Genomic DNA, 71863 nt, shown 5'->3' with positions numbered 1-71863 from the left:
GCAGGTCCCCCCTACCCGGCCGCGCCCACAGCAGCCGGAGCCAGCATGCTGGTTTCTGAATCTCCTGGACGCATACCCCGACGGCCTGCTTCAGCTTCCAGCCTAAGCTGCATGACTGTGAGCCGCACAGGCAGGTGACCTCATCTCTTTGTGTCCCAGTTTCTTCAACCATAAAAGGGAGCTCAGAATGGTTGCTAGGCAGATTTCATGTGTCTGCCGGAAGGACCAAGAACAGGGTGTGGCAGACGTGTGTGCAGCAATTGGTCTCAATTCTGTCGCTCGGCAGTGGGATGGTTTCTGATCCTCAGGATGTGTTTCCCCGCGTGACATCTCAAAAGGACTTGAGAGAATGATACTGCGGTTTCACATGCCAGTTGGGCCTTTGCAGTCACCCCGACTGCTGACCTGCTTCTCCACAGCCAAGCCACCCGCCTGAGCCAAAGCAACCCAATGCCTGTAGCTGGGGTTACGCTAATCTGCCATGGGTCCAGTGAGTGCGTCATCGCAGGGCCTGTGTCATCAGAGCACGTGGTGCAAGAGGGTGGTGACCATGGACTCAGGAAAGCTGCCCGGTGCAGATACAGGGGGAGATTCACGGAGGCCAGGACCTGCCTTGTGGGCCAAGCACAGTGCCACGTTTATGCCTGGGACCCCGCGCAGGTCATAGTTTCTAATCTGGAAGTGTGCAGAAACCACCTGCTTGTTTGCAGCCAATCTCAGACCCCTGTAGGGAAACCCAAAGCCACTGGGGCTGCAGAGGTTGCAACTCAGGCTCCAATTCTCCCAGGGCTGCTAGCCTTGCCACGACAGCTGCTATCTGCACTTTGCAGTTTTGTATTGGGGCATGCAGGGAATAAAACCGAGTTTTGTACTGGGGATTGCAAGCACATGCCCTGTCCCAGGCCCCTGTCCTTCCTCCTGCCCCCGTGTGTGTTACCCAGGATCAGGTCTGAATGTTCCCTTTGTCACTGGCCTTCTGTGCAGAGCTGGGTTACTGTGTCCCCGGCAGTCCTGGGTTAAATAAATACATTGAAGCAACACTCGGCAGGACGCTGGAGCCAGCCTCCCTCCCTCAGACAATTCATGGGGCTGAAGACGGGACCGCTGTGGTTCTGGATGGAAGACGGATTTCTTTGCTCGGTTCCTTTGCTCCAACAAAATGCCTGTGAGGAAGGGGCTGCCGTCCCCCTCCTCTGGGGACCATGCCGTTCTCCAGGAAGACTGTTGGACTTCTAAACCCTGCGCAGATGGCCGTGGAACATGACCTCTGCTGGCAGCAGGAGGCCAGGCCGGCTTCACCACGTAACTCTGCTCCCCAGAAAGCCACAAGTAAGCTCCGCGCTGATTTTTATCACTTTTCCAGCACAGTTGCAGTCTGTTTGTTCGTCATGCACCTTTACAAAACCCATAATATTTAGAAATGTGCTGGGCCTGCCCCAGCAGCTTAAATAAACGAAAGTCTATGTGTGTTTTTCATGTCAGGAATCACCTTCACGTGTGAAATTATGACTGCATGCGATGCGGGGTCAGACTGTTCTTTGGGGGTCCGAGGGTGCTGGTCTTTCTAAGGACCCTTCAATAGCTATCTGAAAGTAGACAGCATGTCTATTTCTCTATCACTGTGTGTATCTAAAACACTACGTGGGTGCAGTTGTACCTAAGAAATCTGCAGGAGCTCTCTTCCAACTCTGGGCTTTTAAGGCCAACAGAAGCACCAAGCAGAGGGTGCCTGGAACAAACCCTCCTGCAAAATCATTGCCTTCGTTGGCTCATAAAGTTGAGACAATGGCTTCTTTTCTAAGTAAAGTGGAAATGCTTGGCCAGGACGGGGTGGAGATTTTGCACCCCAGGGGTTCCTTAAAAATGTTGGGAGATATTTTTGCTATTGTTTGAGGAGAGAGAGAGAGAGAATGAGAAGAAAGATCCTATCGCTTGCTGGTTCATTCCTCAGACGCCCACACCAGCCAGGGCTGGGCTGGGACAAAGCTGGGCAGCTCAGACTCAATCTGGGTCTCCCACGGACTTTAGCCATCATCTGCTCCCCCCACCCCCTGCCCGCCCCCAGGGCTCACATTAGCAGGGAGCTGGAATTGGGAGAGAGGGGGGATTTGAACCAAGGCATTTGGGTGTGGGTGTCTCATCAGTGGGCCAGACACCTGTCTTGGTGAATGTTTTCTGATCATCACAGCAGGAGGGCCAAATGGGTGGCAGGCATGAACTCTAGAAACATCCGAGGTGCATGGCACAGCACCCCCAGTAAGGAACCGCCCAGCCCAAGGACCACAGTGCCTTGGGAGAGACCCTGAAGATGGCGCATGTGAGCGAGGGGACGCCACAGCTGGTCTCTCTGTACTAGTATGGGTGCTGGTGAGTTTTTCTCGGGGGCTTCTCTATAAGCGTTGATGTTTCTTTCCCACAGATCTACTTGCTATGAAATGCTACTTCTAAATCCTGAACATACTGCTCCAAAATGCATCATGGATGGGACTTAGCCAGCTCAAAATTCAAATGGCAAAAGAAACTGCTCCGGTTGTTTTTGTTTTAGCTTTGGATTTTGAAATGATTTTAAACTCATCTAGAAATTTCTAGAATACCAAATACCCTTCACTCTGTTTCTCCATGGGATGACACCTTCTGTAACCACAGAATATCATCGAAACCATAAAATTGGCTTGTGTGAATATTGTTAAAATAGTATCAGAGTTTTACCAGTTTACTCAGATGTTAAATAATAAAACATTTAAAAAATGTATACCGCTCAAAATATCCCACCCGATAAAAAACACAACAGTAATGAACTCACTGTTTCAAAACAATCCTTGTTGCCATAGGTACCACCTGGTAGGAAGCAGGCAGGTATCATCCCGGGTGATCAGTCAACCTTTGCCTTCTTCTAAACAAAGACCCACGTAACTCTGTCGAGGTCTTGTTGCTTTTTAATTCTTCGGTTGGTAAGTCCTGCAAAGGCCCAAATTTGAGATTTCAGGGCAAACTGTGACAACTTGCTTTTTTGTCACCCCTCCACACTGCCAGATGCAAGGGGTTATGTTAAAGTTTGTGAAAAATGGAATCAAAATATGAGCGTATTTTACTGCTAAGATATGTATATGACCCACATATAGTCTTTTCGCATAATGCATATTTTTCATGAACTTTTTAAAGACCCCTCTCAATGTTATAGATTTCAAAAAATTTCTGCACTACAATAAACCCATGTTCCCTGGATGTTTTCGGAGTATCTCAGGGTGTACGTTAAACTCTGTCTATGATATAGGGCTTGGGATTTTTTCTTAAGTATCTTTTTTGAAATGGGAGTAAAGCAGCCTGCCCAAGGTGCACGCGAGGGAAGGCACCGCCCATGGCCACCCAGCTCCAGCAGCCTGCAGGGGCCAGGGCCGGGTGGTTGCCTCCTCGTTTGTCAAGGGCACCTCCTTCATAACAACACTGGGGAGGCTTCAACACGATCAGGCTTGAAGCCCACTTCCCACCGCACTTGACACATAATCGCCTCCTAATAAACATAAGCTTTTAGCTCCTGCTCAGTCCAGGGGCATCAGTGACCCTCCGGAAGACACCTTGACGGACTGTGGCGTGACCCTCGGTGCTGGTAACAGAGACGCTTCTGTCTTCTGGACATGGCAATGTCATCTTTCAGGGCCCAGAATAATGTTACAATTCCAACCCCAGATTTATGAGCCAGAATCCTACCAGAATAACACGGGTCATTCCACTGAAATATCTTGTGGGGAGATAGTTGGATCTTTGTTTGGATGCTAGCCAGTAACCATAAAAATTCTTTGCCACTCAGTAAGGTTGTGTATTATAGCCAGGGAGGCGTTCTGAATATCAGAACTTTCACTCTCTGGCTGTGCCTGATAGACTTGAACATGAGACATCTTCAGCAGTTTTTGGATTTGTGGCAACAGAGTCCAAGCCACTGGCCCGAAGCCCAGGCAAGTCATGTTACTTAGCACCACATCATGTTCTCTTTGGTAGCCAACTCACAAAGCGAGGTGCCTAAAACAATGAATGCTAGGCTTTGTTGCCAAAAAGCCAGCAAGACGGAGTAGACCTTAATAACGGCAAGCCACAGCTCTGTCTCCGTGGTCTCTAGCATTTACGTCAACCCGAAGAAACTTCTCTTTGTGCATTCCCCTCCAGTTATTCTGTTAGAATTTAAGCGACACTTGCTCTGTTGGAACAGACCAGTCCTTTGGTGTTACCAATCACTGGGATTTCCGCTCAACAGAGAGCAGAGTGGGGTGTGCTACAACCCCCAGCCTTGAGTGGTCAACCAAAGACAGGTAAATGTCACCAGCCCTGCCATCTGCTGGGCTACACGATGCTTGTTAAATCCGATTTAAGAATGAAAGCGACTTTCTACCCTTAAGCTGCACAATCTTCCCAGCCTTTCCTCGGGCCGTGTAGGTCTGGGAAGCATGGCCTTGTTGATTCAACATCTGGAACCACTCAGGTGGTTTGTCTCTGCCGACTTTATGAACAATAAAAGCAAACCACTGGATGATTCCTGGGTATGTAAACTCAGGGCAGAGGCCTGCTGGCCTCACTGCTGACAAATACAAGATTCCACTTTTTCCTGCTGGAGCCAAGTGCAACAAATGTGGTGGTGAAGAGAAGGCTAAGTGCGTGCCTCGGGAAGAGGCTGCGTGGCCAGGGTAGGGTTTTCAAGCTCGTGGGGGCACATACCTCAGAATTTCTGAAGTTCTTGCGAATCTCATGTCTGCCCCCTAAACCCAAGCTCAGTCCCCTCTTCAAGAAACAGACCAAAGCTGATCATTTGCCGATCACAGCGCCTGTGACTCCCATTGGACTACTGTGGTGGCAGATGCCGGAGTCTGTCCCGCCTTGGAACTTGACCAGCACTCCTTCTGTGTTGTACAAGGCAGGTTTTTCTCGAAAGTGATTCTTGGACTATTTATGGTTAATATTCAACTTTAGAAATATTTTTAGAAATGTCATCAGAACTTAACAGAATGAGTCCTTGTAGACAGCAATGAGAAAGAAAAATTCTACTACACAGGCTGGTTGGGAAATAGAAAGAAAAAATGACTGTGCTGGGAAAGACATCACCAAATGGTGAGAGTATATTACAAGCTGATGTCGAGAAAGCAGTGTCATAACACAGAGTGCTCAAATCTGAGATCGGTTAGAATTTCAAGGTGACGTGCAGGGGTTGGTGTTTCGTCCGACAGGTAAAGTCATCTCCTGCAAAGCTAGCATTCCATGTGGGGGTTAGTTTGGATCCTGGTTGCTCCACTTCCAGTCCAGTTCCCTGCTAATGGTCTGGAAAAGGCAGTGGACCCAAGTGTTTGGATCCCTGCCATCCATGTGGGAGACCTGGAAGAATTTACTAGCTTCTGGCTTTAACCTGGCCCAATCTTGGCCACTGTTGCCATCTGCGTAGTAAATTGGAGGAAGAAGGCTTCTCTCTCTCTCACTCCCTCTCTCTCTGCCTCTCCCTCTCTATAACTCTGACTTTCAAAACACTTTTATTATGTACATGAAGATGATGCACCAACAACACTGCAAACTTTGCTGGCCTGGAGTAATGCCAGCCTGCACTGCCAGTCTCTCTGGGACAATAGTCACTTTGATTAGTCTCTGTGTCCTCAGGCCCAAGCACCACGCCTGGTACCGAGTTGGCCTGAATGCCTGTTTAATTTGTAAAGCAGGTGTGAGTCATGGCTTTATGACTTTGTTGAAGAGAATGTTACCCAAATTGAATAACAACTCCAAAGAAGTGCCTGCATGCTTTCCTACTTTATGGAGACGTCAAAACGCAGAGCCAAAAAAAGATCTTGGAGCCCTATTTCTTTTTCTCTTCTCTCTTTTTGTTTTACAACTCTTTGAGGAAGAAATCCTCCCTCATCTCTGCATGGGTGTGTTCAGAGAGGAAAGCAGTTGTCTGCAAGTGGAGCTCATACTCCCTACCCAGCAGCCGGGATGAGCCTTCCAACATGCAAATGCTGTCACCCCACCACCTTCTCGGGCCTCACTGCTGTTCATGGGGGTCTTCTTGGGGCACCTAACTGCAGCTCTGTCCCCACTGGGCTATGTGCACCCCGCTTTTTTGTAAGTTCCTTTGAAGAGGCTCCACTCTATCGCCTGGGGAGACCTTCGGGAATCAGCGTTGGTCTGCTGCCTCGGCTTTTTCCCTGAATATGCTCAGCTTCTTCACAGTCTCCCTAGAGGGGCCTCCCCTGACCACAGAGGCTTGAGTTCCTCTGATCCTGCCACATGGTCCTCCCGACTGGAGTCTCCCGCTTCGGGTCTCCAAGGGCATGAGCAGTGGTGGTGGGGGACACAGTTGATGAAGCATCCGGTTTGGCAAAATGTCCCCTGAGTTCTAGTAAAGTAGAATTTCATCCCCCCACTCCTCCATTGTTCTTTCAAAACCAGCTTCTTCTTGCAGATGGTTCCATCAAGATTTAAAAGCAAAGACCCTGGAGGTCTAACCTGGGAAACCAGCTCAAAGAATGTACATGAAAATAAAATCATATTATTCTCCAGTTGCTGAACTTGATACAAAAAATTAAAAGGAAAACAGTTATCACGAGTGTACTTTCCTTTACTAGATAAACATGTGGACATAACTTGCTCCGCAGATTAAGCGAATGCATGCCCAGATGGCAAAGGGAAAATTGAAAAGGCAACAGAACAAACATCATTACAGATAATGGTTATATATGCACAAGAGGCAAATGGCCAATTGGTGCTATTACAGCACACGGTTGAATGGTTGCCAAACATACATATATATATTTTAAATCTAGCACTTAACTTTCAATATCCATGATGTAGTTTGAGAACTCTGCAATAACTAATCACTAGAGAATTGTATTAAATCAAGCTCAGTTAGATTCTACGGCTAATTGCTTTATAGTCAATGGCAGTGATCCTTCTAATAGCAGTATTAATCCAGGGCCATTGTGAACAAATGTGGGCTTAAAAGGCGTCAATAAGGCTGGCTCTAGGAAGGCAGACAGCTCTGAGTTCCAGTCTGTTATCTCCCCCTACTAGCCACATGACTGGACAAGTCACAGACCCCTTATAGGCCCTAGATTTCTTATCTGTAAAATGAGCTTAGTAATAAAGCCTGCTCCCTAACGATGTGGTTAGGAGTAAGGGACATTTGTGCAAGGTGCCTCACATAGAAAGCTCCTCAGTCAATGACAGTTTTCTCTCTTTCATGACAATGAAAACAATGACACCTGACATCACGATTTCTCACTGGGCAAGTCCTTCGGAGCACTGACATCTTTGGTGGGACAGTGGTGGCGGAGCCTATGATATGGCTAATAGGAACACCAGACTATAGTTCCTCTATCAGTGAATACTGTAATTGCCAATAAATAAATAGCACAATCTTGCCAGCTAGCATTCTAAAGACCATGTAGTTTCCATCTTTCCAAAACTGAGAACTGAGTCAATGAAAGCAATTCATAAGGCTTTAAAAGCGTTTCTTATTATTTCTGCATAGAATGAGGAGACAAATAAGATGGTCCAATAATTAATTCAAAGTTTGGCTTGATTCAGATTACCTGGCAGGTGCAGAAAAAGTTGTGAGGGTATAGAACATTTTCCCTTACCTAATAACCAGAGAGATTTTTGGTCATACTGATCATTTATACGTCACACACACTTAAATAGGCTGACAACCACCTTTTAATAGGCATCACATATGAAATGTAGTGGGGGAATATTTCAGAATGCATGATTTCATATGCTTGCCAAGGAATACCTCAGTTTTTAATAAAGTTCTCCTAGGTTGGAGGACACTGCCATTTGCATGAGATCATCAAATCCTTGTTATGCCTCATCCAGTCCCTTTACTGATGGGGAACCAAGATCCAGGCGGTCCCTAGACTTGCCCAGCAGGTGTGTCATACAACTTGAGCATGAGTCAAGATATACACAGCCAAGTCTGAAGATCGTCTTTCCGCCACAATACTTCCACCTTGACGGTTCACATCCAGGTTAGAACTGAGAACCAGTAAGATATGGCTGAGTCACATCCCTCCAACAGTCACGTGTGAATGCCCTGACACTAGTGTTTCAGGATGGGACTGTATCTGAAGATGGGGTCCTTGGGGAGGCCAGGAGTCTGAGCCTTCATCCAGTCTGGCTGATGTGCTACTAAAAAGAGGCACTTTGGGTACGCAGGAAGATACCAGGGCTGCGAGTTTCAGAGACGCAAGCACACATCAGACCTCTTCGCACCTTGCCCTTGAACTTCCAGCCTCAGCAGCTGGGAGAAAAGATATTTTTATCATTCAAGTCACCCAGCTAGGGTAGCTGGAGGGAACCGATGTACAAGAGTGAAAAGGACGTAAGAGCAATGCACCCTAGCTAGCCAGCCAAAGCAATTAAACAAACAAGGATGATAGTCCTGATTCCTCCAAGTGGGACTCCATGTCTCCACACCTTCCCAACTTGTATCAGTTAGGGCCCAATCAGAAAACAGAAACTACAGAGGAATTTGAGCAAGAAGAATTTAATATAAAGAATGAATAGCTAAAGATGGGATTGGAGTAATGGGGGATTAGCTGCTACCCATCACAAGTAGTTAAACAGATAAACAGAACTCTCAGGAGCTTGTGGAGAGGAGCCACCCAACCCTAAAGCTGCCATTGAGGCGCTGTGGTGGAGGAGCCAGCGGGCCAGTGGGGACATTGCTGCTGGACCCCTGCCCCTTAGGGTGCTAGGGGAAGCTCTTCACAGAGTGACCTGGAGGCACCAGATGTCAGATTGTAGGAGAGTCCTGCAGAAAGGCAAGGGGAAGCTGCCAACCGCTGGGTGTGGCTCACTCTGTGCACTGCCAGGGCTGGGGAAGTTCCCTGGGGCTGTGGGTGAGGGTACTGGAAAGCCAGGTCTGCCACAGAAACTGGTAATGACCAGAAAACCAGCAGAACTGAAAGAAAACCCCTTCCTCCCACTAAACTTGCCTGCACCTTCCACTACCCCAGCCAGATGCTGGGCCAGCCACCAAAGGAGGAACAGAGAAGACTCTCCTCAGTTGCCCAGAGCAGGCAAAGGAGAGTGAGTGTGGACTTTGAGCAGGAGTGGGGAGTGTGAGCAGGAGTGGGGACTGTGAGCTGGAGTGGGGAGTGTGAGCAGGAGTGGGGAGTGTGAGCAGGAGTGGGGAGTGTGAGCAGGAGTGGGGAGTGTGAGCAGGAGTGGGGACTGTGAGCTGGAGTGGGGAGTGTGAGCAGGAGTGGGGAGTGTGAGCAGGAGTGGGGAGTGTGAGCAGGAGTGGGGAGTGTGAGCAGGAGTGGGGACCGAGAGGCAGGAGCACACAGGACAGGCAATATTCGGTAACACCTGAGTTCATGCAAGTTGACTTGGGTACCAAAAGTGTCTCTGTCTGCTCTCAGAATCCAGTTGAATGGAATGACACTTGGGTTGGTCTCTGCAAAGAGAGGCACATGGCTGTGATGGGGAAAGGAAGGCTTGGCAGAAGCATCCGATCCCACCCACTCAGCTACACATCCCCCCGACACCTCCTGTTGCAGACCACGACCACAGCTCACAAGGGCACATGTGGGGTTGCACAATCTCCGCCATGTCCAACCTCAGCTTGGGTCTCCTGGGTTTTAACCTCCTCCACTTCCTTGTTCATAAAGCTGTGTTTGTTTGTATCACAATATTTACAAGTTAAATATTTAAAACGCCAGTCATCTGGGTACTTAATGACAATATGTTTCTTCCTTAATTAATTCTAAACTAGTTCAATAATTAATTTTAAATGACAGTTATCTCTGGAAAGAGTTTTTTTAATTACTGAGAGGGAGAGATATATACCAAAGGCTGCTCCAAATATATAGTTTCAGATAAGGAGTTGGGATCTGTTTTGTTCCCTTGTTTTGTACTTCTAGAAGTTTCTGTTCTGCAAACAAGTAAGACAAAGCTCTGAGAAACTTGCTTAACTTTACAGTGAGTCAGAGCCATGGAATGATAGCACTGGGTGAAATCTTAGGACTCCTAGTCAGGTAACCCCACTTTTCTTTTCACAGAAGGGGAAACGGAGTCCCAGGGGTTGTTGGTTCTAAGTCACATGAGTCCTGATTGGCTACATTGAATCACCATCCAGGGTCTCATAAACTTTGTTCAAATTTTCTTTGTGCCACCTTCAGAAGAAATCATGCCATACATTCTACACTTTTTGGAGCAAGGTCAGCCAGGAGTGGAGGAAGAAAATGGGGATGAATCAACCAAAGGTGCATTCTGCAGTCTCCCTGGAAAGAGTGGGTTGGCAGGAAACCGATTTCCTATTGTCCCATCTCCCCCAGGGCCGGTGTCTGGGCTGATCATCTGCACAGCACTCGTCTGGATTCTAAAAGAAAACATCTGAAGACATAATCTTGTTTTTAGATGATGTAAGAGGCAAGGATTTGGACCGTCCTCTTCCATTGTTTGGAATTCTTGGTGTTTGCTTTTGTTGCTGATGTTTTCAATTTGGCTTCTTTGGTTTGTCTTGGACAGGAAGAGGGTTGGTCTCCGTGGGCCAGGTTGTCACTGACGCCTAGGGAAGGTGTGTCCTCACGCCGCCAGGTATGACCCAGCGGTAAGAACAGCGTGCGCTTCTGTCTCCAACTTACCCAACAGTGTGAAGACACTCGGGATGCTAGTTGGCCATTTGAGTTTTTAGTCTGCTATTTATAGCGCTTTCTGGAATAGTGAGTTTTGAATCGGTCCTCTGCACAGCAGTAAGAGTGTACAATGTACAAATGCCTGTGAGGGGATTCAGCTGACGTGAGCCCGATCCTCTAAGAAAAAGGAATGAACTTTCATCCTTCCAGCCTAACAGGCCTGGGGGAAGCCTGTGCATTTTGAGATGCCTACATCAGCTCTGTTGCTTTGTTAATGGAGAGCTGAAGACCCAATCCAAGTCACCTGACTGATGATGCTGAAGTGAGTTCTCCTCCCCCTGCCAGCCAGATCTCCTCCCCTTGCCTTCTGAGCCAATAGTGCGATGGGGCACCTATGGGTACATACCTGCAGCCAGAACCTTTCTACTGGCACCTGGGACCCCTGAGCTCCTTCAGCTGCTTAAATAATTGTGTCTCCTTGCATCAGGCTGGGAAACTATGCCCAGACATCCGGGCATTGTAGGATTTTCCCCTCTCGTGTTGTAGCCCTGGGCACAGGATTCTGCAGCCAAGCAGATCTGAGAGCATGGCTCCCTGTAGCAGCCACATTGGGAATGGTAAAATGCACAGAGCCAGTGAACAAATGCCTCTGGAAGTGTCAGAGCAGATCTTGTGGCTTCCCACCTTGCCATGAGGCCTGATCCAATGTTTAACATGCTGTTGATTTTCCTAGAGCTTTAAAAAAAAAAAAAACACCCAGTCATTTCCAGGCCACACGCTGTGTCCCTGTTCTCCATATTCTTGTTTTTTTCCCTGTGCCCCATGGCAACCCCTCATTGATGGGCAGTCATGGTATAGTATTTCAGTGGGTCTCATGCATGTTTCATATTAACAGGACACACCACATCAGGCCCAGTAGAGAAAACCACGGGGGTTGTGACAGCTCAAGGCTTCTCTGCACAGGTAGAACTTTTCACCTTCCATTCTGCCCTGGTCTGAGAGCCTCAGCAGCAGAGTACCAAGTTCAGCTGCGACTGGGTGAGAACCCTAGAACCCAGGTGCCACCTGCTCCTCTGCACAGGGCTGCATAGATGGCACCACTGTCCTTCCAGGAGCACCACAGCTGCAGAAACACTCTCGGACAGCTGGGATCTACAAGCTGAGCTCCTGTCCTCTGTTCTCATTTTCCTCTGCTTCCTTTTCATGTTCCTGTCACATCAAATGGCGTCCCTGGCTGGTTCATCAAGGGGCTAACGGGGCACAACTTGGTGCTATGTCTAAGAGGGTTTCTTGTGACTTTATCAGCAGCTGCCAAGGTTGGGGGCAAATTTCCTGTTACTACATCACCTTGTGAGTGATAAAGAGTTTTACCGATGAAAAAAATCGAAGTGTGGAAATTCAGCACTCTGGCGGCACGATTTTGTTGCAGGAGTTTCACAGTCTTAAGTGGATGGGATGCCAACAAAAACAAGGCAGAATATTAGACCCGGGGAACTATTTCCGCATTGCAAATAGGCGCGTGTGGAGAATGGTTCAGACCCATTTTGAGGTCTCGTGTCAGGACAGATTGCCCGGACAGGATCAAGTGGGCCCTGACGACAGCCCATGAGCATCTGCTTTGCAGCTGGCATCGCCGGCCGGCCTGCTGGCTCACTGACCCCTGAGCACCTGTCTTGGGGTGAGACTTCCCAGGTTCCCCAGCGTTGCGATCATAGTGGCGGCCTTTGTTTACCTTTAGAGTAGGATGTTCCGAGGTCCTCTAGAGAAATAACACTCATTTGTGTATGGCAACCTTTCAAGTTGAGATTGTTGTGGGTTTGCTGCTGCTGACAGAAACCTGAGCTAACAGCAAGACTCACGCTCCCCTGCTCCCTGCCACTTGGGTCTAGTAAGAGAAAACAAAACCACTTTCTGAACACAACCTCCTACCGACTGCAGGTCCCAACTTCTCCCCGCATGAAACCTGACTCGCTGGGGCTTAAACAGCAGCAACCAGATATCTCACGCATCAGAAATATCTCTGCCACTAATTGGATTAAAAGTCATGAAGCATAGTCACAGCCAAGGGCATTCAAATCAAATTAGTCACCATCTTATTTTTTCGAAATAAAGAATTAGCACCTTAGTACATTATCATCATAAGCTGGTCAGCGAGGGCGGGAGCATGACGGATCCTCTTGCATTACCGGAACTCCACATTACCACATGTGCTCTCCCTTCTCGGCCCTGCAGATGCTGAGCTAGAATCTGAAAGTGCTAGGGCCGAATTCTGCCCTCTGCATCTTACAGTTTAGAAAGCAGAAGCCCAAGGGTGTGGCCACCAGCCAGACCTTATGGTGGTTTTGCAGCAGCACCCTCAGGGGAGACCCCAGGTATCCCCACTTTTCTGTGTTTGGATCACCTGCATTCCCTTTAGAGGCAGGGCAATTGTTCTAAGGAGTGAAGCCTTGGAGCATCCCAAACCCGGGCTTCAGGTGAGCCCAAGCTCTCTGTCACGCAGCCTAACTCTTCACTATGGTCCACAGCTGGGGCAGGAAAGAGAGCGCCAACTGAGCAAGCTGGCAGAGAACACCGACTTCGGAAGACATTGGTGCTTGGGGTTGCAACAAGAGAAACTTGGACAAAAGTGGGCTTCCCCCTGAGCTTTGTGAAAGCAGTGGGAAGCGAGGAAGCCTTAGTGCACTGAATTCCCGAAAGAAGAGGCTTCTACCTGGTTAAGCAGTCTCTGATGGTCCCTCTCCAGAATTGCCCAGGGCCCTGGGAAGAGCCTGACCCAAGGATTCATCCCTGATCCAGGGCAGCCCCCATCTGAGTACTTGGGAGCTTGGTGCTTGCCTAAAGTGGCAGCTCACCTCTCCTCGACCAGCATGCTCCTGTTTTCCTCCCCGTCACGTGTCTCCTCTCCCTGGAAAGTGTATGCACAGATCCTGTTTGCTGGGGAGCCTGACCTGGGAAAGCTGGCTCCTGGAGAAAGCTGGCGTTGGGTCATCGGCCTCTAGTGCTAGATGCCTGCAGCAATGGCCATGGTGTACCTGCTAAAGTCTCACAGGTGATGAACCAGGACACGAGGCCTAGGAAGAGTCCTGGAGGCGGGACTTTAGCAGGTAACTGCGAGGAAACAGTGACTATAAGAATGACGTGGGGGGGGGGGGCGGGAAAGCATCGTGGGGCCAACATTCCATGTGATACCAGTTCGAGTCTTGACTGCTCCACTTCTGATATAGATCCCTGTTAATTCACCCAAGAAAGCAGCAGAAGATGGCTCAACTTCTTGGTCTCCTGCCCCCCTGTGGGAAACCCAGAAGAAGGCCCCTGCTTTCCATCTGGTCCACCGCCATTCACTGTAGCCACTGGGGCAGTAAATCAATGATGAAAACTCTCTCTGTCCCGCTGACACTCTTTCAAATAAATAAATCTATAGGAAGAGAGCTATGGAATCACATAGCTACTGCTGAAAGTATGAATGCATTGGGGGAAATCCAGTAAATGGCTAATTGTATTTAAATAGTAAAATAAGGTCAGGTATAACTACGAGAGAATTCCTTCTCTGCAACTGGAAGACAGAGGCTTCAGGTTTTACTCTAAGACTAGAAGAGCTCAAGAAAACACCCAAGCCCGAACCTGGCAGGTTTGCTAGGCCAAGGTCAGGCCCCTGGGCAGCAGCTGTCTGTTTGGCTTACCTTCTGTGGGCCACCTGTCTTGACTGACATCTTGGTTGGTTCAGCAGAGTCTGAAATTTCCAGGTCCTCTGGAACATTCCGGATCTTTACAAGTTTCCTGCTGCTTCCTTAGAGGCTGGTCCTGCCTTTGCACTGGCAAAGAGGACAGAAAAGCTTTGTCTCATGGGACACTGTCATGGAACACTTCAGGGCAACTTCCTCTCCTGTGCCTAAGAGACCTACTGCCCGCTCTCCTCTTGACCACCAGATCAGCACGTGAAGCCAAGCCATAATCTGGCTAGAGAAATGTGATCCTGCAGAGGCAGAGAAGGGCCTGCAGCTGCAGAAGCCTGCCTTGCACGGCCCGGCGGCAGCCAGCACACGACATGTGGGAGTGAGCATGAAGGTGTCAGGCAAAGTGAGATGAAGTGCAAAGTTGGATGGGAGAAAATTTATTGATCTGGAAGCATCCTCCTGTAATAGAACATCTAACATTTTGGCAGGGACCCCAGGAGATGGAGCTAGCACACTGGAAGCTTAAGACGACGTGAGCCAAGTTCCTAACTGTTCACCAGACTGCGATGGAGGGTGCAGGAGGAAGCAGTTACAAGGAGCCAAGCTGGAGTGGCGGTGCCATGCCCGAAGCTGTGAGGTTTCCCAGGGGAACCTAGGGGAACGCTGCGACTGCCAATGCAAAAGGAGCACACAGGCCAGAGGAGCAGCCCAGTGATGGCCAAGACCATTAGGAGAAATCCCGAGATGGGGTAGGCACTCTGACAGCGATGGGACCAATAGAGGCCAGGGGCCGGCACCTCCTGGTAGATTCTAGATTCAGTGAGCAGCAGGTGGGAGTGGCCACTGGGGATTCTGACCCACTGAGAGAAACGGGTTGAAATCTACATCTGAGATGGTTAAGCAGCAGCCCGCTGTGCTGGCATTCTTTATCCAAGCACTAGCTGCTCCATTTTGGCAAGAAGTAATGCCGGGTGGTTGTAATGCTGCAGCTCATGTTTAAGGAGGTTCCTGGACACCCCAAGAGCCTCATGTGGGCTGTGACTTCCCCCTGGATGCCAGTACCTCTGGAGGTCTGATGGCTGCCCTAGATACACATGCCCTAATCCCTTACTTTATAAGGCCAAGGGGACTTTGCAGACGTGGTTAAGGGAAGGATCCTGAGATGAGAAGGTGATCCTAGATTATATGCATGGGCCTAAATGCAATCACAAATGTCCTTGCGGTATGATCACAAGGGACGCATATGCGGCTCAGAGAGCGGAAGTGTGACAAGAGAAGAAGGAAAGACTATGTAATGTGACAGAACAGCGGAAAGATGGAGGGAGAGTGGACGACTCGATGTTACTGGCTTCCCAGACGGAGGGAAAGACCAGGAACCCAGGAAGCTGAAAAACGGAGGCAAGCCCTGTGCTCTGGAGTTACCGGACGCGACTTCGTCAGATTCCAGAAACACTTCTTACGGCACATGCACAGGCTGGCACGGCCTAGCAGCGCCTACACACCCCACCTTCTAATGCTATCATACTGGAATTCGGCATTCCAGCACGTGGTTGTGGAATGAACAATAGCACGCAGACTCCAGAGCACCTTCTGGGCTGGAGGAGGTTCCTTCCCACACCTAGCTTTTGCCTGTTCCTGGGTGGCTTTCCTAAAGGGAAAGCGATGCCAATGTGTGAGTTGTCTGGACTTGCTACGGTGACTACTCTGAGAAAGCACAGGGAAGGCCCCGGACAAGTGATTCCATTTCATGCCAAGTTCTAGGAGGCACGGTACTGTACAGAACACGCTGATAGGCGTAGTTCTGTCCTGATGATTTAAAATGAAAAGTGCTTCTATTCCCAAGCTAACTTGTCTATCCAAGCCGTTTCCCACCTGAGCTCTGACCTCCTTGTTGTCAGTTAAAATCAGCATACTCCTTTAAAGCCGTTAGGAGGACACAGGTCAAACTCCCGGCTGTGTCCAGTCTTTCCTAAAATCCTTGGATTCATCTTCCCGCTCCCACTCCTCTTTCACCTGCAGGTTCCCCTCTGTGCTCTCCATCTTTCAATCCAGTGGAAGACAACAGTCCTCAGGGGAAGAGCAGAGAAAAAAAAAAATGAAACAAATTCCTCACCGTATTTCCCTGGGAATTGTATTCAAGACGGCCTTGATGACTCCCAGTCCCCACCCACAATGTCCCTGCGGGATTGAAGAATTCCCCGTGGGGAGGCTGGACTGCCCTTCTGGAGAACCGCACTGGGTCGCAAGCTCACTCCTGAGGCACCTGATGAGGCACTGCTTCTTTACTGGACCTTGGGTCTTTGGGGCCTTTCAAGTAAACTCACCCTCTTGTTCTGTATCCTCTACTGCTCAGAACATGGCTGCCTCAGCCAAGGCCAAGGACAGGAGCCCTCGACTCACTCCCTGATCCACCTGGGCACCAGGCAGGAGCCCTTGATCAACACAGACCCAGGTTTCCTGTGTCTCCGGATGACTCACCCTCTCCCCAAATGCAAACAATGTCGTCATCTGAAGCCTGCAGGTGCGTATTTGTGCACAGGGCAGCATCTTCTCAGACAGCTCTGGGAAACGCCAAAGAAGGCAGGTGTGGCCTTCCGGAGTCACGCCTGGCACGCAGTGGGCTCCCCATGGTGCGCATTAGGACCCCAGAGAGGATTGTGGGGCTTTTGCTGAGCTTAATCTCTTTATTGCAGGCTTTTGTCTTTCCCAACAGGCTCCTGCAAGCAGCCCAGGCAAAAGTCCCATGACGTTGGAATCTCCATGGAGACCATGTTCTGCAGGTGTCCTGTTAATGTCAACGTACCCCTCTTCTGCTCACAGACCCTAGGAGCTGCACCTGCTCCCGTTCCCTCCGAGTGTGTGACTCAGGCTGACCAGTGAAGACAACGCCAATCCCCGGTGACAGTTAGTGCCTCGGGAACTGGAACACCAGCCAAGTTTTGTCCCATCAGAGTGAATCCTGAGACTCTCTCAGGAGCTAACAGGTTGAGATGTGTTCTTTTCCGCTACAGCCTCTGACCTAGAAACAGGCCCTGGAGCTGCTGGCAGGGTCTGCCCCTTGCAGTCCAAGCATAAAGTCAACATGAAGAAGCATGAAGAATGGGAGGGAAACAGGCAGCATTTGACATTTTACGAGCTCCTAGATTGGGCTTGAACTCAGTGGATCCCTTACGCTTCCCAATCACGTGAATAAGTAAACCCTGGTCCCCTAGAATATTTCCTGATCATTACTCAGAGCTTCCTTGTGACCTCTGTCCACACTGTTTCTTTCCTAAATGCATGTGCTGGTGGTCTACACCAGGGACCGTAACTGATTCTCTACCTTTCCATGGAGACCTCCTAGCAGGCTTCTTGGCCCGTCGGGTCTTCTCTGTCCTGTACCTGCTCTGCCTCCCCACCCAGGTCCTCGTGCTCACTGCCGAGGAGCTGAAGTCAAGGGTGGCTCTATGGCCCAATGCCAAGCTACCTGTGGAAGGCATGGGGGGTGGGCAACCTCTGCATTGCACTTCTGAACTGTTACCACCGTCGCGCAAAGTTAACCCTCAGGGGTCTGCCAAGGAAGGTGGTGGAATGGGCCGGACCTTTCTTGTGGGTTTCTGAGGTCTCTGCTTCCTTGACTCTCATGGGAATCCCACAGGCAGAGACTCAAGCACCGATTCAGGGCCTTGAACCGACGTGGATGAGCCTGGCCCCCGAGACAAGCACCGGCAAACTGCTACGCCAGCGTTTTCTCCCTCAGCAAATCTCCAGCCCCAGCAAGTGGGGCTCTGCCCAGACTCTTCAAATACAACAGCAAATAAAATGAATAAGAGTAAATATTGTTCTCATAAGCCTTGGAACGCCTAGCAACGAGAACAAAGGAGGGCTGAGGGAGGTGGGTGACTTTCACAGGCCCTTGTGTGTGAACTTCAGTTAAAGAAAAAACCCTTTCTGTGTGAATAACACATTTTTGAGTGTTGAATTAGAGAAGGTATAGGGGGTGCTAAGCCTGAGAATCAACAGAGAGAGCTGATGTGCCCAGGCCCCACCCTGGAGAGGCAGCCGAGGGCCACCTTGGCCCTTGCCCCACTGATTGCACTGGGGGAGGGAGAGGTCTCCTTGGGGCAGGGACACCGGGGCCCGCGTGCGGGGTTGAGATGGATGGAAGAGCTGGCTGACTTTCAGTGAAGGCCGTTTCAGCACTTGTGAGAACTTAGGCCTATAAAGTACAGTAGACTATTGGCATTCCATGTTTTTGTTAGGAAAACTTCTAGCAGACCCCAAGTAGAGAGAGAAATATGACTTCTGTGTGCATCACTCAAGTTCAATGTTCTTAGAATTTTGCCACATTTCCACTTCGATCTTTTTCCTTTTTCTTTGTCAAACTACCTGGAAGCAAATCAGAGCCTTCCCGTCACTCACCTCCACATATCTATTTGTTTTTCTTTTCTTACTTAAAAACTGTTTTCTTGTTATTCTTTTTCTTTTTTTATTTGTTATTTTTCTTTTAACAATGTTTTTTTTAAAAATTTGTTTTATTTTCATTGGAAAGTCAGATATACAGAGAGGAGGTGAGACAGAGAGAAAGATCTTCCAGCCAATGATTCACTCCCCAAGCGACTGCAATGGCCATGGCCAGAGCTGAACTGATCCAAAACCAAGTGCCCGGAGCCTCTTCCAGGTCTCCCATGTGGGTGCAGGATCCCTAGGGTTTGGGCTGTCCTTGACTGCTTTCCCAGGCCACAAGCAAGGAGCTGGATGGGAAATGGGGATTCTGGGACACAAACCAGCACCCAATTGCAGGAGCAAGGCGAGGACTTTAGCAGCTAGGCTGCTGCGCTGGGTCCTCATGTCCACATATCTGAAGACGAACAGTGGGAACATCACCAGACAACTGCAGCCAAATTGGGCCTGAATCAGCTGCTATTGCTCTGGTATCCTGCAATATTTAGCTTCTAGTCTACTTTCTGATTAGGAGGGTCTCTTCCACTTGGACTTGTATCTCTCTCTTTAAAGATTTGTTTTTTCTTAGAAAGGCAGATTTGCAGAGAGATGGAGAGACAGAGCCTCTTAACCTCGTGCTTCTCCCCTGTCAGGCTCCTCATGGCCCCTTCCAAGGCAGATCCACACACAGGCCTGCAGGTATTTGAAATGGAGTAAGCCACACTCGGCCCATCTCACTGTTCCTCAGCTGGGGAGCCAGGAGCTGGGCTGCCTTCCTCTCCCTGTCAGGTGAGATGCCGTTCCACATTCTCAGGATCACAGCAGGGAGACAGACGTGTAATTCCTGCCAGCAATGGGGGCTGGTCCAGGGCTTGCTGGTTCCTCATATACTAGGAACATTTCCCATGCTGGCTTCATCCTAAGCCGTGCCCTGCCAGGTATTCACAGAGCATCTAGTCTACCCCAAGCCTGCTGTATACGCTGGGAGAGAGGTGAGCCAAGCAGAGGAAGTTTACCTTCCTGTGAATAAACAACAACACAACGAACAAGAAAAATGATGGAGCAGGCACTGTGGTGCAGCAGGTAAGCCAGAGCCTGCAACGCAGCATCCCATAGCCAAGCATCTATTGGAGTCCTGCTTGCTCCAGTTTCCAGTCCAGCTCCCTGACAATGCACGTGGGAAGGCAGCTGTAGAGCATCCACGTGCTTGGGCCCCTGGCACTCCTGGAGGAGACCAAGATGGAGCGCCTGACTCTTGGCCTCAGCCTGGACCAGACTTGGCTACTGCCCCCGTCTGGGGAGTTAACCAGCAGATAGAAGCTCTGTGTTTCTCCTCTTTCTACCAAAGGAAGGATGGAAGGAAGGAAGGAGATGGAAGAAAGAAAATGAGTGAGATACTTAGTGTAGCAGAAAAGCTAAAAGGAAAAAAGATGGAATCGAATGGAGGCAGAAAAGATGAGCATGCGTTCTCCAGAGTGGTGGCCAGGGAAGGCTTGCTCTTGTCCCCGGGGGATGGGAGTCACTGCCAACTTCTCATGGAGGAGCCGTGTGGTTTTGCTTTGACTTATGTGCTTGCTGAATGGATAATCCCCCGTGCTGAGAGGTAATACTGCGTCTGTAGCAGCCCTGGGGGTGTGAGGCGAGTGGCACTGAGCAAAGAACTGTCACACCCTGCCCTGAGGGAGGGAGGAACAGGAGAGAGGACTGACTGACAGCAGGCAGGGGCTGGACCTCGTGGATGGACTTGGTTGAGATGAGGACTTGATCCTGAGGTGTGTGAAAGCATTGGAGCTCCAAGGTCAGGTACACAGCACAGCAAGGGGTCGGGTGGCAGATCGGGGGAGAGAGAGGATAAGGACCTGGGGAGGGACCCCGCGTGCGTGCCCTAACTGCTAATCCTAGCATTGCTTGTCCCACATTGCAGCAATAACGTGGATCCCGAAATGGGGTTCAAATGCAAGCAAATCCATTCTCCAACAGGTAAGATGGAGCAATGATCAATGAGGACAACACGGTCAGCTTTGGCTCCCTTCAGTTTTGGATCCCAGTTCCCTACTGTCTGGCACATTGTAGTGAAGCTTCACCCACTGCACAGCACTGACCACTCTGACTCTGCTCTGGGAAGTGGTGGTGATGGCTCAAGTGACTGGGGCTCTACCACCAGGTGGGAGACTTGGATGGCGTTGGCTACTTCCAACTCCACCCAGCCCAGCCCTGATCATTGAGACCAATTGAGGAGTCATCTTGTAGATGGGACTTCTGTCTGTCTCTTTCTGCCTCTCAAATAAATAAATGCAACTTTTTTTTTAATCTTAGTTTATTAGGGTACAAAGGGTCAAGGGCTACAGGGTGAAAGTGGGTAATATCATTGTTTCCACACTAATATAATCATTTTGCCCTGTATCTGGGGTTAGGGGAGTAACAAAGGGAAAAGCCCCACCCTACCTCCCACCCAATAAATGCAACTTTTAAAAAACATCTTATAGTACAGTATTTATCTGTCTTCCCCCTGTCAGATCCTGAGCCAACTACTTTCCCCAGTTGGTTAGAAATAGGAAACAAAACATCCAGGGCAGATGTGGCATGAGAGAACGAGCGATCGGAAGTGGAGTTGGCTCCTTCATGGTGAGGAGGGTGAGGAAGGCCACCATCAGGCAAAAAGCATCCTGGCCTCAGAGAGGGCGAAGCCCAGAATCACGTAGGAACAGAGCTGCTGCTTCAGAGAAGGTTCCTGGCATAAGCAATGATGAGGCTCCCAAACACTGTCCCAATGTCAGCCCCAGAGCAGCCACCCCACGGTCACAGCCCCGGCCCGAATGAACTTGGTTGCTGTGTCAATGTCCCCTGAGACGATGCTGGTTTGGAAACTGCAGCTCGGGAGAAGCGAGGTCCAGGGACATGAGACTGCCACACTGCTCAGACACTTGTCTGTCAGTGTCTGGGTATCTTGAGTACCACCGCGCACAGCAGCCGGCTCAGCAGCTGGGGGGCACTCCTGACCAGGGAGGGAGTAGAGGTGAACTTGGAGCAGGCTTATTTTGTTGGGCGTGAGGGGCTGTGGCTCACAGGCTGCTGTTCCCTAGGTGGAGAAGATGGAATAAATGCAATTTTAAAGAGAGAAATCTATTCTGGTTCAAAAACAGATCTTTAGATACATGCATAACATACATGATGTACAGTTTGCATGAACTTGTTGATCCCTCATTTGGTGGTCAAAGGGCAAGTGAGAGGTTTCAAATCTTGGGTCTCATGCCGTATTGTAGTGTATCACGCTGCTTGCGCCATAGGCTGTCCCTGCGATACACCACGCCTGTGCGTCTGGCTGATCTCAACACACCTGACCTTGTGCCCATCTCAGAGACTTGCTCCTTTCCACCGTGCTTGTTGGTATCTGAACACAGCCTCCCCCAGCCCTTCCTTCCCCATGCTCCTGAGCTTAGAGCCACATTCCCTGCCACTCTTCAACCTCCTGTACAAAGACCCAGTGCAGGGTGCCCGCTATCGCTCAGTCCACACCCTGCCAGCCTCCCCATTACCTCCGTTCTCTTCTCTATCCCTGCCCCATCTCCTGTTGAGGTCACGGAACCCATTTCCCCCTCTCCCCTTCCTTGAATTCCACCTCCTGGGGGAGAAGCCTGCTGCCTCTGCTGTGCTACTGCTCCCAGCTCCTGTTTCTTTTCCAGACTAGCAAGGCAGGTGCTTGGAGATGGCTGTTCCCAGCGATTTCTCAGAACCGTCCCTGGAAAAACACCTTGTAGCCATCAAGCAGTGCTGATCTTACAGGAGCTAACGCAAATCCAACAGGAAGCCAAGCAAATGGCGCTAATCTCATCATCCCACCGAGGGCCCCACTCCAGGGTGCCCTGAGGTGCTGAGTGTCGGGAGTTGCACGAGCCAGGGCTGCAGCCATGAGGCTGTGCAGGTTCGGTTCCCCTCAGGGGAGCCTCTGCACTCACAGCAGCTCCAGGCACTCCTGACGTTCTTTGCCCCTTATACTTTGATAGAGTCCAGAAATCACTATAGCCACAGCTGCTTAGTGCCCTGGGTGAGCCCCACACCCTGTGAAAGCTTAGAGCCATCCCCCAGCCCCCATCACACACAAGGCCTCAGCGTGGTCTCCTCTCCAAATGTTCTTGAAAGAACTTTCTATTTTTCCTCCTCTTTCCTTTTCTTCTTCTTTTGTCCTGTGATGTCACCATGGTGAAATGAACTCCACCTCTGCATAAAGGGAGAAACCAACTTTCCTGGTGTTGCCAGACATTTGCAGGCAGAAGTTCTAGTATATTCCCAAGTCTTTGGAACACATTTCCAGCTGTTTTCCCAGGGGTAGAAGGAGGATTTGGAATTGAAGAAGTAGGGCTGTCAGGATGTCACACTGAGCCTTTGGTGCCTGTCACAGCAGCAAGGCCAGCTCTGGGAGAGCAGCGTCACTTGCCCCAACTTGGGACTTGGGACAGCAAAGTGCAGGCCTGGGAGTGATCTGCGAAGCACTCCAAAGCAGACTGCAGATTCCACTAGCATGTCTTCTGTTGTAGGGTTCCAGGGAGAGGGGGTTGGAGCGAGCACCTCCTCCTGAAACAAAGAAGGGGGTCAGCGCCTATGAACACGACACGTGTGAGCTAGTGTGCAAGAGCAAGTCCTCCACCGCGCTGTGACAGAGCAGCATCGCTGGTCTAACAGGAGACGGAGGGGAGAAGGTCTCCCATGCCTCATGTCTAAGAAGAAGCAAGGTGGTGAAGTGAGATGAAAAATACTCTAACTCACTGGCTCCAGCAGAGCTGGGCCCTTGGGAGCTGCAGGGTTAACAGATTGCAGCCCAAGCTGCAGCCCTGGCCTGGCTGACTCGAGATAATGAAGCAATCAGAGAAAGCCGCAGTCTGGGTGGGAGCAGCTGCTGCAGCCGGACGCCTGCTTGTCAGGATCCAGCGTGAGACCCTCCAGCCGGCTCGCAGGGCAGAGGACCAAACAGCAAGGGTTCCGCAGGCGAAGGCTGAGGCCCTCCCTCGGGGACGCCAGAATGTCGGCTCGCCAGCCTGTCACGGAGCCCGCGCCACAGAGGGGCAGCCCATATGGTCAAGCTGTGGCAGTGCCAGAGACTCCAGGAGTCAATGTGTCCTGGGAGGGCAGATGGGAGGCTGGCCAGGCTGGCTCCTCTCCTTGATCTCATCCTGCGGGAGCAGAGGGGGCTGTGTAGAAGCCTGGGGGGGCGGGTGCTGAAACAATTTTCCAGGCCAACGGCTTCATTTGTCACATGAGAAAAGCCCCCTCCCCCTCAGAGGGGAAGGAGCTTGCCAAAAGTCGCATAGGGAGTCAGCAGAAAGGGTGGCTAAGACCACAGCCAGGCCTGGGCCCAGCTCACAGCTCCACTGCACAGACCCCTTCCCCAAGTTGTCAGCTGCTCCATTGCACGGCACGTGTAAGGTGAGAATTTTCCATGTTAGGTTCTGGGTGAGATGAAATCCAAATGCAAACGCAAGCAATGCCTGTTTCCCCACTCCTGCCACAGGCTAGCATGGCCTGTCTGGATCAGTGAGGGGCCACGGCGAGGTAAAGTGAGAAATAAAACCATAGGAACCTGAGTGGGTCTTTGGTTCCTGTCCCATGGTGTGGCTCTAGGCAGGAGAAGCGTTATGCCTGAGCATGTACACAGGTTTGCTATGAGGCACTGAGGTGACAGCGTGCTCATGGCAGCGTGCAGCCCCCCAGCAAACACAGCTGTGACCATCACCAGCCCGTCCCAGGCTCCTTCTCCTGCCGCTAAGGACAACTGCTCTTAGTTGAGTAAGCTCATATACCAAGGATGCTGTGTGTGGCAGCCGGCTGTCGGACGGGCTAATCTGAAACGAACCATATGCTTAGTTATGGGCCCAGATGTGAGGGCTTGGCACCTGCCTTCACACCATTAGCACCGGTCTGCTAGGTGTCTCTGGTGGTCTTGGCGGAACCCGACAAGCTTGCATTAAAATGCAAATGAGTTTCCCGAGAAGGAAAACATATGATGTTGTCCTTTTAGCCGCTTGCTGGGCTGTGTTGACTGGGGCAGAGGAAGAGAAGGGACACTCACAGAGGCAAGGACAGTTTGGTGAGGTCCCTGGGAAGAGCTGGGGTGGCATGGAGCAGGAAGAAAGGTGTCCAGTGCGGTTAGGGGTACCTGGACGGAAAGCTGGGGCTTCTCATAGCCTTGGGAATCTGCGCTGCCTGAACGGAGGGGTCTGCGTCCCATGCTTGTCCTTGCTTAGCAGTCATGGCCTCCTTGCACTTTGCACAGTCACCTCTTACTGCCTTTACATGAGCAGGATAGTGGAAGGGGCCAATGGTCAAATTTTTCTTTTCCTTCTCCTTTAAGGCTGCAGCTTCAAGTTCTTCCACTGAAATCCACAGCGTTGCGTGCCTTCCAGCAGGCAGTCAGACACCTTGTGTGTACCAAGTCTCCCTGGACTCAGGATGTGGGCGGGCGGGTGCTGGCCCCTAAGTTAGCACTGTTTGAACTTTCAACATCTGAGAGAATGTGGGAGCTTTTGGATAAGGATGTGAAGAAAAGCCCTCCTTGTATCTGGAGAGCCTCTTCTGAGCTCCCCATTTAGTCTGGAAGCCTCTGGTTTCCAGACCTGACCCATCCCACAGCCTTAGCAACCTACACGCTGGCTATCAAGATGGCAGTATAGTGGGTGCCCCTGCAGCCCTGTTAGACACAGCCTCACTGCTTGTGAGTTCATTGATTCATTCTAAGACTTATTTTGAAAGAGTGACACATACACACACACACACACACAGAACTTTATCTGCTGGACTTCCCCAAAGGCCACAGCCCCCAGCACTAGGCCAGGCTGAAACCAGGAGCCAGAAGCTTCATCCAAATCTCCTAAGACAGTGGCAGGGACCCAAGCAGCCTGGCCATCTTCCACTGCTTCCCCAGGCTCAATAGCAGGGAGCTGAGTTGGAAATGGAACAGCTGGGACTCAAACTAGCGCCGTGGCATAGGATGGTGCTGTAACTCACCGTGCTACTTGCTACTTTCTGACCTCAGTTCATTCATTGGCTATGATCACAACCAGCTGAAAACATTTCCACTCCACAGATTAGAGACTGGAGTTCAGGTGGGTCAGCAGGGTGTCCAAGTCACGAAGGCTTGAAAGCAAGCAGAGGCAGGATTTGAACCCAAGACATGTGCCTGCAGTGGCTGAGGCTTCCTGCCTGCTGCTCGGCCACCCTGCTTCCACTCACGAGAGGAAATCCTGAGACTCCTTCTCTTGCAAGGGCTTTGTCTCCAAAGTGCTCTTCAAGGAAGGAGAAAAGCCACTGTTCCAGGAAATGCTGGTAAAAACCCAGCAGAGCACGCAGCTCAGAACGAAACAGGGGAAGCCAGGGAGTGACAGGACAGAGAAGGAAGGATCCAGAGATAGTGGAAATGGCCCGTGTTTCAGCACCAGAGGATGCTCAGAAAATCTCACCCAAAAGATGCTGCAGCAGGACCTTGCCACGTACCTAGCTGTTATTAGTTCCATTTCAATTTATTCACTGGGCGATAAGAATTTCCCCAGAGGCTGGCAGGCCCTGGAGTCACTATCTCCTTGAAAGATCAGGAAGTCAAGGAAAGAATTTCCCATGATTTGCGAGGGGAGCTGCATTGTTCAGGTTTTAGCTGTGCACTCGCAGCCAGGATGCCTGGCTCTCCTGGGCCTCATTCCTAAACTGGGAGAACACTTAGGGAGCCACCATGCCCCCCGGCAGCCAGACACAAGCTCATCATCCCTGGGAGTGGGTTCCTTGGCGGGGAGCTGGTCGGAGGAGTCCTTGCAAGACCCTCTCTTTGGAGGAACATAGGGCAGCCTTGGCCAGAGAATGCAGCCCGACATCTGACACAGCACAGGTGCCAAACCTTTCAGCTCTGGGAGAGTATCATTTAGGGGGCTTGAGCCAGGACACTCAAGGACCACCAGCCTGGGTTTGGTCCCAGTCTTCATTTGGCCCTGTCCCTGTTAAGCCACAGCTGGCGATGGGGGAGTTCTGTGTGGGACTTTTCCAGTGCTGCCTGCCTCAGCTCTGGCAGAAAAGGACCATGTTCCTCTCCAGGCACAGCTGGAGGCAAAGTCAAGCAGTGTCGTGGAGCCATCTCCCTGAAGGATGCGTCTTTTGTCAGGCAAAGTCAGAAAGGGGGTCGTTTTCAAGACGCACTTTTGTTCTTTGGGCAAAGGAACAATTCTTTTCCTTTCTGCATGTGGCTGCAACAAGCAGCAATTCTCAAAGCTGCCAGGTTCAACACAAGTGCACAGGCATGCGTACACACACACACACACACACACACACACACACACACATCCTGGTCCTGGCTCCATCCAGAACAATCCATCTCCAGCCTTCACTGCTAATTATGCTTTAGCGCACTGATAACCCATGACACGAAGCCCGCAGTGACAGTTGCCATCTCTGCATCACATTTATGCAGGTTGATGCAATCGTCAGGGGCCAGGTTGAGGCGCCTGCCACAATGTGAAGGTTCTGTTTCAAACACTGCCTGCTTTAGGGATCTGGTGGGGAGTTAGAAAGAAACCCAAGATGCTGTCGGCTTCTGTCCTGGTCTCCAGGCAACCAGATGCTGGGGACAGGAAGGACAGGGGCTGCCTCCGGTGCCAGACGGTACTGATAGACAGCGGGCTAACTTACAGAGCCAAGGAGATGGGGGAGGGAGCAGAGGAAGCCTGAGTAAGCCTCATTACCCTAATCAACCATAGAGTGGGCCGTTGGCAGGGGAGCGCGCAGAATGCCCACTGCCGGGGCCGAGCTACGGAGGGATGCTTTTCCACACTCCACAAAGACCCTGCGGATACTTGTGCACCCAAGGATTCCTGCTGTCTTGGCAGCTGAAGATAGCTGTGTGATTCAGGTGGGCAGAGGGAAGCTGATGCCTCTGCAGGTGGGCATGAGGCTGGGGAGGTCAGCACACGAGCAGTGGACAGCTGGACGCGTCTTTGCTGAATGCAGCTTAACCAGATCCTCCATGTGCATGAGTGCTAAGACACAGGGGTGAAGAGGACCCAACCCGGAAGTGGATCTTGGGTGCCAGAACCCTGAGCAATCACATGGCTAGGAATGCTGCCAAGGGCTTCTCAGACAGACAAGGACTGACTCTGAGTTCTGCCAATGGCCCTGTCCAGTCACCTACTTTCTCCTCTATCCACACAATCATAGCAATTGCAGTCCTTCTGCTGGAAAAATGCATTTTGACCAGTGACGTCTTTGTTTCTGCTTCTGTGACCCCTGGTGAAATGTGAAATGTGGGATGCATGTGCACGGCAGAGCCACACGGCTACCGTGGAGCCTCGCGTGCATGACATCATCCACTGGGTCAGGATTCAGCATTCCCTCGGTGCAGGAGGAAACTGCCTCCCGGCCAGGGCAGAAAGCTCCTGGCCCACAGGGAGAAGGTGGTCCCTGCCAGGAGCTGCAGATGGACACAGTCGGCAAATCACGCCTGAGAAACAAGTGGCACAGCTCCTCTTGGCAGGGGGGAAGCACGCCTGGGGCCCCTGGGGACAGATGCCAGGCTGGTGTCCTCTGAGTTGTGGCCTGTGGCTGCCACATGGGCCCCCGTGGGGTCCAGAACTCTCCTACAAAGCAGCACCTGCTCTTCTCTTCTGAATCTTAGGATCACAGCAAAAACAAGCAACAACAAGCAGCAAAAGCAGAGTGGAAGCAGGTCACTCAGTGGCCATCCGGGCTCCCACACCTGTGGGCTGCCAGGCGTTGGACAAGCTCCTAAGACTCCTTGTATCTTAGTCTTGGGTCTGGGGCTCCTTAGAATGCAATAGAAATCCCTCCTCGAGGCCAGCTATGTTGCATACAGTGGATTAAGCCATGCCTACCACATCAATATCTCATATAGGCTCTGGTTCAAGTCCCGACTGCTCCACTTCCCTTCTAGCTCCCTGCTAACGCACCTGGGAAAACAGCACAGGGTGGCTGCTCTGCTCGGGCCCCTGCACTCATATGGAAGGTCAGGATGCAGCTCCTGGCTTTGGGCTGACCCAAACACCCTGGGCTCTGGGCGGAGTTCAGGAGGGGTCCTGGGTCCCTGACTCACTGGTGTCTGTTTTACAGTTCAGAACTCCATAAGAAATTGCATTTCAAACAATGGGTTTGGTGGGCAAAACCCTGTTGAGGAATGAAACAGTTAAATGCAGGCATCGATAGAGTAAAACTGCTGAACAACGTGATTTCCTGGGTCCTGTCGGGCGTGAAAGGCTTTGTGCATAATCAGCGATGACCACTGACGGCTGAGCGGAAATGAGAGCTGCCGCCTGCACGCTGGTATTTTCCAGGGCCACTGAGATAACAGGAAGGCATAAATAAGGTCCGAGATGAGGACGGATGAGCCCAAGTTTGCAAATCCCTGAGAGTTCCCCCTCTAGTCCTGCAACACAAACAAGACCCCAGGGTGGGTCATGCTGAGGGTGTGTGAGGGGTGAGTCTCGGGGTCCTCTGGGGCAAGGGGACATCAAAGAGTCTCCGTAACCCCTTGCCCTTGATGTCCTCACCTCTTCAGTTCCTGATTTTGTGTCACTGAGACAGCAGACTTGATGCCATGAGGATGCAGGTAACATCCAATCTTGAACGAGTTCTAGCCACAAAGCAACTTCTGCTGATCCAGGAAATACTACACATGTGGGTGTGCACACGCATGCATGCACAGGTGCTGCTCACTTGAGAAATGTCATGGTTTAGTCTGTACAGATGGAGCGTTACAAAATGGAGTTCAGACTGGTGTAAAACCGTAAGTCTCATCTTATCCATCGGCTTCTCAATCTCATTACCTCATGTGAAGATGAAGATACAGACCCATCACACTGAACCAAAACACTCACGGAGAGGCACAAGCAGGCTTGTAGTGGTTCCACGCGGCAGCTACCAGAGCACCTGACAGAGCACCTTTCTTCCTTAGTGTCAGCAGGAGCCAGCCTGAGCTGTGCCAACGTTGCCCTGAGAAAGGTCCCACCCCCAAGGCCATGCCCTGCACTCTCCTGTCATCCCACCAACTTTCTTATTACCTCCCTGCTCATAACCTACATCCCTCCAGTTGACGGAGGAGTCTGACAAGCACAAGGATCTTGCCTGTCTCATGCCAGTACCAGCCGCCCAGCTTCGAATGGTGCAGAGCATGTGGCAGGCCTACAATGAGCATCTACTGAGTGAATGAAGGGGTGAACGAATGAATGAAATACAACCATCCTTTTTCATTTAACCCCCAGTACAACCTAGGGCCACGGTCAGTCGGGCAGCAGGCGTACAAGGCAGGAGAGCCGGTGCCTATGAAGAGACCCTGAGTTCCCACACATGAATTGGCCCTGACAGGTGTTGGCTAAGCACTGTCCACCCCAGGATGGCTTGCAGGATTTCCCCTGTCTCAGAGACGAACGGGGTGCAGAGAGGAGCCAGGACCCGTCCTCGTGCCTTTGAGCTCTCACATTGCAGTTCTTTCTGCATGTCACTTTTCATGAGTCTCCCATTTCTTTCTCACAACATACACACTTCTATACACAATGGGTGTTTAACACTGTTTAATTAGAAAGTCTGAATTAACATTTTCCTCATACAGACCCTTTATTTTACTACTTACTCAATCCCTAGTCGCATGGGAAGCTTTCCGAAAAACAGATGGGAAGAGGGTCACCCACCGTGCAGGAGCGCCCCCCCGTCCAGGAGTGCCCACCATACAGGAGCGCCCCCCGTCTGATCCAGGGGCCTCTCCATGGTGCCTCTGCTTCGTGGCTGTTTCTACCACAACACAAACATCTTTCTTTCTGGGCTGCACACTCTGAGCCAAGGCACAGGCAGACCCTGGATGGCTCCCCAGGAATACTCCTATCTTCTGATCTTTTTCAATGGCATCTGGGTCCCTGGGGCAAGCGGCAGAGTAGCGACCAGGCACATCTCAGTGCCACTGGACAGAGATTCCTACTCTGGGACAGGGGGATGGGGCAGAGGTTTCTGGGCTGGGCTAAACCATGTCCTGGTTTGCAACTTGACAAGGAGGCCCATGGAACATCCTTGAAGATGTGGGCCACCCACACCCGGGTTTGACAAAGGCAAGCACAGAGATGAGAAGCCACGTTCCCACCAAGCAGTGCTCTCACACATGGCCGTGGGCTCATCTCCCAGTAAGCCAAGACCTGGACAGGCCTCTCTGTCTCTCCGCTGTCTCAGGGGCTCCAGGGGTGCAAATTCTCTATCATCATGGAAGACAGGAGGCTCAGGACATGCTAGCTGAGGAGATGGGGCAGAGTACCAGGATCCATGCAGGGAAAACCAACGACCTCAGAACGCCAAGCACTGGGTCAGATGGATGCAGTTCCAATCCCACCTCTGCCACCACCTGCTAGCTCAGTCACGGACTTAGGGTGGTTTAAGGGAGGTGTAGATAGACGTGTTAATTTTGCTCTTCTCCCATCCCAGCTGCCTGTTCTACCAGATGTTTAGCCTTCTCTGCCAGCTTGTATTTCCCTCAGAAACAGAGCCAGGTGCTTTCAGGACAGGATTCCCGCTCCTCCTGCACGTGCATACCTGATAGGGAAGCCTGCACCTGTGTTATGTAAGGAAAGCAAAGAAGGGAGTTCGTGCCAGGTCCCACACAGACGCGGCCAGCAATGGCCAGCAATGGCCTTGGGGTCTGCACTTCCTCTTACTTCCTCTAGGGGGCGCCCAGTGTGACACGCCTGTGAAGGCAGAGCATTTGCACTGTTCTCATTGTGGTGTGTGTGTGTGTGTGTGTGTGTGTGTGTGTGTGTCAAGACCGACAATAAGAAATACATTAACGAATATGTTGAAAATAAAAAATAAAAATATGTTGAAAACCAATAATACATATGAGAGGAACACCCAATAATATATGTGGAAAATAAAAATATGTTGAAAATCAATAACATACATATGAGAGGAATTTTAAGATTTTTATAAGAGTGAAATTAAAAGGCTAGTTTGTTTCATGGAATCTTGCAATCCCTGCATGTGTTTTTCATAGCACACATTGTCATGAGCTTCCTGGAGACCTGTCATATAAATGACCCGTCGAGAAGGCCTCGTGAAACACTGTTCGTTTTTATGATCAGTACTGCCTCATTTCCTTTTGTAGTATGCTGCCTTTATGTCATTTGTAACAGTGGTGGTTACCACCCAGCTCGCTATGGGAGAACTCAGGTCTAGGCTCCCCACCCTGTGGTTCCCGTGGTCTGGCCGTGGACCACAGCAGGGAACGCCAGAGGCTCAGCTGCAGGACAGTCGGGAACCTTGAGGCCCTGCGAGTGAAGTGGCTCCAGAACCAGAGCGTGTTCAAGAGGTCTCCCCTCACCTGCTGGAGATCCTGCCCTCAGAAAGAGACAACGTCTTCTGAGGAGGTCACATGCCTGCCCCTGGGGGCACAGAGCTTCCCAGCACTGCACCCCGCCTCCCCAAGCATCCAGTTCGCAACAGAAGCTGTCCTGAGCCACACGGGGCAGTTTGCTCATCTCTCATCTTACTTGCCTGTGTGCGCTTGTATGTAACTTGGGATGTTACTGCGGAACACCAACAGGTGTCTCTGCATGTGCATTGCCTGGAACCCCATGGCATACTGTATTTTGAGTCTTGGTTGTTGAAAGGAGGGAACATATTTTGACCCCGTGCCCTAATATCCAACTAAAGACAAACCCTGGAGTTCTGGGATGCCTTGACTGCAACAGCTTCTAGTCTTACTGATTTCATTGAACAGATCCTCACCTCGTGCAAGCCAGAGTTCTTTCTGGGTATCAACTTGAAGAGACTCGTCTGAAATCCCCTAAAAGTTCCAGGGAGCACGAGCATCCTCTGAGGGCTCGTACCTGCCTTACTTGTAATCTTTGAATCCATCCTACACGGGTGACACTGAGATTCAGAAAGCTCCTGGAACTTGCCCAGGGTCTCTCGGCCAGCGGTAGAACTGCACTGGGAGCCCTAAGAAGGAGGAGTGAGTAATGCCAGCAGAATCTTGCAGGCAGCATTTCCTGCTGGAGTTCTCGTGAGCATCCGATGCCAGGAACAGCCACAGGTTAAAATGAGTCAGGTCCTGGGGGGACAAGTTGTATCTTCTTACACACAGGACAGAGGCACAAACCACAATGACTCACATTAAGTCCCAGCACGGGCAGGAAGCCAGCACACACATGAAACCCTAGCAGCCGCTGGATGTCCCTATGGCTTCCGTGTGCCCTCATTCTGTTAAAATGTCGTGACAAGGAAATTCATCACCGCTCGTATCAATTGTTTCTTTTCTCAATGAGAGGAGGAAGGCTCTATTCATTTGTGGGGAGTTTTGTTCAAATGTCAGACTCTAATTTTCTAGTAGCAAGCCTTTGCGGTCAGTGGCACGTTACACAGGGACTTCCAACTCCTCCTCGCCTCCGTCGCAGCGCGGCGTTGTTGCAGCTGACTGATGTTTTCCTTCCCAGGGAAGGCAGCTACCCGGTGTTTTATGAGTTACATATTTCTCTCCAGGTTGTCCCATGTAGTTTGGGGATAGAAACTCTGGGATTTACTTTGGGAGAAAAGAGCCTGGGGTGATTTATTAATAATAAACATGTGAGTGTATCATCAATAAAAAAAAAATAAGCCAGTGTTCTAGTTAGCTGCTGGATCCCCACGTCTTTCCGTACCCGTATTTCCACTCAGGTTGGTACAGTACATGATACTGTGGTCAATTTTCACAGAAGAAAGAGGGTTACGTTAAAATCTGCACGCACCAACGATTTTCCCACAGTTGACAAATGTGAGTGTTCTATCATTCCTCACTTCTCTTCACTTGTGAATAAGTATAAGCAATTGACATGGTTCATGGGGGATGCTATCAGTTGTTTTTGGTTACCTAACAGAGCGCACACAACATGACCACGTGCAACCTCAGGATCCTGCATCTCACGCTGCGTGGATTGCCACGGTGGTTGTTTTCTTGTCTTACCTTCTCATGGCCTCCAGCAGCTGACCACTGGCTCAGCTCTGGCTCTCGTCGGCATTTGGGGAGTGAAACAGCAGACACAAGGTCTCTCCCATGTACCTCTCTGCTTTTCAAATAAACTGAGAATAGATACAGTTTTAACAGAGGAATCTACATTTGTGATGAAATGGCTTACTCTGCCTGTTCCCATGCGTAGCATTGTAGGGGTCCAGATGTGCTCCTCAGCTCAGCCTCACCTGGGGGTGTCTGCATCACTCCCATGGTCTTAAAGCTCGGCGGCTGTCCCCTGACCCTAACCAAGTGGGTGGCTGCCCTCTGACTCTGACTAACCGGTGGCTGTCCCTTGACCCTGACTGGGTGGGTGGCTACCCCTGACCCTGACCGGGTGCAGTGCAGTGGCTGTCCCCTGACCCTGACCGGGTGGGTGGCTGTCCCCTGACCCTGACCGGGTGCAGTGCAGTGGCTGTCCCCTGACCCTGACCAGGTGGGTGGCTGCCCCTTGACCCTGATCGGTGACTGCCCCTTGACCAGGTGGTTACTGTCCCCCGACCCTGACCGGATGCAGTCCATACCCGCAGAAACACATGCACTCTCTTTCTGACTCAGGTCTCTCCTGACCTGTGGGCATCCCCACCAGCAGCCTTCAAGGCCCCTTTGTCTGCTCGGGAGGAGCCACGAGGCACCAGCTGAAATCCCTCTGAGCTCTTAGCAAGGGAGATGGGGCCACACCCTAGTCAGAATGTTTAACCCCAGGCTGTGTTTCACTTGGAAGATTACTTCCTACTGGCTGGGTGGAGTCGATGTTTCTCTTATTTCTTAATCAAGCATGTCCTAGGGCTTTTGTATTTTCTCAAAATTTTGCTTATAAACCAAATAGTTTCTTGTTAAGTGTATCTCTCTCACGTGCAGGTAGGAGGCCAGGAGAAGCCAGTTGGCACTTTGAATGCTCTGGCTGGAGATGCCCTCAGGTGGTGTTGTAGGTTCTCAGTCATCAAGGGCAGCTGGGACCATCACCCCCTGACTGCGCTGTCTCTAACCGCAGCTTCCTCACCTTCCCCACCCTTGCTGATAGCATCCTTACTGCCTCTGTCACCTCCTGGTCCGAGGCCAGTGCCACCGACTTCCAGCACTTTTAAAAGATTCATTTATTTTTATTTGAAAGGCAGATTTGCAGAGAGGGGAAAGAGAGATAGAGGGATCTGCCATCTGCCGGTTCACTCCCCCAGTGTCTTTAACAGCTGGAGCTGAACTGATCCAAAGCCAGGAGCTTCTGCTGGGTTTCCCCCATGGATGCAGGGGCCCAAGAACTTGAGCTATCCTCCACTGCGTTCACAGTCCATAAGTAGGGAGCTGGATCAGAAGTGGAGCGCTGGGACACGAACCAGCAACCATATGGGAAGCTGGCGCCACAGGCAGAGGCTTAGCTCACAATGCCAAGGCTAAGCCCCTGCTCCCCATTTCAAATTTATCTTCCTGATACACTTCACCTTTACGTTTATTTACTTATTTGAAAGGCAGAGCAACAGCAAGAGAGGCAGAGAGATTGAAAGATGTCTATACTAGTTCACTTTCAAATTGCTTGCAACAGCCAGGCCTGAGCAGGCCAAAGATAGGAGCCCAGGACTCAACCTGGGTCTCCTATACGGGAGACAAGGACCCAAATATTTGCACAGCCACCTGCTCCCTTCACAGGTGTGTGTCAGCCAGAAGCTGGATCTAAAGCAGAGTTATCACTCAAACCCAAGCCCTCTGATTTGGGATGTTGGTGTGCCAACCAGCAGGTCATAATGCCTGCTTCACACCTCATCTTCAGATACTAAAACATGGTGGCTCATTTCATGTGTCCACTTGCCTGGGCCCCTCGGTGCCCAGCTATTTGGGCAAATGTTCCCCTGAACGTGAAGGTATTGAATGAGATGAATACTGAATACTTTCTTGTAGATGGAGTGAAGCAGCAAGGATGGATATCCTCCAATCAGTTTGTTTATTTTTGAATATTTATTATTGGAAAGGCAGATTTACAGAGAGAAGACACAGAGAAAGATCTTCCCTTCGCTGGTTCACTCCCATGTGGCTGCAATGGCTGGAGCTGAGCTGATCCAAAGCCAGGATCCTGGAACTTCTTCCAGCTTTCCCACATGGGTGCAGGTTCCTAAGGCTTTGTGCTTTGCTGCTTGCCCAGACCACAGGCAGGGAGCTAGATGGGAAGTTGGAGCAGTCGGGATGCAAACCAGCGCCCATAGGGGATGCTGGTGCATGCAAAGCAAGCATTTAGCCAGTAGGCTATAGTGCTGCCCCTCCCCCAAATCTGTTTTAAAGTCTGACTAGGACATAATGCTGACTCCCTAGGCCCCTCACATCCCAGCTTCTCACACCCAGCTTCCTCCAGCCGGGACCTTGCTCTCCTCCTGCCTTGGGTTCATGCTGCAATGTCAGCTTCCTCTGGGTCTTGGACTGAACTCACTATCCCGCCCTTTGGGATTCTTGGGGTTCAGGCTGAGCAACACCTCTTCTGGCTCTGGATTTGAGGACTTCTCAGCCTCTGTCATTATCTAAACAACTTACAATAAATATCTTCCTGTGTCTGTGGGTATCTCATTATGGTTCTGTTACTCCAGGGAATCGTACTGGACCAACCTCCATATGTCATTTATGGTTGCATTCCAACGTATCCCCAAGGTTTGGTGACTTAGCACATGGGCAGGCAAACTGTATAAATGGCAAGATTACAGTAGTGTAGGCTCTCTGGGGAAAACGACTCGTCCTGGCATAAGAGAGGCAGGTAGCTAGCATGGGTCAGTGGATCTGGAAGTTGTAACCAGTCTCCCCTTGAGTATTTCTATCCTCCTACCTGTCAAGCATAATGCACCCTTTCCTGGGATGCACCTTCTTCATCCGGGACCTATGAGGGACAACGTCAGGACTATACGGCTACTGCATTGCATATGGGACTAGTGGGGTTATCACAGACCCCCACACCTCCTACCCCACAAAGGAGGCCAGCAACTGGGAGAGACTCTCGTAACAGACCAGGGCTAGATGTGCTGCACAGGTGACCTTCTTGTCTCCTCTCTGCTACTCCTTCCTGTGGTGAGCAGTCTTCTAGCCCACTGCCCACTCACGGTGGGGAACGCTCTGCATGGGCAGCCCGTGTCTCTGCATGCATGCTTCTTTGCTTTCTTTACATTCTTTGACGTTGGGCGCCTTACATGGGTCTGCCCTCAGAATGCTTGCCTCAGTATGTGGTGAAAGACGAGTAGAAATCACTGCCTTCCATGGCCACATCAGTCTCTGATGTGAAGAGAAGCCACAATGAGCGAGTGGGGTAGTGGTGGAGGTATTGTGCCAATAAAACTTCATAAAACATGTTCTGAGTCAGATTGGACTCGTGTACTAGTGACTAGAACCACAAGGCATTGTTTCTCAGGACTACGGGGTTGAGAGGGAAATCTGCTGGTCTGGTCAGGCTCACTGCTGTGGGTGGCTCGGCTGGGACTGGAGGGTGTTGGGACCTTGCTGCCACCTTGGCCTTGGAACTGGCTGCCACCTTGGCCGTTCTCTCCATGAAGTCTCTCATTATTCATTGATCTGACCCAGCTTCCCCCCGTGGCTCCTTGAGACCCAAGCTCCAGAATGTACATGACTCCTGTCACCATTGACTAGTCAGAGCAAGCCAGGAAGGCAGGCCAGGTTCAAGTCCGGGGGCCATGAATTTTACCGTAGGAGTCCAGGGGGAGTGTTCAATATTGTGATCATCTAGTGTCAATTCTACACATGGCCTAGGGTACCTGAGCTGTTCTGTCTTCATAGAAATAGAAAGAGAGAGAGAGAGAGAGAGAGAAGGAGAGGGATATGTACCTTAAATGGCTACGGCAGCCCTGATTTCCTTCCACAACCCACCATCCTTTACCCGGATGCCACACTATCACTTAATGCTAACTATGACGAGCTTTTAAACTTTCTGTTGGAGTAAGTTTGGGGATTTTGGACTTGGTGTGCTGGTGCAGTGGGTTCAGCTGCCACTTGCAATACTGGTATCTCATATCAAAGTGCTAGTTGAAACTCAGCTACTTCATTTCCAGTCCAGCTTCTCCTCCTGGGAAGGAAGGGGATGGTGGCACAAATAGATCCCTGCCATCCACACAGGAGACCTAGCTGGAATTCCAAGTTCCTGACTATGGCAGTTATTCGAGGAGTGAACTGACAGATGAAAGATACTCTGCCCCTGTTATTCTGCCTTTCAAATAAAGAAAATGAATCTTCTTTTTAAAGAGAGAGAGCACAAGCATTTCTAGAAGGGTGGCAGACCCTTCGCTCTTCCTTTAGAAATTCTCTGAGCATTTTCAGGTCTCCAAAGTTGAAATCCATTTTTTTTTTTTTTGCACCAAAAATGAAAAATCCTTTACTGATCCTGTCCATGTGAAATTTCCTGTAACATCTTGTTATTTTCAAGGAAAATGCTTTCGTATCAATCTACGAACAGATGCACCATTAGTTGTGGTGCATCTTTGATCCACAAGCCAAAAGATGAAAGCCTCCCAGATACTGCCTTAGAAGCATGTTTGTCTTTCAAATCCCTGCAAAGTGGAAATAGACGTGCTCCCCTAGAGGTAGAGAAAGTAAGTGCTCTTTTCCTGATGGAGCCCTTGCAGAAGACATCACTGAACTGCAGGGAAGTGGGACCCTCCCAGGACGCCGGTCACTCTACCCGGGAAAGCAAATGTGGCTGGGGATTCACTTCTTCCAAGTGTTGATGGTTTAGGATTCTTTGCTTGAAACTATTTGTCACTGATGAGGTTGTGCGCAGCCAGATCAAGAATTCCTTTTCAAAGGTAACTGATCCCAAAGAGGGTGCGGAGGTATTATCTTGCCATGGGGGACTTCAGGACCCTCGTTTTCTGAGTAGGTCTTAAATCAAAAGGCTTAAGTAGAGTTTAAGCCCCGTGTCATTTGAAATTCCAAGCTTCAGATCCATGACGCATGGATTTGGGGGTGGAAATGACAACTGACCCTCATCTGTAACAGATACAGCCACTGACTTCACGGCTCCCCAGTTGCTCTCAGCAAGCTATGCAAGCAGAGAAGGAGCGAGTCATTCAGCCAATGGCAGCCAATGAATGGCCAACAAGCGGCCCTGGGCTCAGCGCTTGTTCTAGCAGCTTCTGCTCCAGGAAGCCCTCCCTGCCTGCCTATTTTCAGGGAAATCTTTTATAGCCCACTTTCCAGAATCTTCTCAGTGACACTGAAGCAGTAAAACTTCTCCTCCTGTGACTATGAGCCATGCGTGTCACCCTGAACTGTACACTTGAACCCATTTTGCCACTTGAATGCCACACAACCCCGTGACCCAGGGGAAAGATCCTTTTCCTCGTGTAATTCACAAAGAAGCCAGAGCTCAGTTGCACCACAGTCCTCTGAAAGCACACACACAACAATGTGCACAACTGGGATTTGAACCCAAGTCCCTGTGTGGTCTATTGCAAACATCTAACACTTAATGAATCACCCTTTCCATATCGCTTTCTTCCTAATTACAACACAGGCTTCTCAGGAGGACAGACAAGCTGTGTATATCCACAGTATCTTCCAGGGCCAAGGGCTCAGACACTCAGTGAAAGGAATTTATCCATCACTTTAAAAAATGATTCACTCATAATTCATGTCTTAAGAAGTCTGTCTAGAAGGCTCACATCTTTCAGGAGAATTTCCAGGGCTAGGATACAACATAATATTGTAGGCTTCCATTTAATCAGCTGAAAACTTGCAAACCAACAGGCCATGTTTCGATTGGAACTCCAACGAGGCTGAAATGTTACAGGGAGCAAGGGGGCAGGTCTCCCAGAGAAAGCAAAAGAATGTGCCAAGACACATCAATCACTCTGGTCTCTGGATTCTTAGCATCTCTTCGGACAAGCCATGGGGCTCTGGATTTGGGAGGAGAGCTAGCATTAAAGCTTGATAAAGTCATACTCTAACAAATTCCACTGTCACCTCATTAGATCTGAAAAAGAGAATGCTTTTAGACAGTTAGAGATATTTTTGGTTTAAAAACAAGATTATCACATTTATTTGATTGTAAGGGAACAGAAGGCTGTCGCCTAATTGCATGGCAGGCTGCAGAGCCAACGGGGTCAGAGCCCAAGATTTGGTAGTGTAAACTGGCCCCCCTCCCAAGCCTTGGAACATTTCCTCCACAAAGAGAAATTGTTGGTAAAACCTTAATTGGGAGGTCAGTGGTCGTGGGACAGGCAGGAGATAAGCCACCGGCCATGTGGAGCAGTGTCTGCTTTGATCTGCCAGGCCCTTTGGCACAGAAAACAAGCCAGCCCCCAAAGCCAGGGAATCTGTAATCTTCTTCAAGATAAGCTATACTGGTGGGCTGGCTGGGGGCAACTCCAGGCGGAGCCAGGGTCTCTCCCAGTGCTGTGGCCAACTTGTCAGCTGCAGCCCAACACCCTGGACCAGGGCACTCCAGGAGACCCATCCTGACAGCTCTGAGCAGCAGTCTTTACAGCAACGGGAGGGGCCACTGCATCCTGCTTCAAAACATGCCCAGTGGATATCCTTCTTAACGAAAGTCCAGATCAACAGAGAAGAAGGGTCATGAGAGAGGGGGCAAGGACACCCAGAGAGGTGGGAGAAGAGGCAGGAAGAAAGACTCAAGGGAAAAACTGCGATTCTGAATCCAAGCAACACCAAGTATATGGAAATGGAAAGAGTAGGGGCTGCTGCTTAGACGTAGCAGTAAAGCCAATGCCTGTGGTGCTGGCATCTCACTTGGGTATAGTTGTGAGTCCTGGATGCTCCACATTCCTTCTAGCTATCATGCCTAGGTGAGCAGTAGAGGATGTGCTTGGGACCCTGCACTCACATGGGAGAACTGGAAGAAGCTCTAGGCTCCTGGCTATCAACTGGTCCAGCTCCAGCCACTGCAACCATTTGGGGACAGAACTGATGGATGGAACATCTATTTCTTCCTTTCTCTCTCCAAAACTCTACCTTTCAAATAAATAAATACATCTTTTAAAAGATTGAAGGAATGTTAAACTTTAAAACACACACACATACAACAATTAGAAGGCCATGTTTCTTTTCCTCCCCAATCCAACTCCAAAAGATTGACTTAACAGAAAGTCATAGAAATAGGTCCAGGGAATACAACCCATCTACTAGGAAAGACAGATCTTTGGAAGTCGGCAGATTCTTCCTTGCCCCACCACTGTCCAGCATGATAGATTCCTGGGGCTGGAACCTGCTCAGAGGTGAACCACTGAACCAACTTAGCAGAAAGGTGCAGGAACCCCCGCCCCTCCCCCAGATTGGGCAGCCTCAATGTTTCCCAGATATCACTTATAAAGCTTCAGTCAACCAAAAAGGGCATTTTGTACAGTGATGGTGAGATGATGAGCTTGTGTTTAGAAAAGCAAACTTGTTTGCAGGTAGCGCCATTTACAGCAGGTACATACCTCCGATCCCCAAGTTCAGGAACAGTTGTTTCTGATGGGACGCCATCCTCCCTGACCCTATCAGAACTAGTACATCATCTACCCACCCCTCACACCACCCACCCCCGTGACCAGGCACTGGCCGGCCTGAGCGCACCTTCATAGCCCAGAATGAAGACTCAGCTGGCCACATCCAGAGAGCTCAACCTTTCTTCTACAACTACTGCTTTGCTTTGACTTTGAGGTTGCGCAGGACTGCCGTGAAATAGGCTGTAGAGTATTGGATTTCCAGGGGATGATTTGGTAAATAACGTTTGCCCAGCTAGGAAGAGGTGGGGACACATGTGCACCTGGATCATTGAGAACAGGTCAGAAAGCATGCTAAGAGGCACAGTGTGGCATGATCTCAAAGCTCACTTCCAGCTTCAAAGTTCATAAGGACTGGGAGTTTGGAATAGAAAGCAATCTCACTGAGCAACTCTGACCCAGCATGGAATTCCATGCAGATGGACACTCGGTGCTATCCAAATCGACACACTTCATCTTGGATGGTGGAGTTGTCGTCTACAGAAATGTCGCTGGTTGCCATTGCAGAGGGGACAAAGAAAGTGGAAATGTTTTCTGTTCTGCCACTCACCTCTCATTTGGTCAAATTGAGTCCCATGAGGATACTTTAAAGTAGAGAAATAGTAAATAGCTGAATGATTTCCTTGTAAAATCAGAGAGGAGTGTTTTTTTGTTTTTTAAAGAGAATGAGCAGGTTAAGCCCCCTACTTTCAACACCAGCATCACACATGGGGGTTGGTTTGAGTCCCAGCTGCTCCACTTTTGATTCAGAGTCCTGCTAATGTGCGTGGAAAAGCAGTAGAGGATGGACCAAGTGCTTGGACCCCTGTACCTACGTAGGAGACCAGGAAACAGCTTCTGGCTTCAGATAGTCCCAACTCCGGCCATCGAAGCCATCTGGGGTGTGAGCCAATGAATGAAAGCTGTCTCTGTCTCCTCTTCTCTCTGTCGCCCTGCCTGTAAATAAAGCTTAAAGTAAAAGAGGATGCTCAGTTCTAGACAACAGATAGTTTGAACTTGTTGGTCTCATTCTTGAAGCATATATCCAAAATGCTGTGGGGCGTTCAGCCAAGAAATGATGTTATCTTAAGGTAGTTGGGGAAAAATAAGCTTTCATGACACAGGACTTTTCTCCTGGAATGAACAAAGAGCCTCAACGACAGACAGGGAGGACACACGGATGCCAACACCCTGAAAACCCTGCTCTCCTTCCCGCCTGCAGCACTAGGCACCCTCTTGGTCTCTTTCCTGTCCAGAAAGGGAGAAAGAGAAACCAGGAAGAATGAGAAAGGAAGCAGCGAGTGGCCGTGGAGATAGGTAGGAAGCACAGCATGTCTGACACCAAAATCAAAGAACAATAAAAAAGAGTTAGTTCTCCAGAAGTCACGGAATTTCCAAATAAACCAAAAAACCCTCATGTTTAGGTCCCTTCTTCCTCTCAAATTCCTGAGCACATTCCTCATGGAGATGCTGGAAAACAGATCTCTAAGTGGGCAGACACTAAACGACAACTGCTAAACATGAAAATTCCTGAACGAGACCATTTTAATATTATTTATCTCCAAAATATGCATTGCCTCATTATTATCATCAATGGAATATTTTCCCAAAGGAAAGAAATTAATTGCCCACCAGAAATGTCCTGACATGTTTACATGTGTCTCTTTGTGTAAGCACGAGGGCAAGCGTGTGGGAGCCTGTTTAGAAGTTAGCCAAGTGTTGGTAAACTCTGGTTTGACACTGATAAGGCTCATATGAAAGTCATCACAGAAACTGTTGCTTAAATAACAAACAAGAGCTCTGTTCCTGCCCGCTTTCAAGCTTGCCTTCCAAGAGTGAAAAGTTTACGTGATGACCCGGAGAAACGCAAGAGGCACAGAAAAGGCGGCTGCCTTGTTGCTGCATTTGATGCGATATTTAGAGAGAAGCAGCTCTTAGAGAGCTGCAGAACCTCACAATGAAGGATCTCATTTGGATCCACCGGGGGCAAGTCCCTGTGTATTCATTTTCTTTGTTTGCAAAATGGTGGTGACAATACTACTACTTCTGTAGTTTCTCCTAGGATTAAATGAAATAAGGCTCAAAGCTCAGAAGGAGTGTTGACTGGTCCAGGCATGGAGTGAGTCCTCAGCAGACTGGGTAATGGCCGCTGTGGTCAGGCGGCTTCTCAGGCACCCCAAGGGCTTGAGAGGCAGGCAGGTCTTGCCAGGAGAACACCTTGTACGTGTGTGCTCAACAGGGAAGGGTGAGACACATGATGAGGGAAGTGCCGGGGGTAGGGCTGGATTTGGGCGCTCTCGGCAAAGCAACTGCAAATCACTACTGCTTCTGTCTGAAGTCACAGCTTCTGCCCTTCCCAAGACACCTGACCAAGAGCTGAAATAGAGACATTGCTAAGAGCAGTGTTACTCAGCCTTTCCCAGTGAGGGGCTCAGAGGCCTGCTGGGGAGGACTCTCTCTTCTTCCTGCCCTCTGGGCATCTCCATTGTGAACAGTGCCTTTGCAGTGAGGGGCCCTTCCCAGCTTGCACTGAGTGATGTGTAAACACTTGTGGACATCTGGTCCTTGACGCTAGCATCCTTGTCTCTTAGAGTCCTTGTCCCCTTGTCCTTGTCGCACTGCACTTGATGTAAGATTGTAGCTATACACATAACTCTTCAGTGGGTCATGCCCAGGGACTCATGGAGAACCGACTCCAGGCTAAACACAGAAGAGCCATCACGAACTAATCTGGCCCTTGGCCTGCAGAAGGGTGCACATGAAAATGGTTTTCACCCAGCAAAGTTGGCTTCGGACCCTGGTCTCCTACCACCACTCTCAAGGAAGCAATGGTCCTGAACAGTTTCCCTAACCTCTGAGTGTCTACTTCCACAGCAAGGAAACAAAAATAATACCAACCTTCTCTGTTGTTAAGGACTCAGATCACATAACTCACAGGAAGTTTCTAGAACATTGGTATCAAGCTGGCACTAAAACAATGCAAGTACTTCTCCCTTGGTGGCTGAGAAGGGGTTGGGATGTCAGATGGCCAAAGCTTCAGTTTGTTCCCATATGGTAACGGTGCCTGTCCATCTTGGGGCCTTGTCCTGCCCTGGACTGCGATTGTCCAGCTGCACTGGTATCACTTATTCATTACACAGAACCTGAGTGAAGGGCCTGTGCAATGCCATGAGCTCTGGACCCCCCACCAGCAAGCACCCACAGATCCCTGCTGCCTATGAGCCATGGCTCCAGCCTTCTCATCCATGCAGGGATGGAATGGAGCACAGTCCTCTCCAGTATCCGAGGCTGCAGTGCCCAGGTTCAAGAAAACCCCAGGGACTGGCTTCTATCTGAATGCAGTCTGCCCTTGAAGCAGCCACTCAACAAATCAAAGCTCCGGGCCAGCTCTGCAGCCCCTAGGTCATGGCCAAGTCCAGGCAAAGCCAAAACTAGCAGGCAGGCAGCACTCAGAAAGAAAGCTCCCAAGTTACTCACTTCATTGTTGGGGTCCTAAGGAAGAAAAGTTAGTTCTTGTCTTTAGGCACCAATTGTGGAAGGAAGAAAGGAGCTAGGCCCTTTAGTGACACTGCCTCCAGCTGGCCACTGGCATGCCCCATCTGTCTGTACCATGGCAGCCTGGTAGCATCTGTTGGTATAATAAAGGCTAAAACGGCGTATTTCAAGCCAGGGAACACATGCATTTGATAGAATCATGTCTCAACTTCTTTGTAGCCATGACTGCAGTTCACACCCTTGTCATTTTCTTTGTGCTCCCTTGGGAGGTACAAAGAAAGCTCTTTGTGTTCCTAGCAGCCAAACTTAATCTACAAAAATAAGCCAAACAAAACACAAAACCAAAAAAAATCCTGTTTCTGCACAGTCCTGCATGCTAAGGCAGAATGGCAGGCCTGTGTGTCTCTGTCTTTCTTTCCAGACTGCTAGGCAAGGCAGTAGTCTCTACTTGGGCTCAGCGCAAGCACTTACTACCCTCCCCTGCCAATCTCCCACTCATGGGATGTTCTGCATCCCATCCATGTAGCTTTCACCCATACACAACCATGGTGAGATTCTGCAATATGTGTCCATTTTCCTCTTTCATGGGTGGGCACAGCCATTCCTGAAACATCCTCTTCTCCATAAGTTGGTGCTCAAGGATGTTTTTGGAGTTACTGGAGCCCAGGCCACTGCACACAACCTCTCTTCCACTCCTTGAGCACCTGCTGGCTGGATGTTTCCACAGATCACCTCTAATTCCAGGGCTGCACTTGGAGGCTCACACTGAGATCCCTGGGATCGCTTTTCAAGGAAGAGTAAGTTCTACATTCTCCAACCAAACTGTTCGATTTAGTCCATTCTCCTCTGCAATGATGGGTCAAATTCATCAGTCAGGTAGACTCCAAGTCAAGTTTTCTAGTAATAATTTCAGCAACTATATTGTTAAAGTTTAAACAATCACAAGCACAGTAGCACAGCTCGCTGATCCTCCACCTGTGCTTCCGGCATCCCAGATGAGTGTTGTTCGTGTCCCAGCTGCTCCACTTCTGATGCAGCTCTCTGCTAATGACCTGGGAATGCCACAGAGGACAGCCCAATGGCCCAAGTCCTGGGCACTTGCACTCACATGGCAGCTCTTGGCTCCTACCTTTGGACAGGTCCAGCTCTGGTCATCAGGGAAATTTGGGGAGTGCAATAGCAGATGAAAGAATCTCTGTCTCTCCAACTCCCTCCATAACTCTGACTTTTAAGTAAAATAAATCTTTTCTAAAAAGACACTCATTTGCAATCTCATTTGTTTTACGAGGGGAGAGAGGGGCAAAGAAAAGAGATGCAGGTTGTTGAAAGGAGGGGCCCACCTTCCTCCCCTGTCCTGGTCACATCCCAAGCACAGGAAACCACGGCCCTCCCCTAGCTGTGGAAACACATTCATGGAGGGCTATATTTACCAGAAAATTCAGGGTTTTAGACATCAGAGTTACACAGTGGGCTGTGATTATCACCTATTTTGGGGCAGGGCAAGATATGTGAGACCTCTCCCTTCCTACGACAAGTTCTAAAAAGTTACTTCTCAGAGCCAGCACAATGGCTCAACTGACTAATCCTTTGCCTGCAAGTGCCAGCAGCCCATATGGCCAATGGTTCATGTACTGATTGCTGTACTTCCGATCCATCTCCCTGCTTTTGGTTTGGGAAAACAATGGAGTATGGTCCAAAGCCTTGGGACCCTAAACCCATGTGGGAGACCCAGAAGAAGCTCCTGGCTTTGGACGGGCTCAGCTCTGACCATTGTGGCCATTATAGGGATAAACCATTAGATAGAAGGTTCTCTTTCTCTCTCTCTCTCCTTTCATATTCTCTCTGTAAAATCTGCATTTACAATACAATAAAAGACAAATCTTTAAAAAAATTACCCTTCACCTAGATCTATTAAAAAGCCTGCAATCCTATAACACACAGAACAGCCACCTTTGAGATTTTTTTTTTATATTTCTCCCTCTCTTATTTCCATTTATTCTCAAAACATTATTCTAAAAGTAGCCCAGGAAAATACCAACTGTCCAATTTTGTGAACGATAGAGTCTGAGGCATAGGCTTGCTCAAAGTGTTTTGACAGCTCTGCAAAGCTGGGTCGTTTTTAGTGCTTTTGTGTTCCAAACAGGTGTGGTGGCTGCACCCAGTTGAAGCAGTGCCCAGTTTTACACGAACAAGCAAAGGTACAGAAGTACCGTCCTGGCTCTTGTAAAGAGAAGTCTGCCAGAAATGAGGTGTATTGTTTTACTGGGAGATAGGCTTCTGCATGGGTTGTATGGGGGATTCCTCTTACTTTTAGCAATAAGCGTTTTGGCATAAATGCGGAGTCAGCATTCAGAGTTCTATAGGACCACAAGCTTCTCAGCGAGCTCTCAGAATCCATGCCTTTGTAGTTGCATTCCTGTATCCTGAGGAGCACCTGTGCAGGGACCTGAGCGGAGATGTGTGAACACGGGCTCTGGACACGCAGAGGCGCTCAGGACTCCACTGTGGCCGTTGAGGATTTCTTCCAAAGATCTCAGCAGAAAAAACCAGGCTAGCTTGTAAATGGTGTGAATGAGACTACAGACCTAGATTTCCTTATCAAGTACCTTATTCAGAAGTTGAAAAAAAAAAATCGAACTAAGCAAAAATTGAAAAAAAAAAAACCCTGGACCTTTGTAAGGAATTTTAAATTACTGAATGATTCTAAACATCCTGAAAGCATTTCTGTTTCAGAATACATGCTGGGGCTGCCACGTGAGGGGCCCAGAAACCACACGTGTGCCCTGCGTGCCGTCACTCTGCCCCATCAGGGTGCCACCATCTGGGGAGAGCAACCATACCCTTCCGTGACTCCAAAACATTGCAGCACACGCTCCCGCTCACCAGGTCGGCAGGACAGGGGTGAGGAGTTGGGACTATTGGACAGCAATGGGTTCACATGAGTAGGACTCTTTCTTTTTCCTCCCAAGGTGGAACGGGGGCAGGGCTGGAGTGAGGGTTTGTTGGCTCCTATACTTGAAGAGGCCTGAAATTGAAAGCCAGGCAGGGTTGGGTCTAGACAAATGATGTGTCCTCTGTCTGTCACATCATCTGGTCCCGTTGATAATGCTGTGGAGGCGAATTTTACAAACTGACTCGAGTGGGCTACAGGGTGCCCAGTTGCTTGTTCAAACCTTAACTGGGTGTATTAACAAAGCCAGCCTTGCGTGAGACCAACATTTGACTTGGAAGAGAAAATAGAGCTTGTTGGTCTCCCTAAATGGGGTGGGCTTCAGCCAACCCCCGAAGGCCTGAGTATAGCAGTAATTTGGATCCTCCAGTCGTTAAGATGTTGGCTTGAGGACTAGAACTTAGACTGTCCTAATTGTTTGAGTCGACAGGGAGGGACCTTGACATTTTGTTTGGGAACTAAACACTTCTTCACTACACTTCTTGTTTGCAGATGGTTCTGGACAAGGACAGTCACTAAGCCTCTCCTCTCTCAGCTATAGAGTAAGAACCGCATTTGGAATGGACACCATGCTTGTGAGCACGCGAATATTCAGCTGCTAGTTTCGTAAGACACAAGAATGTTATTTCCTGGTTCTCTCAGTTATGCCTTATTCAAGCCAACAGTGTTTAGCCCTCACGTATCTTCCATGTGGCTAAAGACTATGATCCAACGCGACATAGAAACTCAGACCAGGAGGAAGGAAGGAGACTCTTGCGCCCTAGTTTTTTTTTAAGGGTTTGCACTGAAAATGTCCCCTTCCAGCTGTGATACGCAGCTCAGCCTCCCCACCGACCTTGGGACTCACCAATAAGCATACCACAACAAAATCATCTTTGAATTTCATCTCAAAGAAATTTTGTCTCCAGCTCCAAACAATTTTAAGCTGGCAAAATATCATCCAGAATCAATGCATGTTTCTCCCTGCAGCAAGAGAAAGAAGATAATTCACAGTTGCACAGAGAGTTCTAATCATAACCCATCTCCAGTGTAACCATGGTGGCTGAGAATGCGCCTGCTATTTTAAGTCCCTAATTATTTTTTAATGCTACTATCATTGCTTTCCATTAAGTCTGTGTCAATGAACTAGAGCAGGGCCAAAAGGAGTGAAAAACATGTCATCAAAAGCCGACTGATAATAGAAGTATGCTCTTTTTTTTTTTCTTAATCTCTGATACCAAAAAGAAAGGGATAAGAGAATTCAGGAAACACAACACATGACAACTATTAATTTAGTGGGAGCTCAATTTGCATAGCAACGCAAGCAATGTGCTCCTGATGCACAGTTGCTCTGTCATTAGAACCCTGAGCCCTCTTCTGAACTTGACTGCATCCCCCACCAGTTTACACTTTCGTGATAACTAAGCTGTCTTCAGGATGTGACGTATTCTACCGGTCCACACCAACAACCTTTGGTCATGATATTTCCCTCCTTTTTTTTTCTTTTAAAATTTTCTTCTAATATTAGAAATCTGAAAAACAACATACAGATACCACATCCCCTTTGGTTTGGCCCCATCTGTTCTGAATTCCCCTTTTTCTTTTTAAACCCATTTGACATAGTTCATGGAGATAATGAAATCACTTCATAACAGTCATCAAGAATCCCAACTTTAAGACTCTGCCCAGGGACACTGAATCAATGGATTTCTAACCCAACGTTGATCCCAGAAACAGAATTCTAGTTGGAAATTGAGAAAATCAGAAAGGCTAGCTGGGGAAGGAGACAGGAACACAAAATAAAGAGATGAAAGAGTCTAGAAGCAGAATATTTTACTTCAAACTTTTGGAATAACTAAGCACTTTTTCTGCTCTGACTCTACCAGCCATCGTAGCTAAGTAGTCTACCCAGACGGCTAGGGCCACGTGGTATTTTCCGCCTTCACTTGTTTGGTCTTTGTTTCCTGCAAATCCCGTCCTCCTGTGTGACCCACCACAACTGACCCTACAGGCCTGGACCAGTACAGATTCCAAACCCTTCAGGAAGTTGTCCTTGACCAGTTTCAACTGCATGGAATCACTCCTCCAGTTCCCCAATCGGTATCGTCTACATGAAGCCTCTCAGAATTCCCACTATCACAGCTTTCTTTTCTTTTGTTCTCTTCTCCAATATTTTATTCCCTCTAACAAATAATTATAGAACACAAAAGGCACGTGGGAATAATGAAGCAGAACATTTACCCGCTATCACAAACTCTCCTGGTTAGCTTACTAAATGGTAACATCATCAAACATTCAATGATTGGCAAGCGTGGAGGGCATGAGTATGAGGCTGGGTGAGTCGAGGGAGGAAATTGAATAACAGTTTGAAAAGTGCAGACAATCCTCTCTCAGTGACTCAGTTGAGTCTGAATGACTGCCTCAATGCCCGTAGAAAAGCTCAAGGGTCACCTTCAACAGAGGTGACTTTTCTTTTTGAACCTGTTCCTTCAAACCTGGCACCCGAGGCAGATGCTTCTCCCAGGAATGTCCCTGACTCTGGCCACAATACAGTTGGAGTGACTCCCCAAGGGTTCATGGTGGTAAACCCTTAAGAGATGGGAGGTCCCTGGGGATCTTGCCCTCAGAAAAGATGGAGGGGGTTTTCAGGGCAACCTGGCTACTTTTCTTTTTAAAGGTTTATTTATTGATTTGTAAGACAGAAAGAGAGAACGATTTTCCATCTGTTGATTGATTCCTTAAATGGCTTTAACAGCCTGAGCCAAGAATGATCAAAGCCAGGAACTTCATTTGGGTCTCCCATGTGGAGGGCAAGGGCTCAATTCCTTGGGCCATTTTATTTCTGCTTTTCTAGGTACATCACCAGCAAGCTGGATAGGAAGTGGAACTGCCAGGACACAAACTGACACATACATGGGATGCTGGAATTGAAGGCTATGGGGTAACCCTCTGTGCCATAATGGTGGCCCTCTGGTTCATTTTCACAAGGAAACAGTTGCAGATGATCATCTGTATTGGGAAGTGAGCATTCCCTTGCACCTGCCATGAAGTCATCCCCCTAAGATCTGAGGAGAGCTGAGGACACGTGTTTGGAACTTCCTGCTTCCAAGACCAGAGTTAACTAAAACTCTTCCCTTTATCAGCTATCGCCCCAGAGGCTTTGCTTTAGCTGGGAAATGCAGTAACACACTCCCCATGGGCATGGGAATTGGGCTGTTCCTTCCCTTGAGGCCTTAACATGCTCAGCAATAAGGGTTGCCTAATAATCCCCAAGCTCACAGCAGTTTGAAGCTCAGAAGGGTCCGATCAGCGATTCAGATAAGCAGCATGCACTGGAGGAGTCACAGGGAAAGAGCTGAGGCCGCAGTGGTCTCTGGCCCCTGCAGCCAGGATGGGCTGTGTTGCCAGAGAAAGGCAGGGGAGCAGCTAGCGGGCATGGAACCGATGCCTGAGCTCCAAATTCCCCACCCCACTCCCAGCCTTCCCCATCCTCTCCACAAAGCACTTCTTCCAACCAGAGGGAGCCTTGCAGCCTGCCTCTGTTGGAACACTTCCTTCACTTGACACAAGTCCACAGCTTTTCTCAGGTTGTGCCAGGGGTGGCTCAGAGGTGGTGAACAGAAGTGCTGCGCTGAGCGGGTACGATGCTCAAGTTCTTACGTGTTGTCCATGCAGCTGGCCAGGGTCTTATCTACTTGTTAACTGCATGTTGCTCTGGTGTTGGCAAGCGAATAGCAAGAAGTATGTGTGTGCTGCATGCAAATTTCACAGAAGCTTATGATTCTTAGTCCAGACTTGGAGCCTCCAAGGTCTGTTTTTACGTTTGGGATGAGTAGTGTGTCATGTGGTCACTGTGTCAGAGTCAGGCATGCTCGGGGTGTTGACTGGGTGGTGTTGCTATGGGTGACTGGAAGGGACTGAAAAACGCATTTCCAGGTAGTATCTCCTCGAGGATCCACTCAGCTGCGCTCTCTTTTCACGCCTTCTCCATGATAAGGGCATTTCAAGAACAGGTTCGCCACTTAGACAAATAACCATAAAAATGGACATATTCAACGTTGTAAGAAATCTTTCCAATGAGATTCCAAAGACACAACTCAGCCTTGAACCCAGATCAAGCCTTTAACATGAGCTCAGCAACAGTGCGGGAGTGAATCAATCCCGTACTCTGCATGTTTCCATAAATACGCCAACAATAATAAAAACGTAGGTGTGGCTTTCCAAAGCCAACCTTTCACATATTCAATTCCCTACAGCACTCTTGAATTGAGTGGAAGAACACAATAAAGCAGATTGTGTATTTATGGGATTCTTTGCCTCAGAAACATTTTGACTCAAGGCAAATGCATCCCATATGTGTGGGACCCATGCTGCTTTTCCACAGAGCGTTCATCTTCCCTTAACACCGTTTGGCAGTTAGCGCATGTTTCAGGGGACAGTTTTCCAAGCTTTGCTCCCACTTCCCCCAGACAAGATGTTCCATGAAACAAACGTAAAAGCTGGGAGGTCACTACTTCACCGCCATTCATAAACACGGGCAGTTCAATTCAGGAAGAGCACCGGAGATGCAGCTGCAGCCTCCACTCAGATCCAGTGAAACCACTCTGGGCTTGACCTTCTCTGATGGGCAGTTGTGAGTGACACAGACCGAGGGAGAGCCTCCATCATGGGGCAGGCGCTGGAGGACATGAAAACCCAGAGACACACAATCTGAAAGTGACATCACTCTCAGAATCCTGGCTTTGAAAAGGAAGCAAGCAGCTCACAACCTTTTTAAAATCTTTTTTTAAAATAAGCTCATTAAGTATACACTGGGTATGCATGGGGCATCAGGCACATGCTGACCGAGGACAGGGCTGCAGGAAGCTCTGGGTGGGGGCCTGGGGCAGGGCAGGAGGGGCATTCCAGCTTAGCTTGCAGGCTTGGGAGTGTCAGGGAGGCCCGGCAGGTGCTCACTGAGCTCAGAGATAAACTGGAGGCCAGGAGAGGGAAATGTGGCCAGGCAGAAGGGGTCGGCAGCGCTAGAGGATGGAGAGATCCAGGCCCCTTCTCCCAGCTGCCAGCGGGAGGAGCAGGCCAAGCTGAGGCTACAGGGCAAACACAGGCCAAACCCAGGCTTCTTCTTGTGGGAGGGCTGAGCGAAGGTCACCAACAGGCTGGGACCTTGACACGATCTCCGGGTTTCCATCAGGGCAGCAACAAGGTCAGGGGCTAGAATGGCCTCAGCTAAAGCCACTTCACCCAAGAAGTGCTCACGGAGGGGCCATCCCTTGCAGCCTCACAGGGCTGGCTGCCCCCCCACTTACCCGGGGGTGTCACCTGTTTTCCAGGAAACAAGTAGCTCAATAAGATGTCCCCCTCCTCCCTAACTGCTACAGTCCTTGGGCAGGAACCACATGCAGATCCAACTGATCCCTGGGCCTCCCAAGCCAAGGCAGGCAACACGCCCGGGTCTCACTTGCAAACAGGTGAGCCCTTGGCTGGGGCAGCTTGCAGCAGATTGCTTCATGTGTTCAAGTCCCAAGTCCTCCTTCTTACGAAAGCTAACAATTCACTTTTGAAATCAGATGGAACACAGCAAGTATTTGGAAAACAGAATTTTACAGAATGGAGCCAGGTACTCAGGCCTGCATCTCTGAGGGTGTCCCCCACCACGCCTTGCCCCTCGCTGAGACCCTCCCACAAAGACCTATGAAAATAAGAATTAGTCATTAGTTTTCTTCTTGGCCTCTAGCAGAGAGGATGCCTGATGGGGCCAGTGCTGCGGCATAGTGGGTGAAGGTTCCATCTGCTACTCCACCAGCCTGGCTGCTCCGCTTGCCCCAGCTCCCTGCCAACGCACCTGGGGAAGTAGTGGAAGGTGGCCTAAGTTTTTGGGCTTCTGCCACCCATGAAGTTTCTGGCTCTTGGTTTGGGCCTGGCCCAGCATCGGACATTGTGGCCACGTGGAAAGCGACCCAAAAGACAGGAGATTTTCTCTCTTTCTGATTTTCAAAATAAAGAACTATTTTTTTAAAAAGAATATGATGGTATAACTCTGACTTGTGAATTACACACTAAAGAAAAAACAACTCTTGAGACCCCAAGCCTGTTCTCAATCCTGTAATCATCCAATTGAACACTGGCCTCTACGTCTAGTTAGTACGAGAGATCTGCAAAATTCTTCAGTTGTGGAATGTGAGGGTTCTTTTTTTTATCTTCAAAAGGTTAGATGTGAAATAACATGATGATAACCTCTTTATCTGCCAGGGACACCAAAAGGCAGCTTTAAGACTCAGTGTTGTTTGCATTAATGGAAACTGACCAGCCAGCACACTTGCCTAAAAACTTCCCAGATAACCCGACAAGTGACAGGAGCAGGAGTCATAAATAAAGTGAAGTGCCCCGAGAAGAGAATTCACCGACACCGGCTTTACTTTGACCCTCAGAGTAATTCTTTTTCATGGATATGGCAAAGTTGCTCAGAGAAGTCCTTTCTGGTTTGATCTGGCTTACTGAAAACAAAGTCCAGATGGAGTTCTCAGATCCTTCCTGCTGCATATTTAAGGATGCAAAGCTTTGCAGAAACACACAGGATCAGAGCAGATCCTTTTTTGAGAACCAAGGGTGAGGCTAGGAATGACCTAAGCCCACAAGCCCAAGCACTGAACTGTTACTTCTAAATGAATGTTGGGTCATAGTGCCCATAAGAAATGTCTTTTACATTTTTACATAATTTAAAAACATTTTATCTCAAATAAACCTGGGGTGGTGCAGCCCAGGGTGAATGGGCCACAGGGAGCCTCAAGGCCCTGTAAGTAGCTCACAGCATCTGCTCAGACACAGGCTGATCCCTGCAAGGCGGTTCCTACAAATCCCGGAGGCCAACCAATGAGCAGAAAGGCTGTCTGCACTCAGAAAACTGACTTTGGACACCTAGAATGAACTGATCAATCAACACTTTGGTCTGCCACAGCGAGTACCAGCCGCTCTACCACCTCCCAGAGTCCACGGGCCTTCCCCTGGTTGCCACTTTCCCAGTGCTCCTCGTGGAAATGATGGGCTTTTCCTGGTCCCACGACCCCATGTAATTCTGGAGGGATAACTCCTGCCCTGCAGGCCTGATAAACACAGCAGCACGTTCTCCCTGCACAGTGGTTGGCCCACAGATCTATCACATTGTTATGAGTGCCAATGAGAAGCAGTGACTCTTGCAGAGAGGAATTTGGTTGTTCAAATCCTACAGCCGAGCTTGGACCAAAGTGAGGCTTGGGCGGCCATTGTGCCACCAGTAAGAATACGCAGAGAATGGAGCTCACAGGCTGCAGAAGGGGGAGGTGAGAGATGGCGAGAGGGACACCAGTCCTCAGGGCATCGTGTGAACTCCTGGACCAAACAGCATGTGAAATAACACAGCTTTGGATTTTGTTTTTATTGGAAAGGCAGATTTACAGAGAGAAGGAGAGATAGAGAGAGAAGGTCTTTCATCCACTGGTTCACTCCCCAAATGGAGCTGAGCTAAAGTTCAGAGCCAGGAGCCTCTTCCAGGTCTCCCACATGGGTGCTGGGTCCCAAGGCTTTGAGTCATCCTCCACTGCTTACACAGGTCACAAGCAGGAAGCTGGATGGGAAGTGGAGCAGCTGGGACATGAACAGGTGCCCATGTGGGATGCTAGTGCCAGGAGATGCAGGATTAGCCTACACCTTTTTATACTTCTTCCTGGCAATTAATTTTTCCTTTCATGCTTAAGTCAAGATGAGACAAAGTGTCGTTTGGGACAAATGGAGTCCAAACTGGAAAAAAATGTTCTAAAAAGTAGGGACTCTTGAAAACATGATTTGGAACAATTAAAGCTTTATTTATTTTGAAATCCAGAGTTACAAAGAAAAAAGGAAGCAGAGAGAGAGAAAGGGGAAGAATGATGTCTTATACCCACTGGTTCACTCCCTGGAACTACAACATCCAGAGATGGGCGAGGACAAATCCAGGAGCCAGGAAGTTTCATCTGGGTCTCCCAAGTGGTTGACAGAAGCTTAAACACGTGGACCATCTGTTACTACTTTCCCCAGGCCATTATCAAGGAATTGGATTGGAGGTAGAGCAACTGGGACACAAACTAGTACCCTTGTGTGATGCCAGTATCTCAGCCAGCAGCTTTATGCTCAATGCCACAACACCAGCTCCTAACCTGTGATTTTTAAGGACACAGAACCAGAGATGACTCAGCCACAGTGCTGAGTGGGACACATTTTTCTGTTAAGAGCATCCAGACATGGAAAGTTCCCTTTCTGTGTAAATGAGAATTAAAAATTTTCAAACAAACAAATCAGTAACTCTAAGATAACACAGTAAACCAATAAAGTGGGGGTAAAAATGGAGTTTGAGGGCTAAGGAAACAAAATGCAGAAGGTGAATTCCACTTTGGAATGAGCCTCCAGCAAAGAACAATTTTGACTTAAAAAAAAATTGGGTTCATGGTAGCTTGGACAGGAAGAGCGCTCAACAAGATAAATGAAAGCCATCCAACCACTGAAAGATGCCAGAGAACAGCTGAGACTAGGTGGCGCGGGAGAGGTCTTGACCCTTGAAAGAAAGAAGGTCAGTTGGGCCCGTGGGTGAGGTGTCTATACAGCTTACCCTTTGGGTACTCTGCTGTCCATTCAGAGCTGACCATGAGAACTCAAGCAAAAAACCCACAGTCTACTGGGTTGGTATGTTAGAAGATGGAATTTAGGCTGACCCAAGAATCTGAAATGTGTGGGAAGAAACCTTGAAAGCCCAGACGGAGAGCTCTCAACCACAACATACGTTTTCCTCACATCCTTGGCTGACCTGCTCCACATGTGGACAGGGAGAGACAGCCAGAGACTGAGAAAACAAGACATTTCTATCACTGGACACAACCATGGCGGTAGAGCAGCGAGACTAGATCCAGTTACAAGGGCTGGGCAAATACTTCAGGTTCTTCATTACCAAAAGAGTGGATTTTTTGTTTTTAGATTTATGTTATTGAAAAGACAGATTTACACAGAGAAGGTCTTTCATCCACTGGTTTACTTCCCAAATGGCCAGAATGGCCAGAATGGAGCTGATCCAAAGCTAGGAACCAGGAGCCTCTTTCGGGTCTCCCACGTGGGTGCAGGGTCCCGAGGCTTTGGACCATCCTTGACTGCTTTCCCAGGCCACAGGCAGGGAGCTGGACGGGAAATGGAGCAGTTGGGGCATGAACCAGTACTCACTTGGGGATGCACTGGGGATGAACCATTGCACTGACCCCTAGAAGGGTCATTCTCAGGAATGTAGACCATACACCAAAGATGCACACTTAGACAAAGGACAGAACCAAATGAGTACATCCTAACAAAGTAAGTGTCCAGCGTCCTCCAGTTTAAGCTGACTAGCCAGTTATTTAACTTCCCACTAGAGAAATATCCATACACTTCAAAAGAGGATAAGAGGTTTCAGGACCCAGGCATTACAATGTGAGCAAGAGACAAACAGAAGCAGGGACATGTGACCCATGCCCAAAGACTCATTGAAAATGATCACAGGTTGGCACGATGTTGGAATTTATAGACAAAGACTTGAAAGCACCCAGTAAAAAGATGTTTCAGAAACATTGAAGATACAGACACAGTGAAAATGGACTCTCAGCAGATGGAGCCCTATGCCAATGCTAGAATCAAAGATGCAAAAAACTGGAAAATTCTAAATGTTCTTAAACAGCTGATTGGAGACAGTCAAAAGAGGGGTCAGTAAATCAGAGGCAGATCAGCAGAAACTATGTGACCTGAACAACAGAGGGAAGAGGTTAAAAAAGCATAAGATGGCGTACAGTGTGCTGTGGGCAGCCTAGTAAGCTGCTGCTTGGAATGCTGGGAGCACTGGGAGAGCAGGGTCCAGCCCCAGCTGCTTCTCTGCCAACCCAGCTCCCTGTTAGTGCAGCGAAAGATGGCCCAAGCAGTCGGGTCCCTGGCTTTGCTGAGCCCAGCTCTGGCTATTGCACTTAGGGCATGAATTAGCAGACACAGGATCTTTCTGTTTCTCTCTCTCTCTTTCTCTCATTCTCTCTCTAACTCTGCTTTTCAAATAAATCAATAAATGTTTTAAAACAGGATGCACTGAGCCGTGGGACGCTGTGAACTGGCCAGCACACATTCAGAATCACAGTTTCAGGGAGATAGACAACTAGCTGTTAGAGTGAATGGAGGTCTAAATTTGGTGAAAACCATTAACTTAAAGGTTCAAGAAATTCTACAAACCAGTGTAAAAATAGTGGAAAATGCAATTGAGAAATCAAGATGCATTTTGATATGTAGCATGTGAGAATGCCTCAACATGAAGAATCAGATCCACTGACTAGAAAAACACACAAGACTTGAGGGAAATTTCTTTATTTTCATTTTGTTTGAAAATCAGAGAAAGAGAGAGAATGAGGAGAAGGCAGAAAAGAGGTGTCCTCCATTTGCTGGCTCACTCCCCAGATGCCCGCCACAGCCAGGTGAGGCCGGGCCGCCACCAGGGTCTTGGCTTCAGTCCATGTCTGCCAAATCTCTGAGCCATCAGCTGCTTTAGCAGGAGGCTCAACTGGAAAACCAAAGTCAGGCATTCCGACATGAGATGCATGGGTCCCAAGCAGAACTGGAACAATCAACTACTCCAAAACAAAACAAAACAAAACAAACAAACAAAAAACCAAAAACCAACTTGGGCCCAGTGCAGTAGCCTTGTGGCTAATGTTCTTTCCCTGCATGCACTGGGATCCCCTGTTGACACCAATTCTAGTCCCTGCACTCCCACTTCCCATCCAGCTCCCTGCTTGTGGCCTGGGAAAAGCAATGGAGGATGACCCAAAGCCCTGGGACCCTGCACCCATGTGGGAAACCTATTAAAAAATGCTTGAACTTAAAACTCAGCCTAACCCCAAACTTAAAATATACAAAGAAATAATTATTCAAGCATTAAAGCTAAAAACAACAAAAAAAGAATAATACCAGCAAAGGAACGGAGGGGTAGGAGGAGCAGGGAGGGGTCGGTTGGGTTGGCTGAGGATTCATTTTGGGAATGTGTCATTCCGGACACAATGACACATTTGGCACAATGACAAATTACAAGAAATAAAGTTTGTTCCACACCTTTTTTTTTTCTGCCCTAGGTACCATTTAGTGGAAATGCAACATGCAGCAATCTTACGTATAAAAAGCCGCCAGGCATAACTTCTGGCAAAGCCGTGTGATCTTACTATTTGAGGATAAAAAATGACATCAGAAAGGGCACGAATTGGTGGTAAACTGACCGGTGGCGAGTGTCATTAAATAATAGTGGGCATTAAATACTTCTACAGAGTTTGATACATGGAAATCTTAGAACTCTGGGTGATTTAAACATAGGTGTTCATAGAAAATTGTCAACGAAAAGAGGTAAGAAGTGTGAGATTTCCAACGTTCCGTTCTTTCGGGGCAAGAAATCATCAACCGTTGTCTAAGACTGAACCAAGTTGTTAAATACCGAAGCTGTGATCATCCTAATCTCTTCGAATTCCAAAATCTTTTCAGTGTGATGTCAGTGTGGGTTTTGCCATCACCAGGCGAAAGTCCGGAGAAACGCAGAGCAAACTGAGCGAGAGACACAGGTGCAAAGGGAGGGGTTAAGAAGAGCGAGTCTCACCGTCACTTACACCTGACGCCATCGGGAGTTCCCACTGACACAAACTAACAGATCATTTTTTTCATAAACTAGAAAGCCCAGAGTTTTAGCTCAAGAATTCTTTTTAGTAAGCAATCACAAATAACTTTGTAGCCCAACAGACTCACCTATCACTGCTCAGATTTTCTTGTAAAATACAAAAGCAATGAGTTTAAATTCAAGCGAACTACTTGTCTTTAAAATTTATAGTTAGATCAGAGGAAACCCAGCTTTGCAAACTGTTTCTATTTGCTTAACATCTTTCAGTACTTTCATATGATGTAATGGAAGAAATAATGTTCACTTTACATTCAGTGTTGTTTCCAGAATGTGAGAATGTTCTTGTGTACTGTTTTTCTAATAATAATTTTATTTGTGATGATGTTTACATAGTTAAGAAGGATGTATGCCCATGTGGACCACCAATTAGGGTGGGCAGGGACAAGGAATGGAGAAAAGTGGATAGGACAACTGCCTCCAATCTCCTCTTTTTTTTTTTCTTCCTGTGTCTGGGGAAATTGGAGAGAGAAGGGGAGGGAGCGGCTCCCAGCAATCCCAGCTCAGCAGTACCCAGGCATGGGGGACAGCCACTTGATGTCATCCCAGGGCCTCCGAGGTGGAGCACGTTGCAAGGGCACGGCTCGAGTGGTTTGATAGTTCTGATATGCTGCTGATTTCATTGCTCCAAGGTTGGGGAGATCCTTTAAGCTCCACTGCTGACATAGTCCCCCTAAGAGTCTTTATTTGCCCAGACGCTTGCTGTCAAAGCTTGGTGCAGAGAGCTGTTCAATTTGTCCTGTCCTCCATGGTTCTAGATGTCTTCTGCAGGCCTCAAGGAATTGGTTGTCAGGTGCCCCATGTGCATCTGGTCATGTCTTCTGCTACACAGGCTTCAGCAATCAAGGAGACCCAACTCATGCACTCCATGGCCAGACTACAGATCCTGTGGTTTTCCCCCATGGTTGGAGTTCTGGGCCCAGTGGTCCTCTTAGGAGATCCCCAAAGAAACCTCACCAGAGGTGGCCCCAGCACTCCTGTGTGCCAGCCACTGTGTGGTTCGGCTCAGTTCATTGCCCACACTGGTAGCTGCAGTCACCCAGTTGGTTCTGTCCCCAGTCCCATCTCATGCAAACCAGTGGATGCTGCTGCCCAGCGTAACCCTGCCTGCTGCACACTTGGTCCTCATGCACATTAGTGGGACTGCAGCCCAGTTGTAGCAACGCCCCAGTACCCCATCAGGCAGCCCCAGTCCCAGTTCCTGTACATGCTGGTGTGTGCAGCCTACTGGCCCAATCTGTCTTGCATCCCATTGAAATAATGTATACATCAATGGGTGCTGGAGTCTAGCTCAGCTTGACCAACCCCAGCATCTAGCCCATACTCATGCTAGTAGGTGCCACCACCTGTCCAGCCAGGCATGCCCCAGCTGACCACCCCACACCCATTCCGGCTCTTACTGTTAGGTGCTACAGCACAGCCCTTACCGGTCCACCTCCAGACCCGGCTCTCATGTGGTTCAACAGGTGCAGAGTCTTAACCCAGCCTGTTCTACACCTACCTTGGCTCTCGTAAGCACCAGCAGGTGCTGGAGCCTAGTTCAGTCTAGCATACCCCAGACCCAGTCCACACTCATGCTGAGGGATGCGCCAGCCATGTCCGGCCTAGCCTACATCCTCCATTCCAGCACTCATGCTCACCAATGGGAACCACAGATTAGCAGGGGAATCCCCTTTGCTCCCCAACCAGGCTTGCTCCCGGCCAAAGACCATGCACATGCCAGTGGTTACTCTGATCCAGTCTGGCATGACCCATCACCCTATTTGGCCTTTTCCATCAGATGCTGCAGCCTCACCTCGTCTGGCCCACCTCTAATCTCAGCTCTCATTGGTGGGTGCTATAGCCCAGCTCTACCCAGCCTGCCCTCATCCCTGGCTTTAATGCAGACCAGTAGGCATGAAAACCTAGCTTATCCCAGCATGGTCCACACTCCATCCTGGTTCCTGTGAATGCCAGTGAGCTACAGTTTAGCCTAGCCCTGCCTGCACACCTCCCACAGAGCCAACCCACACACCCACTGACAAGTGAAGCAGCCCTGCCTGGATTGATCAGCTCAGCCTGCTCCCAACCCCAGAACCCATGATTGTGGATGAATTCCATGACCATGCCTAGTACAGCCCAGCTCATGTCTCCCATGTGGACAGGTGCATTAATTTGGCCTTGAGAGGTCCTCCAGTTTCCCTCCTCCAAAACACCCTGGTTTCAGCTCCCCCACTGACCTGAAAGTGTATAGCCTAGTTGGTGGAATTCCCCCAAAGTCACTCCCAACCTGTCGCATTCCCCCTCAGCAGGCCTCCTTCCCACACACCCCCAGAACCCCTTCTCTAAGCAATCCACAGCCCCTCCCCACCGTGCCAGTGAGCACACAGATCCCCAAGCCTGGGCCTCAAGCAGTCTGTTGTGCCATCCTGGGGCCTTGCCTGCCTGTCTGGGGCCCACGCACGCTCAGGTATGGGTCCCTAGACCCCTTCTGCTTGTGTGCCAGCATTTGTCCCCCACGTTTCATTTTAAAAATAGAATAGGTAACTATACTGGCATACTGGTATAGTTAACACACATTTGGCATCAACCCAGAATGCTCACCAGCTAGCGGCTGCTTCTCTCCCACAAGTGTAACATTTGCCTAGGTTCAATGCAGGCCAGGCAGTTGCCTACAGCTGCAGTTTTTTGTTGTTGTTGTTGTTGTTGTTGTTGTTGAACTTGTATCTTTGTACTATTTTGCAATAAGCATGTGGATTTTTTGCTATGAAATGAACTTATGTCACATTAATAATAGCAATGTCATGATTTGTAAAAAAAAAAAAAAGGCTAAAAGAAAAGATTCTAGATGCCCATGTGTCAGTCTATTAATTTGAGGTGGTAGGTACAAAATCGTGATTTTTTTTTTCCTTTTGCTTTATCTTACTACTTTCCAGATATGGAAAATTAAACAAAAAAATCTACTGTGGACGTACAAGACTAAGTGAACGGCAACAGGAGGCTGGGATGCAGACACATGATGAGCAGAGGGGCTGCATGCCTGCCTGGGTCCCCTCGTCCTATGCCCTGCAGCACAGGTAGGCACAGTGAGCAAACAGGATCCTGGGGGCAAGGGCTCATGCCAGGGCACGACAGCGAGTCGGGGGCATGGCAAGCCCTGGGACCACCACCGCCGTCCTTCCATGTTTCCATGCAACACAAGAACGCGGCTCACTGAAAAGCCCGCTTCACGCCTGGCGTGTGTGTTGCGTCATGACTGCAAGCCTTCCGATGGAGGCCTTGCAAGTTTGCAAAGAGGCCGGGCTGGCAAAGTCAGAAGAATGTGTCACGTGAAGTGAGGTTCAGAGGTGCTGCGGTAACTGACCTTCACAGCAGACGTTTTCCAGTGAGGGAGCAAAGGGCGTGTCAGTTTCAGCTTTGCCAAGAACACCTGCTCTTCCTGTGACGAGGCTTAAAGTGAGGAACAGCAGCGGCTGAGATGAAGGTAAGCAGAATGCACTCCGGGGGCTGGCCTCGTGCCGTGCCTCATGGGAACCAGTTCTGGTCCCAGCTGCTGCTTTCCCATCCAGCCCCCTGTAAATGCACCTGGGAGAGCGGCGGAGGACAGTCCCAGGGCTTGGGCCCCTGCCACCATGTCAGAGACCCCACGAAGCTCCTGGCTTCAGCTTGGCTGGTACTGTTTACTACAACCATCTGGGGCAGCGAACAAACAGATACAAGATTCTCTCTTCATCTTTCCTTCTCATTCTGTAGCTCTGATGTTCAAAATAAATAAATAAAGCACTCCTTAAAGCTATGAGTAACCATACAGACCCTGACACCTTGAGTAGACCTGTTGGTTGCTGCATCAAAAGTTTGTTGTGTGTTTTCTTATTAATCCACATGGAAATCCTAAGAGGAAGCTATCATTGTCCCCATTTTGCAGATTGGGGACACTAAGGCCCAGAGGAAGCTTTCCTGAAGCAGCAATGCTGGGAGAGCAGGAGAGCTGGAAGCCCTGCCAGTCTGACTCAGATCTTCCCTTCTCGCCCACCACTGCCCTCCTCCCACTCCTCCCACAAGGGTCTGCTGTCAGCCATTTGTTCCTGAGGGTCATAGATAACCTGGAGAGCAGGAAGGAATGCATGGCCTCTTCGAGAATGGACACTGGATGCTAAGTGCAGCCAGCATTTCCCAGGATGGTGAGCGATGGTTCCCCGCCGACTCTGGGTCATGGATGAAGGTCAGTGGTTGGTGTGACTGCTTCACCAGAAGTCAAGCCTTAGCTCCTTGTTGGCTTTGCAGCGAGCAGGTTATGCTTTCATGCTCTACGGAGGCCTGTGCGTGCCCCGGGAGGCCTGTGTGTGCCCCGGGAGGCCTGTGCGTGCCCTAAGAGACCTGTGCGTGCGCTGGGAGGCCTGTGTGTGCCCTGGGAGGCCTGTGCGTGCCCTGGGAGGTCTGTGTGTGCCCTGGGAGGCCTGTGCGTGCCCTGGGAGGCCTGTGCGTGCCCTGGGAGGCCTGTGCGTGCCCTAAGAGACCTGTGCGTGCCCTGGGAGACCTGTGTGTGCCCTGGGAGGCCTGTGCGTGCCCTGGGAGGTCTGTGCGTGCCCTGGGAGGTCTGTGCGTGCCTGGGGGGGAGACCTGTGCGTGCCCTGGGAGGTCTGTGCGTGCCTGGGGGGGAGACCTGTGCGTGCCCTGGGAGGCCTGTGCGTGCCCCGGGAGGCCTGTGTGTGCCCTGGGAGGTCTGTGCGTGCCCCGGGAGGCCTGCTTCTGAGGTGAACTTTTGTTCCCATCCGTAAAAGGTGGGGATGGGCAGAAGGCTGGCTAAGGGGGCGTTTAAGCATCAGGATGCTGTCATTTCTACGAGACAGCAACCAGTGTTCTGCCTTTGTAAACATTTTCACTTATGTAGCATTTTTCATCCAATAGATTCGCAAAGATTGAAGTTCAAGCCACAGTGGGCTAATGAGGGGAAAACAAAGCAGGTGTTCTTGGTCCCACCAGAAGGTGAGTAAATTGGCTGAAGTTTGGATATCTATTTTAAGGGAAAAAAAAAAGTGATAATACAATGATAATTGTCACAAATGGTAAAACATATACCCATTGATGCTGACAACTCATTTTTAGGAGATTATCCTAAAGGTGTATTTGCTTGTGAAAGGCTAACTTGAGTGCTGTTATTAATGGAAAGCTAGGATTGGCCTGTGTGCCTTTTGCTGAGGGCTGATGCCCTCAATTGCTCTATCTCCAGACAAATAGGACCCCACACAGTCATTCCACAGAGCAAAGCTTGTGACGTGTGCTGTTAGAACACGATGTGGCCCATATCGGACTTCAGGGAGCGCAGCAGGGCTGCGTGGGTGGGAGGTGTGTGTGCACAGAATTCTTCTAGATGGATCTGTTGGAGAAGTAACTGCTGGCATGGGGAGGAGCCTTGGGGACCCAGGAAGCAAAGGAAGAATTTTAATTGTAGAGCTCTTTGTATTCCTTGAATTTTTGCTTTGTACGGGGATTTGCTTTCCTACATAAAAACAAAAACCTAGTTCAAAAATGCTTTTGAGCCTAGCAGAGGCTTGATAAAAACATAACAATACAGCAAAGAAATTATGTCAACCCTGATACACAAAGTAATACCTATCCACATATATACTATTACATATACATAATAAATACCCACTAGATCATATATAATATATAATAATATAACATATTATTATACATATATATATGAAAATGCCATGCAATAAAAGACAAATTTTGAAATGCACATAGTTTTTCCTCAAGACACATTTTCCACAAACTTTTAGAGACTGTCTCCCCTCCATGCACATGTGCATTTGTACCCACCAGTTGGAGGGCCCGTGAGCCCTGCTGGTCAGGGGCAGGAAGCTCCTGAAGCCGGAAGGCCAGCCCCTGGTTCTTCCCCATTCTGGGGACTCAGTCACTGCCGTGCGGAGCCACAGCCCATGTTGGAGCTGGGGTTTTTTCCTTTACTCCTCCTCCTCCTAGTCAGTGGCTGCCGCTCTCCCACATGCCCAGAAAGTGAACACCCTCAGCATGTCCTTGGCAGTGGCCGAGGAGTTGAACTCAAAGAGGCCTCGTTGTAAACTACACGGTGGGCCAAAGGACTCACACTCCTTGGCTGTGGCCCGACATGTTCAACGTACACATGAGATGCCAGGACATCTCTGATTTGTGTTTGTTGAATGTTCTCAGGCCCTGAGAGAAAAGGAATCCAGAAGAGCTAGGAATCTTGAACCCCTTTAGAAAATGGCCCTCTCTGGCATACTTGGTTTTTTTTTTTTTTCAGCCTTCAATGAACAGAAAGGCTCACTGTTTCGACCACCAAGAGAACAGCCAAGTTTTGAGAACTGCAGTCACACTTTTGGCTGACATAAGGAGATTTTCCAAGCAGGCTCTCATACGCACATGCACGGGTGGTCTGCCCTACCTACCACAGGCTCGCCTGTGCCAGCAATTCTGTTTGTAAATCCGAGTGCCATAACAAAGCTTGTTTACTCGTGGAAGGCTACGTGATCCGAACTCTCAGCGAAAACACCACTACAAAGAGGCATTGAGATAGCTTTGCGGTTGAGAAAATGTGGATTCTTTACAAGATGGAAAAGTTTCTGTAAAAAGATCCATTGTATCTTTGTGCAGAGGTAGAGCTGACTTGCAATTCCTTCTACAGAAACTCAAGATTGATTTATTTCCACTGGGCGGATGAAAACGCACCAGACTTTCATAGGAGTGACTAGACTTCATAAATGTGTCACTGCCAGGCCATGTGTAGTCTTTGATCCCTTTGGGTAGACCTGGTTTGGGGCTGGCAGCATTTAGCTGCCAGGTGGGACGTGTGTGTCAGGTCCCTACCGACTGCTTGTTGAACTTGGCTGTCCTCATCTGAAGGAGATGGCCAGCGCCAGCTCGCCAAGGAAGGCTACACTGCCACAGGGCAGAGCTGCTGAGAACCCCCAGACCTCACAGCCCCAGTCGGAAAGGTGAAGGCAGGCTGGCCGTGTGCACATCCGACTTCCTCTTCTTTATTGGGGCAGGTTCTGTTGACTGTTCTGGATGGGCTGTTATGCCCTTTCAACCTAATCCCTTGGTGTCCTACTAAAAGAGAATTTCATTCCTCTAGACAAGAAATGCTTTAATTCCCTGAAGTGCAACAAGCAACAGCTAAGTTTCCTGAGGACCAGGCCTGCTGCTGGCATCAAAAATGTAAAAGAAAAAACCCTTGAGACCAACACAATGGCTCAACTAGCTAACCTTCTGCCTGAAAGTGCCAGTATTCCATATGGGTGCTGGGTCATGTGTCCTGGCTGCTCCACTTCTAATCCAGCTCCCTATTCATGGCTCAGAAAATCAACAAAGGACGGCCAATGTCCTTGGGACCCTGCACCAAGTGGAAGACCTGACAGAAACTCCTGGCTTTGGATCAACTCAGTTCCAGGTGTAATAGTCATTTGGGGAGTGAACCAGCAGATGAAAGATCATTCTCTCTGTCTTTCTTTCTGCATATCTGCCTTTTTAATAAAAATAAATAAATCTTTAAAAATGAGAGAAAACAAAACCCACCCCCTGCCTCCAATGCCCCTTATGATGCCAATGGAGAAGACAGGCAACCTGTAACAAAGTGGTTAGTGCATGAATGGAGACCTTCTCTGTGGATTGCAAGTATGGACCAAGCAAATGTGGCTCAGTCCTAGGATGCTGTGAGCACTGCAGGTGAGCATACCAGTAATGGAATATTGCCCACATAGGTGGCAACTGAGCTGGGTCTTAGAAGGTATGTAGGAGTGTGGTGAGGGGCAGAGCACAGGGAAGCACATTCCAGGCAGAATGGTGAGAAGAGGAGGAGGGACAGGTGTGGAAGACAGCCCAGAAAAGTAGCTGGTGTGTGGCTGGACTGTGCAAACAGTGGGAGGCACAGTGACAATGGGCAGTTTTGACCATGCAGAGCGAGCTCCCATAAGGGTAATATTTACAGTTTTATTCCATTTTATAGATGAGTAATCGGAGGGGAGGGGGTCCACAAGGTGGGCTGTTCAAGGTCCCCAGTCTAGTAGTTGGCAACCATACTCACATCCTGGTCTGTAGGATACCTATGCCCTTGCTCCTGACTACTGCACTTGGGTTACTGAGTAATGCAGCTTGTCAGAGACTACGGTAATTACAAGGCCATTGGAGAGACTAAGCTCCTACTTTCTAGAAGTCCCAGAGGCCATAGAAATGATCTTGGCACCAAGGAGAGGCCACAGTAGCCTGGAGCCTAGGAGTCTGGGAGTCGTGGAATGGGACCGGCTACTATGAACAGGGTTGTATGGGAAGAACTCTCTGGGAGGTGGTCTTTCCACAAAGACATGGAGAGAGGAGTACTGCAAAGATTAAACTTCACGCGAAAAGGTGCCTGGGGCATGAGTTGGTCAGATCAAGGAACAGCCAAAGAAGAAACCAGGGTGGCTGGACATGGCGCTGCTAGAAGTGAGAAACATCACAGAGCCTGTGCTTGATTCGGCACTGCACGCCCCAGGGTGATTTGCATATAAATTTGAGATGAAAAAGCAAAGAGCAGTAGTGCCTGCATACACTGAGATGGGAAACACGCAGCTAAGCACACTTAGGAGCACAGAGGAAAAGATGAACTCTATGTGAAATATCAACAAACACAACCAAATAAATAAGACAGCAAGCCCAAGCACAGATGCTTCACTCCTTTCCCAGTAACTTACATGCTGAACTAAATGTAAGAGATTATTCCCAAGATGTTATAGGAAAATAAATATGAAAGAATAACTAAAACTACTCGGAAATTTAAAAAATGCAGATTCTGTCCTCTAAGAACTTGATTTTTTAAAATATTTGAAAAACAGAGACAGAGGAGAGCCCCCATCCACTGGCACCCTCTCCAAGGGCAGGGCAGGCACAAGCTGGGATCCCGGAAGTCCATCTAGGTCAACTGCATGGGTGGCAGGGACTCAAGTATTCCCAGGGTGAGCATTAGCAGGATGCTGGGATGGGGAGTGGAGCTGGACCTCGAGCTCCAGCACTCTGATGTGGGAGGTGGGTGTGCCAACTGGTATTTTAACCACTGAACCAAATGTTCACTGCCCCACAGAAATTGATCTTACAGAAGGCCAACAGATGGATATGCCGGCAGAGTATTTGAAGAGACCACTGTCGATGATTTGGCTTATCTGAGTGAACCAGAAATGTGTTTTTCAATAATTAAGGAAAACACTACTTCCTAAATTTAAAAATTGTCAAGCAACATGAACAGATCGCCAGGAAAGTTACCTCAAATGCTTACCCGACAGGGAAGCGCTCCTCTCACCTTTGGTCAAAGAAATGTGTTCCCATGAACTCAGATCACTACAAAACTGGGCAGCTTAGAAGAGGAGTTCGGCTGGGAGCTTGCCACTTGGGATCTGTCTGCATTGTCTAAGGCTGCTGTCATCCGCAGGCCAGACCGGGCCAAATGCTCCGGGTGGCCATGCACACAGCTGGCGGCTGATGTGGGGGCCTTGCTCCATGGTGCGTGGGAACATATGTCTACAGGAACTCGTGTATCCAGGTTGCAGGAGGTCAGGCCCAGGAGGTGGAGGCTGGCTGGTGAGCACACATGAACATGACAGAGCCTGGGAGATCCAGGAACAACATTTCTGTCATGTTGTGACAGGTAGTGGTAAGTCAACGTGATGGGGATCCATAGTCACACCCCACTTCTTCATGTGTGAGGGATGGGTGTTGGAAAATGTAAGGCAGTGTCTTAAAGCCACTGCAAGAGTGACACACTGTCTTAACAACCACAGAAACAAATTGTTGTGATAATATCCACAATCACAAGAACTGTGACGAGTGCATTTATTTTTCTGAAAACAATTTGGCAACACATTTCTAGATTTTTGAGAACACTCATGTCCTGTGACTCAGTAATCCCACTGCTAAGAAAATAATCAATTTTCAGACAAATATTTATCTGTCTTCCCTGACATAACTTATATGTTTTTTGTTGTTGTTTTTAAAAAGGGCCAACAATCTGAATGTCAAACAAAGGAGGAACCGTTAAATGAATCCTATTGAATCCATGTTTGAGACTATGATGCAGTGTCCATTGAGATGTTGTTTTGATGAATATTTCAGAATAGAGAAATACTCAGACTACAACGTGGGAAAGTATGATATGAAATTCAGAACAGTAGATATTCACATTCTATTTTTTAAATGCGTATCAATTATCCACGCACAGAAAAAGCCTGAAAGAATAAGCACCCAGTGCTTGCGGTGACTACTGCTCTGCTGGAGGAAGTAAGGGGAATTTCTATTTTTATGTGTATGCTTCTTTTGTTTTCCAAATGTGCTATGGCATATCTTGTTACACTCTCATATTTAGAAAAATAAATAAGAAGCCTTGCCTTCTAAAGTGAACTGGAGACAATTTGGTTGGGAGTCATGTATGGGTGGGATGAAATTTCTCTGCAGGTTTCTCAAGGCACATTCTTCAAACCCATTTTGAAATTCTGCCAAGATGTCTGTAACCTCACTTCAAAAGTACATGCAGAGACTACTTTGGAGCCTCTGAATGCGTCAAACTACTCACACATCCATTTGACATGTTTAAGATGAACAAATAAGGTGAGAAAGCCAAACACTGGGCTGTAATCCAGAGCCCTGTGGACACTTTTTAGAGCGGTGGGGTCTCAGTAACACTAGAAGAAGCAGGTGTCACTGTGGTGGAGATGGAAAAAGATGCTGCAACATCCAGGGACTCTGTGCATGGGATGCAGCTGAAGTGCTGCATCTGTGGCAACAACTTTGGTCCTTGCCCATACATACTCAAGGTCTTCCATGTCCCATGCTCTCACACAATTCTTGGAGGGGATCTTTCATGAATGTGAAAACTCTGTAGCTACAGGAGACTTGAACTAAGCACCTGGCAGGTACTTTGAAGGGCTATGATCTTGCTCAGGATGCTGAAGATATGCTGCCTACCCCAACACTTCTCCCTCTTGGGAAACCAGCATATAGCAATGGTCAGCCAGAATAGTTCCCTGCCAAGTGCAGATTCTTCCTTAAAACAATCTGTCATGCCTCCAGAATGGGATGATGGGTGGACACCAATCTGATAGTTTGCTTAGGACTCAGTACATGAATTGGCTCCACCAAGAAAGTCATTACTGAGGTTCGCATCAATTCTATCAGAGGATTACAAAACACAAATGGGCAACACATCTGTTTTTGCCCCAAACTACCAGGAGCAGCTACCTCCACCTTGCCTCTAGCACAAAGAGCAGGGTCGGTGTCCCACACCCAGCCCTCCAGTCCTTGCAAGACAGTAGGGATCTCTTTGTATTCCTCCTTTCTTTTCCCAATGCCAACCTCCCTGAGAGCCTCAGTGAGGTGGTACACTGCCAAGAATGTGGTAGACACTCAAGAAATGTTGAAGTGAAGATGGAAAGCAAGGAAACAGGCCCACCAGGAAGTGATCTGAATGGCTCCGAGTGCCCTGCAGCCTAGAATCTTTTTTTTTTTTCTTTTCCCCTCAGCTCCATCCAAATAAATGGGAGCCATGGGCTGTGTGTGGGGAATGGGCAGCTTGAGCAAACTTGTGGGACTCTTTGAGATTCCTAAAGTGTGTCCCGCGTTGAGGACCCTCTGACCGCACTCCATCCAGCCAATCCACACGGGAATGTCCCCCAGCTGGGCAGCAAAGATCCGTCTGCAAGTAGAGGACATGAAAATCAACCCCAGCAGTGACTCCAGTAAGATCCTTCTAGAAAAGAAGCCTGCACAGCCTCCAGCACCCTCTGCGCATGAAGGCCACTTCAGAAGGAGCTGAACTGCAGACTATCCACCCTGGGGGCAAAGATCTCCAGACTACTTGCTTGGCAACTGCTACCCCGGGAACAGTGGCCCAGACTGCCTGGGGCCATGGAGCCTAGGCACAGATGTTTCCCCACAGCTGCCTCCAAGTCTGGATTGCCCAAGGTCCAGACAAGGGGCCTGCCTCCCACATGGCCACAAGCGTCTCGACCAGTACATGAGCATCAGCCGTGACTGCCAGGAGGAACATGTCCTGTTTATTTTTAACTCTGCTTGTGTGGCTCTGGTGTGAGGGCAGGAGACCTTGTGTCAGCATCCGGTAGCCTCTGGGTCCTTTTCCTTTCTTTCTCTGCCACCAACACCCAGGCTGACTCTCACCTGAGACCTGCGTTTCTCCATCCATCAGTGTTAGATCACTGGACTTTGTGTGTGAAATTAAGGTGCACTGGGAATGGTCCTGTGTAAGTAGTGGGCTTTAGTGTCTCCTAGCTTGTTCCCCTTAGAAAGAAGCCAAATAAGAGGGCCCAGTGTGATGGCTCAGTGGTTAAATCCTTGCCTTGCAAATGTCAAGATCCCATACGGGCGCTGGTTTATGTTCCGGCTACTACACTTCTCATCCAGCTCCCTGCTCATGGCCTAGGGAAGCAGGGGAGAGTCCCAGAGCCTTGGGACCCTAAACCCATGTGGAAGACCCAGAAGAAGCTCCTGGTTCCTGGTTTCAGATCAGCTTAGCTCTGGCCCATGTGGCCACTTGGGG

At 49.2% G+C, this 71863-nt stretch overlaps 1 pseudogene; it reads right to left on the bottom strand.

Moving 5' to 3' along the window:
* Positions 1-21234: 21234 nt before the first annotated feature.
* Positions 21235-30454, bottom strand: LOC121164357 (annotated as a pseudogene).
* Positions 30455-71863: the final 41409 nt, after the last annotated feature.

The sequence above is a fragment of the Ochotona curzoniae genome, unplaced genomic scaffold (assembly GCF_017591425.1).
Source record: "Ochotona curzoniae isolate NIBS_2020 unplaced genomic scaffold, NIBS_Ocur_1.0 contig_66, whole genome shotgun sequence".
Lineage (NCBI taxonomy): Eukaryota > Metazoa > Chordata > Mammalia > Lagomorpha > Ochotonidae > Ochotona > Ochotona curzoniae.
Note: the sequence above shows the minus strand (reverse complement) of the source record. Positions and strands in the feature narration are given on the sequence as shown.